This window comes from Bidens hawaiensis, unplaced genomic scaffold, assembly GCF_021521415.1.
Source record: "Bidens hawaiensis isolate Kalapana, Puna unplaced genomic scaffold, B.hawaiensis_p1.1 tig00044683_1, whole genome shotgun sequence".
NCBI classification, from domain to species: domain Eukaryota; kingdom Viridiplantae; phylum Streptophyta; class Magnoliopsida; order Asterales; family Asteraceae; genus Bidens; species Bidens hawaiensis.
In genome coordinates this window covers 1-72,089 of record NW_027497931.1, presented here as the reverse complement: position 1 = coordinate 72,089, position 72,089 = coordinate 1, and the positions used below count along the sequence as shown (strand labels likewise).

Here is a 72,089-nt window from a genome sequence, read left to right as displayed (position 1 = left end):
GTATTAACAATATATGATCAGTTTGTTGACTGTATTTCACTTAATAGTTAAAGTTTAAATTTTTTTTATCAATTACCTCTGTAATACACGGTTGTCTACAACTAAGGAATCAATTACTATTTTGCACGTGTCCAATGTTTGTTTTTCACGCTTGTAGTTGCAAGGTAATTTCAAATTTCCAAGCCAGGTGTAAAACTGAGAGCCACATATTGTGTGGTTGTTTTCCTTTACACGTGTTGTTTTACTAGTATCTCGTCTTCACTTCAACTTTCTAACTCTCATCTTCTTTCTCCGAGGTTTTGGCCACCAGAGCATCACCATACAAATTCTATCGTATTCAACTTTCCAGCATATCGTCTCTCTTTCTGTCTGATTACTGAAGGTAATTGCCTGACTTCGTCACTTCTGATTGAGTTATGTATTTGGTTAATTCTTTCAGTTTGTTGTTTTCATCTTCTGTAGTTGTTTCGAATCGGTGATGGTTTTAAGTCAGTGTTTCATCTTCTCAAACGGCGGCAGTTGTAGATGAAGAGTAAATCAACGACAGCGACCCCTATGTTGGCCCAATGAAATCTTCATTTCTTAATATGTACGTATTCTTCATCGAATCTTGATTTTTTTTTCTTTCAACAGTTCTTTGTTTGATTAGATGAATGTTGCTATTAGTTAGGACTACTTTTAGTTACTCTCCAAAACCTTACATTTTGTATTAGCAGTGGTCAAGGCTACACTTATTCATCATTTTGTGAGATATCTTACACATCTGACTCATAGATTTGAACAAGCTTTTCTTTTCCAAAATTGATAATCTGATCCAGGGTTTTCATAGGCGCTTACTCTAAAAATAATTAGGCATACATGGATGATTGATCAATCCAGTGAATACTTTGGTATATGGATTTCTAAATTTTTTTTTCTTTAATTAGATGAATCCCTTTACTACTTGGGTAGCCAAAAGCAGCAATACAACCTTTCCAAATAAGCAAACAAGGTTGTTTTGCTGATGGCTCTTCATCATCGAACCGAAGCCTATATAATGTATCCTATGAACCAAGTTGTGGGACATTTTTTTGAAGAATTCTTTTGTTATAATTGACAACTCAACCTGCATTTTATTTGTCACCGCATGAAGTAAAAAGAATGTAACCTAATTTTTAATCTATCTATTACGAGTTTCTTAAGGTGACTATAATTTTTATAATTTGTTTAATGTTTTGTGGCCACATCAACTCAAGATTTTCCATGACAGTACTGCAATTTATGTGACTATGAAGACTTGGCAGCATGCGCTAACATGATCAACTATTAACATCTACTTGAACATATTAAAAGATAGTAGCTATGTTGAATTCTCACTGCCCTAGCTTGGTATTCGTAAAGGCTGGACAATGGATGCAGCAACGAATGGAGGCCTCCCTTTACGCCTACACCTAAAAGCCATCATGTTACTTCCTGTCTTCGATTAGAAGTTACTGTCATAAATATAACTGTTGATCAGTTCTTCATGTAAGCAATAGAAAACATGAATAATAATAAATCTATGAACCTGTTACAGCATGGAGAGTAGCAATCGCAGCTGAGTATGATGAAGTCGACATGTTTATCATCTTGATCGAGTTTCTCTTTAGGATGTATAGTTAAGGATGGTGTTAGGGTTCTCTCTTTATATACACCCAAGGAATCTGGTTTAGGAGAGAGGAGACACACAAAATTGTTATGTGTGTGTGATTAGGTTATGATGTTAATATTATCTCTCTTTATATACACCCAAGGGGAAACCCTTTATTAGCTAGTAAGGGTAATATGGCCCATCAACAATTACCAAACTAATATATAATAAGGTATATTTATTATTTTGATTTATTATAATATAAATGATTATAATTGTCATATATATATATATATATATATATATATAATCTTACATTCTCCCACTTGGCCGAATAATCATTTATTATGAGTATTAGATAAGTCGGATCAGAAGTTAATACTCATTTAGCTTTAAACTCAAACTGGAGCAGAGAAATACAGTCACTGGATTGAACATCAGCTGAAGACCCTCATTAATCATACTGCATTCCTTATTTAAAACCTAAGTAGTTATGATCAAAATTTTCAAGTAAGCCCTTCAAATGTTTGATTTGTATAATAATTAGTCTATATGTCATTATGCATGCAGAACATAATAAGAGACATACAAAATCAAAAATGATGAGGAAAATTAATAATTAATCATTCATAGTACAATATGCAGTTGTACATGGTCATCAAATAAACCCCTCATATTTATAAGCGCTTTCATAATACTTATGGGTAATGGACCTTTAGTTATAGAATCCTTAAACATATCATGAATGTATTCGATATGAAAATTTAGATTCCTCAATTCGTTCATAAACGAATAATTAATTTCATATCAGAATTTAATGCAACACCTCTCAAACTAATACTGTTTGAGAAAACATGATAGCTGACTTTATCACAATAAGTCTTCAATATATAATTTATATGGAGTTTAATTAAACTTATGAGTCCACAAATAATTATTTAACAACATTTATTGATAAAATCATTGTAATTAATTAACATATTATGTCGTTATGACTTAGGTTGTTGTTATCAGTTCATTATGACTTATCCATGAGATAAATTTCTATCCTGAAATTACATTTTCTTATCTTTGAATATGACAAAGTTAGAGTAATCTACCGGTTTGAATTCTCACTTCTTCTTTTAAGTTATAGTCTTTCGTTTTATTTAAAGATATCTTAATATTCTTTTAGATGCTTCACATTAATCTAGATATACCTAGTGTGTTGCAATTTGAGTAATATCTAAACAAATATAGACTTGAACTTATATAGGGCTTCTACTTAGTGAAGCATAAGGAAATAATTTATGTGATCCTATTATCCTCTAAAAGAGAGCAATATTGTTTGTTACATGTGTAAGGAATATCTCTAAGATTTATCATATCAAAGTATGTGTGAACAATGCTTTAACTTATGAACATATACATGTCAGAAGAATGTCATCTATATAAGGACAAGTTTTTTTTAGTTGCTACCACTCAGTTTGAGGTAGGTACATTAATCCACTTGGTTTTTGTGAAGATCCGAGCCCTGGTGCGGAAGCGTGAATAATCGGTATTAAACAACGGTGTGGAGCTCGGGTCTAGGGTTAGGATCGAATCTCACTCGTATTCACTCTTGAAAGATGTTTGGACGGATGAGGTATATTGGAGAGAGCCTGATTTGATTAATAATCAATAATAGGATGAACAATTGTAATCAAAACACAAAAGATAAAAATGGTAGTATGATAATATTAGTCGAATGATTCTCATAAAGATGAACCACTCATACATACATTCATACATACATACAATCGATTAAGAAATATCAGCCGCCACCAGGAGAGCTCATCCTGGAGGCGGAGACTCTCTCAAAGGGATAAAACCCCAAATCTCACACATACACAATACAGTCACTCATACTAGACAAATGAATAAAAACATCTAATTTATACTAGTCTAGCATGACTTGGTCTTCAAGCCATCCACCCTTGGTTGAGACCAAATAATATATTTTTCACCCACAGATTAATTCGATGCGTCGGTCTAAAACATAAGTTCCAACAGTTTTTGACGAAAATAATTGTATAAAAATTTATCACATTTTGATGTTTGCATCTACCCATATATGAATTTTATTGACTTATAGACTAAATGTTCTTTGACCTCTAGTTTATAGCTTTTAGGTTGTTTTATTAACATATAAATATTTAAAACGATTGTTAGGGAAAGTTGTTTTAATGTTCATCTAATGTAGCTCTTAACTATTATAAGCTACTAGAACAATAATGATCCTTAGAGAAATCTTTTGTAATATAGGTAAGAAGATTCTTTGATAATTGGTTTTTCCTTGAATATAACCTTTAGCAATCAATCGTGATTCTTAGTGTTTTAACTTTTTTTATTGGGATTTAATTTAGTTATGAACACTCTTAGGTGATTCAACCAAGTCTTAAATGTTATTCCGACTTATGGAGTCAATTTTGGCAATAAAGCTTTATTCCATTCAGAAAATTGATTGATGTTAATGGTTTAATTAGAAGGGTAGGATCATTAAACATTCAAACATTCATTCTACTTTAGTTATGGAGGTTACATAATCATCAATGTTAGTAGGTTAAAACCTAGATGGCCTCCTAAGTTGATTATTGGGTAATTTTAAAAGTCTCGGTTTTATGGATTAGCTCTTGGTTAGGTTGCTTGCTATCAATTTTAAAGATTCTAAATATGTAACAGTTGGTGCAATATGGTGTACAAGAGGCGTAATCGGAGTTAAATTTTGAGTAAAATTTAATGCCTCCCCCCTCCCCCGTCCCTTCTACTTTTGTCAAGTTATTATAAGGACTTTTACTGTTCCCACTAACCTTAGAAACCTTTAGAAAATTAGCATACTTATGGTCAATATTTAAAAACTAATAGATTCTAACAAAGAAAAAAGTTAATAATATAAGTTGTTGCAGTTTCTCTTGGCGATGATTAGTTTAGTAAAAATCTGAATTTGCCCACGTTTAAGCAACAATGAAACTTTTGTAAGAGTAGTAGTAAATTGTAACACCCTGATATGCTCAAAACAGTCAATAAATATTAACTAAATTAAACAAGTAATAAAAACTAGACTTAAGACTCAACTAAGATAAACACCGGAAAGTGAACCGGTCAAATGTTCTAAAGCTAAGTAAGTCCGGAATATCGAACCCACAGGACTCTATAAATTACGTAAATTAACTAATTAGAATCGATTTACGACACGACTATTTATTATTAATGTTTTAAGGGGGATTTTAAACTACTATTAAACTAAGAAAGTAAATAAACAAGTAAACGAGAAACAAGAAACTAAACACAAGATCGAAACCAATCAGAGAAGGAATCTACCTAGGTAAGAATCACATGTATCAACAATCATCAAGCAGTGGACAAATAACATGATTATGGAAACTGATTTCTAAACGTATTCATCTAACAAACCCTAAAGGACCCTTGACTGAATCAAATGAAATCCCAAAGAAGAATTATTAGATTATTAAGCAATCAGTATTATTGATTTTCGCAAAGTTATCAAATAGGGTTAATTAATAGTATCTAAAGCAAGCAATCTTATGAAACACTAAACCCTAGATAACTTGATAAGCTAACATGACATCATGAACATGGATCAACACAATAAGCAAGAATATTGTCACTATCTATCCTATCATGCAATTGACTAAGACACATGAACAATTCCTCACCTTACAGCTATTGGAATTTAGCAAAGTATTCAAAATCTTAATCAACAATCAACATGCTTCTATGATCTAATGGGCCCATTTAATCACACTAATCAAAACACCAAGTAATGATTTAAACATAAACCCTAAATCTAAAGAACACAATCAAAAGATAAAAGATCTATGTGAAGCAATAATCAATCAAGATAACAAATACTCATATGCATCATGAAAACAAAATCAAGTCTTTTACTATTAATATAACGAAACCATAATCAAAACATTATCCAAAGCAAGAATCAAATCTTAAACATGTTCATCAAACCTAGGTAGACATGAAGTCTAGCCTAGCATAATCATAATCAAATAACTAAACTAAAGAACAAAAGGAAACATCATGAAAGATAATGAACAAGAACAAAGATAAAGAACGAGAGAACCCGTCTTATTCGATCCTTGAACACTTGGATGAAAGTTTAATGATCCTCCTTGATTCCTAGCTTCAAAACCTTCACAAACCCTTGGAAAATCGGCTGTAATAGTGTCTAACTCGGCTAGGTTTTCAAGAGATGTTTATATAAGCGAGTAACGGGCTTGGACTTGCAAAGATGGCTGACCAGGGAGCCCTAGGCGCTGCGTGAAGGCATATTGCCTTCTGGCTTCCCGTGTGGTGGCGCCCCTTTTGCTGACCAAAAGGCCTAGGCGCCCCGCGGCCCCTTCCTTCGCGTGCGGCGGCGCCTTAAAAAGGGAATTTTCGTTTTTTTCTTTTTATTTATTATTTAATCATGTTAGATCCCTTTCTTGAACTCCAAGTAATGTTTAGAACCTTCTAGACCTTCTTTTTCTTGACTTACAAATCACCATCTACATGAAAACAAATCGAAACGCTAAGTGGAACAATCATATAATCATTAACGAGAAAACGTACTTAAACTTCGCATGAAAAGATAGAAAGAATTAAGGCTTAACACTCAAGACACCAAAAGATATAAAACATAATAAATAGATAAAAATTGACTCAAAACCTTAATTAATAAATGACAAACGAAAACATGAACTAAACCGAACTCAAAACATTAAATAAACATAACTTTACACGGGATTCGAGATGTATAAATAGACGTATATCAAATATCCCCACACTTACTCTTTTTTCGTCCCTGAAAAAGTCTAATGCAGTTAGATCAGAATCGGAAAATAAGGTCTCAAAAACATGTAGGTTAACTTTTAAAGCTTAGAAAAACGCAAAAACCGCGATCATCGTATTGTTTTCCACTTAAACCCATGCCTTAATCTTTACCGGGACAAATAAGATCCGAAAATTTTTTACTCAGTGGTTTACACAATTAAGACCCGCTTATTTTCAGCTTTTACCGGACCAGACCACCCCAACTTGACTTAAACCTCAAAATTAGTAGATTTAAAACTTTTGTTGCTCTATTTTTTTCCTGAATAGTTAAGACGATCAAGGGTATTGTTTATCCACCTAAGCTTAAGCATCAAAGTCTACCAAGAAGCCATTAGATATGATTAAGGTTCAATTAATTAATAGCTAGTGTTCCCCACAACATGACATACCCCCGTTATCAAGCAATACACCGAACTATTACCATAGGTGAGTATGCAAAATTTCATCTGTAGGGCTTACATGTGGCGTGTCCCTTGTGGTCCGTTTCTTAATGGTAATAAGACGCGAGCAAGGGGACCCCACATGGCTAACAGCGTGGATGATCAAGTCTGTAATGCATTTGTACTTTTGTACTTTTTGTGATCATGTTTAAAGACTTAAGTGGCAGAAAACTGCGGGTTTGCTCTTTTTTAGCTTTATTTTAAATATTCACAACCCCATTTGGAATTGTGAATACCCAGATGAATAGTCGGCATACAGACCCATGGTCTCCGGACCCGGGGCATCCCATCAATACAAGAATTAAGGTTATAAAACCATACGCCAATGATGTGTAAAACACTAAAACTAGCAGTTTAAGATTTATATCACATGCTACACGGCATACTCTAACGTTAAACCTACCCAAGCATCATATGATAACGTATTCAAATTTTTTAAACTTTTCAAACTTTATAATATTTCCACTTTTCATACCAAGAATTGAGGCTTGAGTATGGCCGACCTTTCATCACTTATTTTCTACGGACAAAACGCTTTACCCACAAGAGATTTCCGACCCATTTTATCAAATTGCCCTTTCATTTTCAAGGCTGAGCCTACCGACACATCCCAAGTTAAGTGCACTTTCTTTTATTTATCTCATATTATTAGTAGTTTGAAAAACCAATTTCCGATAAATATCATCATCTCCCACTTTAACGCAAAAAAACTAGATTCAAGGGACATTTTTAAACATTTTTCAATTTTTTATTTTTTTTTTCAAACAAAAACTCAATTTAAACTACGACTCAAATATCCTATCCCCACACTTAAATTTTGCATTGTCCTCAATGCAAGGATAAGGACGACTTAAAATAAAAATAAATAAAAATAAAGTCGGACTACAAAAAACTAAAAACTAAAAAATTAAAAACAAAAGCAAAAGCAAAAAGTTAATAAGCTAGATAATGAAAAAGACATAGCTGGTAATATGCGAATGAAATACGATGCCAAAGTCTTCTTTCCAAGAATGCCCTCCAACTACGAACGTGCTCAGCAAATGGTAACTCCTTCTTTCCCGAACGTAAGCGGCAAAAATTCAACAAACATATCTAAAAATATATCTTATCAAACATGATAGATATTATGCAATTAAAGTGCTTCATCAACCAACATATAAAATATAATAATCAGGAGCAAATAAATAACAAAACATAAAGTATACGGCTCCACTGCAACTCCATCCCCACATTTGTCTTTTTCATTAAATTCTTCCAAGGGGATCGTCTCTCTAGCTCATTGTAATCTTCAAACTCGCAAAACTCAAAAACACAAAACAAAGTCGAACTACAAAAAACTACGTTAGTGACTCAAAGAAAAAGAAAATAGAAATAAAAATAAAATAAAATATACAAACTCTACACTTGAGTTTTCACTCAAGAACCCATATTATACGAATCACGTGGCGGACCGAGTGGAGCTTCCTCCACCTCGGTAGAACTCCAATGCCCTCAAAAATTCCGAATCACGATCCGGCCATTCGTCCACCTTACTTTTCTTTTTTCTAACTCCACTAACCCTTTCAAATTTATGCTTTCCACCACCTCTTTCTCTAACACGCTTTACCATTACCCGAGAACTCGAAACCTCTTGCCCTTTTTTCACACTAAAACTCACTGAATGGGAATCGTCAAGACGGGAATCCATGCCCGAGATAAATGATTCAATCGAGTAAACTGGATGACATGGATCAATGAGACCGTCTTGACTACTTAGATGTCTCATGGATTTAGCCAAATAAGTGGCATTATCATCACCGGCTCTAAGAGTGATCTTGCCTTCAAACACATCGATGATTTCCCTAGCATTACGTAAAAACGGACGACCCAAAATGATAGGAACTCTCTCGTCGGCCTCCATATCCAAAACAACAAAATCTGCGGGAAAAACCAAATTATCTACCTTAACGAGCAAATTTTCCACGACACCCCTCGGATACTTAAAGGAACGATCGGTTAAAGACAACGTCATACGAGTAGGGGTGATCTCTCCAAGGCCTAACTTTTCATAAAAATAATACGGCATGAGGTTTATGCTATCTCCATGATCGGCCAATGCTTGACAAGTCGTATCACTTCCGAAAAGACATGGAATGGTAAAAACGTCGGGGTCGTGTAATTTTTCCGGTACTTTATTAAGAACCACCGCAGAACACTCTCCATTCAGCGGTACAGTCGACAACTCCTCCAACTTGTCCTTTCTTTTAAGAAGATCTTTTAAAAACTTGGCGTACTTAGGCATATGCTGAAGGACTTCGACAAACGGGAGGTTGACATTTAATTGGCTAAATATATTAAGAAAATGCCCGTAATCCTTCGTATACTATTGATGTTTTAAACGAGCGGGATATGGGACATAGGCAGGGTTAATGATGTGTGGTGGTGGCTGGGCTCCAACCGGCTTCTTCTTAACTAGTGGCTCAATAATTGGTGTTGTAACTTGTGACTTACCCGGAGCCTCCACCTCTATTTCCTCATCTACCAATTCATCGTCCCCATTTTTCCCAATTTCTTTACTAACTACCTCCGGATCAAAAACCCTACAACGACGAGTGAAGATGGCTTTCAATTGAGCAGCCGGATGAGTTTGAGGAATACCCGAAAACTGACCTGGAGGCCTTTCTTCCATACGACGAGCAATATCAACAACAGTTCTTTGAATATCGAGAATAGAAGATTGTTGATTCTTGAAAAGCAAATCGTGCTCCACAAACTTCTTCTGTGTAACTTGATCTCTCTCCAGGATTTGCTTCATCATTTCTTCCAAACGCCCAATTCCACCGTTCGAATCCTGCACATTATTTTGAACATTAGTATTATTGGTATTATTATCATTAAAATACTGACCTTGTGCTGGAGCATAAGAATTTTGAAATCCGGGTGGTGCGCCTGACGGAAGCCAGTTGGAACTATTCTGATTCGTGTTTTTGTAGGTGTTTCAATTCTGATTATTGTTGCTGTAATTATTGGGAAACCTATTTTGACCAGCAATAAAATCGACCTGTTGATTCATCACCGGGAACTACAACGTACCATATCCACCTCTACAAAACTCACACCTATCCACCTTGGCCTTCAGCTCCTTAACCTCTCGAGTTAGTGATTCCAAAGCAGCTGCCACACTAGTATCCAGATTAACCTGGTGTACCCCTCGAGCGGATGAGGATGTACTGCTAACGGAAGTGGAATTCCCGTGATGTGGCACTTTGGCAAGGTCCGACTGAGTGAAGCTCTCAAACATCTCGTTACACTCGGTGACATTTTTCCTCGCCAGTAAACTTCCTCCCGCGGCTGTTTCGAACCGAACTTGGGTTTCGTAGTTCAGCCCGTTGTAAAATTTCTCCACGAGAGCCCATGGTGTGAGACCATTCTGTGAGCATCGAGACAACAAGCTCTGAAAACGCTCCCAAGCATGACAATATTGCTCCCCCGGCTCCATGTGAAACGAGTGAATCTGATCGCGAAGAATAGCCGCTTCAGCCGGTGGGAAGTATATCTTGATAAATGCAGAAGGTAATGCTTCCCAAGTGGTAAACGTGCCAGGTGGCTGCGTGTCAAGCCAAGTAGCTGCTTTACCTGCAAGTGAAAACGGAAACAGATGTAAGAAAATAGCATCTTCGGTAGCACCTTGTAAATTAAAAGTTTTGAGAACGCGGTAAAGTCGGTTGATGTGAGCAGGTGCATCCACATCATCACGCCCATTAAACTGATTGGTTTGAACGATGTTTTTCATAACGTATGATGGAATCTGCCACGAGTGGGATTTTCGATCGTGGAACGATAATGCATGATTGTTTTCCGGTTAAGCTATCGAAGGCTTGAGTAGCAATTGTCCTATTGTCGGCCATTTGAACTTGTGGTTGGACTCTAGGACTTTCTGGTGGTGAACTTTTCGGTGACGACTTTGGTGTCGATGCGGGTTCTGACGGTTGTTTTTCTACTGACGAAGTAGCCTCGGTCTTCAACGGAGAAAATCCAAGATTATCCAGCGGTGGTCCTTGCGAACGAAGATGTGGCATAAACCTGAAAAACGCAAAAGACCAAGTGAGTAGACTCGAATACTTAAAAATAAATTAAAATAAACTAAAACTTAAATTATACTCCTACGACTCAAACAAAAATAAAACAAATAGCACGGATGTAGCAGATAAGTCCAAGTAAAGCTAATAACGCAATCGCCAAGAGTCCCCGGCAACGGTGCCAAAAACTTGATGTGCTCAAGACAGTCAATAAATATTAACTAAATTAAACAAGTAATAAAAACTAGACTTAAGACTCAACTAAGCAAAACACCGGCAAGTGAACCGGTCAATTGTACTAAAGCTAAGTAAGTCCGGAATATCGAACCCACAGGACTCTATAAATTACGTAAATTAACTAATTAGACTTGATTTACGACACGACTATTTATTATTAATGTTTTAAGGGGGATTTTAAACTACTATGAAACTAAGAAAGTAAATAAACAAGTAAATGAGAAACAAACAACTAAACAAAAGATCGAAACCAATCAGAGAAGAAATCTACCTAGGTAAGAATCCCATGTATCAACAATCATCAAGCAGTGGACAAATAACATGATTATAGAAACTGATTTCTAAACGTATTCATCTAACAAACCCTAAAGGACCCTTGACTGAATCAAATGAAATCCCAAAGAAGAATTATTAGATTATTAAGCAATCAGTATTATTGATTTCCGCAAAGTTATCAAATAGGGTTAATTAATAGTATCTAAAGCAAGCAATCTTACGAAATACTAAACCCTAGATAACTTGATAAGCTAACATGACATCATGAACATGGATCAACATAATAAGCAAGAATATTGTCACTATCTATCCTAGCATGCAATTGACCAAGACACATGAACAATTCCTCACCTTACAGCTATTGGAATTTAGCAAAGTATTAAAAATCTTAATCAACAATCAACAAGCTTCTATGATCTAATGGGCCCATTTAATCACACTAATCAAAACACCAAGTAATGATTTAAACATAAACCCTAAATCTAAAGAACACAATCAAAAGATAAAAGATCATGTGAAGCAATAGTTAATAATCAATCAAGATAACAAATACTCATATGCATCATGAAAACAAAATCAAGTCTTTTACTATTAATATAACGAAACCATAATCAAAACATTATCCAAAGCAAGAATCAAATCTTAAACATGTTCATAAAACCTAGGTAGTCATGAAGTCTAGCCTAGCATAATCATAATCAAATAACTAAACTAAAGAACAAAAGGAAACATCATGAAAGATAATGAACAAGAACAAAGATAAAGAATGAGAGAACCCGTCTTAATCGATCCTTGAACACTTGGATGAAAGCTTAATGATCCTTCTTGATTCCTAGCTTCAAAACCTTCACAAACCCTTGGAAAATCGGCTGTAATAGTGTCTAACTCGGCTAGGTTTTCAAGAGATGTTTATATAAGCGAGTAACGGGCTTGGACTTGCAAAGATGGCTGACCAGGGAGCCCTAGGCGCCGCGCGAAGGCATATTTCCTTCTGGCATCGCGTGTGGCGGCGCCCCTTTTGCTGACCAGAAGGCCTAGGCGCCCCGCGGCCCCTTCCTTCCCGTGCGGCGGCGCCTTAAAAAGGGAATTTTCGTTTTTTGCTTTTTATTTATTATTTTCATGTTAGATCCCTTTCTTGAACTCCAAGTAACGTTTAAAAACTTCTAGGCCTTCTTTTTCTTGACTTACAAATCACCATCTACATGAAAACAAATCGAAACGCTAAGTGGAACAATCATGTAATCATTAACGAGCAAAACGTACTTAAACTTCGCATGAAAAGATAGAAAGAATTAAGGCTTAACACTCAAGACACCAAAAGATATAAAACATAATAAATAGATAAAACTTGACTCAAAACCTTAATTAATAAAAGACAAACGAAAATATGAACTAAACTTAACTCAAAACATTAAATAAACATAACTTTACACGGGATTCGAGATGTATAAATTGACGTATATCACACCCTGGCTAAAGCGCAAGCAACAATGAAACTTTTGCAAGAGTAGTAGTAAATTGCAACAATGAAACTTCGTCATTTCATCCTCTAATAATGGTACCTATAGCATATATATAAAATAAAGTCAACTAATTGAATCGTTGGTGAGTCCACACAAGTTTGATACAAATACATAAAAACCATACAATTTAATGAAACTTGGTGTAGTAATAGCGCAAGCAATGTCTTTTCCATTTGTTAACAACCAAATGTACTCAAATCGGGGGTCCCTATTCCACTCATATCATCGACGTCCTGAGTGCATAGGGGGGCGTATGATCATACTTAATGATGAAACCATGAGCACGTAATCTTTGAGCAAGTAAGAAAATAAACACACAAGTCCATGTAACGAATTGTAGTTTGTAATAATGAATAAACGAAATTGTACAGTTGATAGGATATATATGCCACCCACAAAATTGTTAAAAGGGTAAAAGGGGGTGTGAGAGACTCACCTTTGAGGTTGGATGATAACTTGAAAGTAATATGATAAGCGCGTTAAATGAAACCGAACGATCGAATCTCATGAGCGAAAATAATAAGAACACGAAAATTACTAACTAAGTTTAATGGAATAAAATGTCGGTTCTATAGTTCATACATTTTTATTTAAATATATATATATTTTTACATATTTTAAAGTATATTAAGATCTAAGTCAAATGGATTTTTAATGATTTATTATTATAATATTACTAACAAGATTAATATTAATGTTTGCGGGATTTTTCGTTACCGATATGTTTTATTTATTGATTTAGAATTTATAAAGTTACAACGTTATTACTTATGTTTATTTATATAATTATTTTACGAGTTTTAACGAGCGGTTCGGGTTTGTAAACGTTGATTCTTGAATGAAAATGCTAACAATATTTGAAACAAATTACATATATCTATAAAAGAATAATTTCCTTTATTTATAATGATTTTTAATATATCTTTGATTTATTATAATTAATAAAATGGTTAAAAATATAAAAAGATGGATCTGCAGTGACCCGGGTTCGAACCCGGGTCTTCATGACCACAACCAACATACAGAACCACTGGACCAAACAACCTTGTTGTTAGAAGTTTAAGAAAAATAATTTATACACACAAGTCCAATTTCATCTTCTTCCCTTAACCCTAGATGTTCAATTCTCTAAAACCATTTCATGTTTGATTGATTTAGGTTAGGGGGTTTTATTAGACTAATCAAAACAATAGGAATCCATCTATCAATTACCTCGAATGATGCCGAAAAGTGGATGAACGATGAGTTGGCTGGAATCATGATTATAAGAACAAGTTGGTGAAATTAGCGAGTTTGTTAGTGTGATTTTATGTCTGTGGCACGTTTAGGAAGGGGATTAGGATGCTCTTTACAGTTGTAATTGATCCGTTGGATGATAAATTCATGTTATTGCGATTTTAATTATAATCCTTCGGTTTGGGATTAAATCCGAACGTTGGAGGTGTTAATACGCGTAATGAGACTTGATTAAGCATTAAGGTGATGGTGCAACAAGTTTATATTATTAAAATGGGATTAAAAATGGCGTTTTGAAGTGTTTTAATAGGTCGCCAGAATTTCCTCGTCGCCGCCGGCCGGACACCGGAACACCGAAGAAGTAGAGGGGGGGGGGGCTGGGTTGGTTAATACATATTATATTTTAATTTAAATTCCAAAGTTTCACTTTAAGCCCCTCAATTTTGAGTAAGTTTATATATTTTTTTTAAACCTTATAAATCTTTAATCCTTGAACTTTATAATTAAGCAAACTTGATTTAAAAGTTGTTATATTTTTAATATATTTAGATTGTTTACATTTTATACCCAATAGATTTAAACTTTGATTATTTTATAGACTTTTATAGCTCGGAGATTCGTTATTTTAACTAAACAGATAGACAATCAACGAATAATAACTATAAATCATCGTAATTAATATTAAATGATAAACGAAAAATACGAATTTATTGAAACGACACCACGGGTCGGTTTAACGAATACAAATACAAATACAAATACGAATAAAAATTGACAAATGGCACATAAATTCGTCGATACGCACTTCGTCGAGTGGTACATGGAGGTTTCCCTCAGGAAGACATTTCTTCATATTTGAAACATGAAATGTCGGATGAACGTTAGAAAGCTCTTGAGGAAGTTCAAGTGTGTAAGCAGCACTACCAAAACGTGCAAGAATTTTGAAAGGTCTAACAAAACGAGGAGATAGTTTTCTTTTCTTGCCAAAACGAACCACACCTTTCCAAGGGGATACCTTGAGAAAGATACGGTCACCAACGTTAAACTCAAGGGGTCGTCGTCGGTTATCAGCGTAACTCTTTTTACGGCTACGAGCGGTCAAGAGGTTTTGTCGTATTTGAGCAATTAAATCCGTAGTCTCCTGAACAAGTTCCGAACCGGTGAATTGGGTTTCATCAATTTCACTCTAACAAATAGGTGATCGACATTTACGACCATAGAGAGCTTGGAACGGAGCCATACCGATATTCGAATAAAAACTATTAGTGAAGATGAGAATCCCAGTTTCCACCGAAATCCATGACACATGACCTAAGCATGTCTTCGAGCATTTGAATCGTGCACTCGGATTGTCCATCGGTTTGAGGATGATAGGCAGTGCTAAGATCCAATTGAGCTCCCAACGCATTTTGAAGCGATTACCAGAAGTGAGAAGTAAAATGGCTATCACGATCGGAAATGATACGCAAAGGTATACCATGACGGTAAACAATACGCTGAACTTAAATCTGAGCGAGTTGATCAACTTAAAAATTTTCGTTGATCGGAATGAAATGAGCAGATTTGGTCAAACGGTCAACTATAACCCATATACCGTCGTGACGGTTTCGAGTAGTCAAAATTTTGAACACGAAATCCATAGAGATATCCTCCCATTTCCAAACAGGGATGTGTGGTTGAACTAGCAAACCAGATCGTCGTTAGTTCTCGGCCTTAACTTTAGCTCAAGTAAGGCGTTTTCCCACATATAACGCGATGTCTTTCTTCATACCGGGCCACCAAAATGTGGACCATATATCAAAATACATCTTATCCGCACCAGGATGAATGGAATATCAAGACTTATGAGCTTCGTCCATGATGAATGTGCGAATATCGTCACGATTAGGAACCCTTAAATGATTGAGGTAATACAACAAACCATCGCGCTTAGTTTTAAGTTGATTCTCGACACCACAGGAGATTTCATCGTACATATTACCCTCGGTGACAGAGACATGTTGGGCTTCAAAGATACAAAGTTGAAGATCGGTTTGAACGGTCACGCTATGAAGCAGAATTGATTTCACATGGGTCTTACGACTAAGGGCATCGGCTACAACAGTTGCTTTACCAGGGTGGTAACGAATTTTGCAGTCGTAGTCGCTAACTAGTTTGGCCCATCGTCGTTGCCGCATGTTTATATCTTTTTGGTCGAAAATATGTTGAAGACTTTAATGGTTGGTGAATACCACGCACTTAGTGCCATAGAGATAATGTCTCCATGTTTTCAACGCGAATACAATGGCACCGAGTTCGAGATCATGCGTTGTATAATTCTTTTCATTAACCTTAAGTTGTCGTGAATCATACGCAATAACTTTACCTCGTTGCATAAGTACACAACCGAGGCCTTGGTTGGAAGCATCGCAATAGACAACGAAATCCCCATTGCCCTCGGGAGGTGCAAGGATCGGTGCATCGCAAAGCATGCGCTTAAGAGTTCGAAAAGCTTCATCATGCTTTGGCCCCCATACGTAAGGTTTATCCTTGTGAGTTAGTGAGGTTAGGGGCAAAGCGATCTTAGAAAAATTAAGAATGAAACGACGATAGTAACCTGCAAGACCAAGAAATGAACGAACTTCGGTATGAGTGGTTGGAGTTTTCCAATTCTTAACGGCTTCGATTTTGGTTGGGTCAAAGTGGATACCCTTTTCGTTTACTATATGTCCTAAGAACGGAATTTTTTTCAACCAGAACTCACACTTTGAGAATTTAGCATAGAGTTGTTCCTTCCTTAAGAGATCAAGGACGGAATGAAGGTGTTTCTCGTGCTCGACTTTGGACTTGGAATAAATAAGAATGTCGTCAATAAAAACAATTACGAATTTATCTAAGTAAGGTTTGCATACGTGGTTCATGAGATCTATAAACATCGGGAGTGCATTGGTTAACCCAAAAGGCATACTCCTAAATTCGTAATGCCCATAACGAGTCCAAAAAGAGGTTTTGGATATGTCATCTTCATGCACGCGTAGTTGATGATAACTCGAACGAAGATCAATCTTTGAGAAGCATGAAGCTCCTTGGAGTTAGTCAAAAAGATCGTCAATACGAGGCAAAGGATAACGATTCTTGATTTTGAGCTTGTTGAGCTTGCGGTAATCGATGCACATACGGAAAGATCCATCTTTCTTCTTGACGAACAGAATGGGTGCGTCCCAAGGAGATGAACTTGGGCGAATGAACCCTTTGTTCGAAAGTTCTTGGAGTTGATTAGACAACTCTTGCATCATAGAGGGAGCAAGACGATAGGGAGGCCTAGCAATCGGGGTTGCACCAGGTACGAGATCGATTCGAAATTCAACTTCACGAATAGGAGGAAGACCAGAAACATCCTCGGTAAACACTTTAGGATACTCGCGAACAACGGGAATGTCTTCAATTTTCCATTCCTTTTTTTCCACCACATGAGCTATGAATTCTCCATACTTCTTGCGTAGGTACGTTTGGGCGTGAAAACAAGTGATAAAATTTAGGCTCAATGGCGAAGGCTTTTCACCAGATACACGAAGAATTTGAACATCGACAAGCGGAATACGAATGAACTTCTCGAAGCTAACAATTTCAGCACGTTGCACAGATAACCAATCCATGCCTACTATGATGTCAAAACTTCCCAGTTGCATAGGAATAAGATCGATTGAGAACTTATGGCCATAAAGATTTAATTTGCAGTTTCGAATAACCGAGTCAATTGTTACAGATTTACCATTAGTTACCTCAACAGAATATGAGTTTCTAAGCTTAGATCGGGGTTTATAAAGTAAAGGTTCAAATTCAAAAGACACAAAGCTCATATCGGCACTGGTATCAAATAAAATGGTTGCAAAGTGGTCATTTACAAGGAACGTACCGTTCACCACATCATCGTTTTGCTGAGCTTAAATGGCGTTAATCATAAAGGCACTCCCACGATTTTCTTGAGGAGCTTGCGTAGCTTGAACAATTTGACCATCTTGTAGTGCATGAGCTAAAATGGCGGGATGCGGCTGAACTTGAGCTTGGTTAGTCAACAATGGTGGAACCTGTGGCTGATAAGCTTGCTGGGTTTGATACATCTAAACCTGGTACAGCAGAGCTGGAGCAAGCTGAAGTGCATTCACATGTTCAAGTCGTGGACACGCGTTGAGAAAGTGGTTAGGATCACCACGATTATATCAAGCTCGCATTTGATTAATGGGTTGAGCATACGGTGCAGGGCGAGGGTTGGGTTGAGCAAACCGCTATGGAGCATTTGGTACAATAGCTGTCTCACGACAAGTGATGTTAAGGTGCCCAAAACGGTTGCAACGAGTGTAAAGCCCAGCTACCACCGCACAATAATATTGTTCGCTTTGGCCGGAATGTACCACCATCGCCTCACGGATTTGCTTTTGGATGCCCAGGTGGTCAACCATCCTCATACTACTCCCACCTGAGCACGCTTAACTGTGGACTTCTCCTCTCATCCACTACCATTAAGTGCCCAAAACGCGTTATGATGGGGAGGGTATCCACCTGCTTATAAAGAAGGCTTAGTTCTCATTCCCAACCGATGTGAGATGTCACAATCCACTCCCCTTAGGGGTCCAGCGTCCTCGCGGGACTTGGCATTACCGGTCCGGCCCTGGTTCTGATACCATCTGTAACAGCCTAGCTACCACCGCACCATAATATTGTCCGCTTTGGCCGGGACGTACCACCATCGCCTCACGGATTTCTTTTGGTTGCCTAGGTGGTCAACCATCCTCATACTACTCCCACCTGAGCACGCTTAATTGTGGAGTTCTCCTTTCATCCACTACCATTAAGCTCCCAAAACGCGTTATGATGGGGAAGGTATCCACCTCCTTATAAAGAAGGCTTAGTTCTCTTTTCCAACCGATGTGGGATGTCACAATGAGTGCATCGGCGGTATGCGGAATTAACGGGGTGATGACGTTAGCAAAAGTTGCAATACGGATGGGGTCTGTTGTAGAGTTTCTTGGGTGGTGATGCTAGGTTAGGTTGTCATCTGGGCACTCGATGTGGAGAAATTTGCTCTCCATCTGTTCGTACCACTGAAGTAGGGCAGTGGCACCTTTCGTCCCGTCCAACTCTGGGGGTTTGGTGCTAGTGAAAGTCTTAAACGAACAGTGAGATGCTTTAGGCTCGCTTGAAGCAGAGCTGATACTAGCAGAATGGTTCTAGTGAATTTGGGTCATCATATCAGGAATGACCGCGGCTAGTTGTTTGGGAATCTGATCGGTTAACTTGCGGCTGAAGGTTTTAGAAGAACAACGCTTGTTGAAACAGAGAGACATTCTACAAACAATGGTAATGAACTCGTGAGACTCGGAGTAGGGTGTGGTATAAAATTCTTGTTAACGCTTGTTTTACAAGAAATAAATAAATAATTACATAGTTGAAAAATAAAAAAAATAAAAATATCATAGCAAAAATATTAAATCTTATGGAACTTTAGAGTTTTCATGAACCACCATGGACTTTTATTTTCCAAAACAAATCAAAGAAACTCAAAATCAAATCGAACCGAAAGATGGGTATTCGTGTATCACCACGACTTGACAGACTTTCAGTTAAAACACATTGTAAAACATTGAGGGTCAGAGTCACACGCCGGATGAACCACCATGACTTGCGTGACATCCTTAGGAGTGCAACCATATTCTTTTCACAAAGACAAAATGGTCACGTTTGAAAACTTAAAGTTGTGATTCATATGGCGTTGAAAGTGGTATGTTTTGGCTTACTATAGTTCATGCCCTTTCCTAACTCTCCAGGTAAGCAACCGAGTCCCGCGTCTGATTGGGATTTATGTTCATTACTTATCCTTAGGTTTCAATAACCTTATGTAAGAGTAGTAGTAAATTGTAACACCCCGGCTAAAGCAGAATATGCCCGGGTGGGATGTACAGATTTTTCAAAGCACATGTGACACTATTACGTGACAATAATATCATTAATTCATTAAAATCCCAAGTACACAAGTTGTCCAATAAAACAAATACAAAGGAAAGAAATAAAACACATGCCTTCTTTGTTTATTATTGAAATAACCTAAATTCTATTATCTTCTTCATTTCATCCTCTAATAATGGTACCTGTAGCATATATATAAAACAAGTCAACGAATTGAATAGTTTGTGAGTCTACACAAGTTTGATACAAATACATAAAAACCATACAATTCCATGAAACTTGGTGTAGTAATAGCGCAAGCAATGTCTTTTCCATTTAGTAACAACCAAATGTACTCGGATCGGGAGTCCCTATTCCACTCATAACATCGAGGTCCTGAGTGCATAGGGGGGCGTATGATCATACTTAATGAGGAAATCATGAGCACGTAATCTTTGAGCAAGTAAGTAATTAAACACACAAGTCCATGTAACGAATTGTAGTTTGTAATAATGAATAAACGAAATTGTAAAGTTGATAGGATATATATGCTACCCCCAAAATAGTTATAAAGGTAAAAAAAGGGTGTAAGAAACTCACCTTTGAGGTTTGATGATAACCTGAAAGTAACATGATAAGCACGTTATATGAAACCGAGCGATCGAATCTCACGAGCTAAAATAATAAGAACACGAGAATTACTATCTAATTTTAATGGAATAATATGTCGGTCCTATAGTTCATACGTTTTTATTTAAATATATATTTTTACATATTTTAAATTATATTAAGATCTAAGTCAAATGGATTTTTAACGATTTATTATTATAATATTACTAACATGATTAATATTAATGTTTACGGGATTTGTCATTACCGATATGTTTCGTTTGTAGATTTAGAATTTATAAAGTTACAACGTTATCATTTATATTTATTTATATAATAATTTTACGATTTTTAACGAGCGGTTTGGGTTTGTAAACGTTGATTCTTGAACGAAAATGCAAAAAAAATCTGAAACAACTTTCATTTATATATAAAAAAAATAATTTCCTTTATTTTATAATGATTTTTAATATATATTTGATTTATTATAATTAATAAAATGGTTAAAAATAAAAAAAATATGGATCTGCAGTGACCCGGGTTCGAACCCGAGTCTTCATGACCACAACCAACAAACAGAACCACTGGACCAAACAGCCTTGTTGTTAGAAGTTTAAGAAAAATAATTTATATACACAAGTCCAACTTCATCTTCTTCCCTTAACCCTAGATGTTCATTTCTCTAAAACCATTCCATGTTTGATTGATTTAGGTTAGGGGTTTTATTAGACTGATCAAAACAATAGGAATCCATCTATCAATTATCTCAAATGATGCCGGAAAATGGATGAACGGTGAGTTGGCTGGAACCGAGATTATAAGAACAAGTCGGTGATATTAGCGAGTTTGTTAGTGTGATTTTATGTCTGTAGCACGTTTAGAAGGGGATTAGGATGCTATTTATAGTTGTAATTGATCCGTTCGATGATAAATTCATGTTATTGCGATTTTAATTATAATCCGTCGGTTTGGGATTTAAATCTGAACGTTGGAGGTGTTAATACGCGTAATGAGACTTGATTAAGCATTAAGGTGATGGTGCAACGAGTTTATATAATTAAAATAGGATTAAAATTGGCGTTTTGAAGTGTTTTAATTGGTCGCCGGAATTTCCTCGTCGCCGCCGGTCGGTCACCGGAAAACCGAAGAAGGAGAGAAAGGGGGCGGCTAGGTTGGTTAATAAATATTATATTATAATTTAAATTCCAAAGTTTCACTTTAAGCCCCTCAATTTAATAAGTTTATATATTGTTTTTAAACCTTATAAATCTTTAATCCTTGAGCTTTATAATTTTGCAAAATTGATTTAAAACTTGTTATTTTTTAATATCTTTATATTGTTTTCATTTTATACCCGACAGATTTAAACTTTGAGTATTTTATAGACTTTTATAGCTCAGAGTTTCATTATTTGAACTAAACAGATAGACAATGAACGAATAATAACTATAAATAATCGTAATTAATATTAAATGATAAACGACAAATACGAATTTATTGAAACGACACAACGGGTCGGTTTAACGAATACAAACACAAATACGAATACGAATAAAAATTGACAACTGTCACATAAATTCTAAAGAGAAGTTTAATGGAATTGTGTTGTGATGGAGCAGTGTCTTGTACAAGAGGTGTAATTAAGATAATATCAAGTTTTCACTCCCCCACATCTTGCAAATCTTGTAAGTTATGATTGAGACACTTAAGGCTCCCACTGATTTTTAATATCTCTAGGACAAATACAAGAGAAGTTTCAATGATATACGTGATGTGGGAATCTGTCATATATATGTTAGACTTGATTTGATTTCATTAACGTTCAGATGTCATAATAAACTTAGGGACATATTTAGAAGAAATCATATTAAGTATATATGAATAGATCTCTTTAAGACCATGGACCATAGAAGACAAATTAGATACAAGTAAATAGCCTTTTATTTGATAAAAGAATTATGTCTGAATATTCTGTTTGAATAAGTTCCACTAATGTAAGTGATATATAACTGCTGGTGGACCCATACTTATTTCTTAAGCCAAGCAATGTTTAATGCATCTAACACATGATTTAAAATCACTAAGAATGAGATTATATGAAACGTTACCCTCATCAATCATGTCATGATTTCTCACGAAATTTGGTTTTAATGGATGAATTTTATAGGTCTCATTTGTCTTTTGTTAAATTTTTATTTGCATGATAACAAAAGTTGTGAAAGTATATAATATCATCTAGTTCAATTTTATGAATGTTTCAATCGATATATTGATAACAAATAATATGAGAGTTTAAGGTAAGAGTGACTTTATGTTGGCTAAGTAAACCTCGCAACTGTCGTAATGGAACTTAAGTATTGATACTAACTTCTGATTAATCTCCAGAATATTTAATGTACCATAAAGCGTAATTAGAAGACAATTTATCATGGTTCTAATAACCTTAACATTTAAATTTGTCACTAACACTCATGTTAGTAATTTGTTGATTTTGGGTAAACATATTGAACTAGACTCAACAAATCAAACATTATTGGGAATATTAGGATTAGCATACTTAAATATCATTAATATACAACTATCAATTTTAGCCAATTGTTCTTTCGAATTATGAATAGTCGTATTACTTATGCCTAATCTAATGGCATATTTATTCAATGAGACTTCCCCTTAAAGAACATAAGGCTGGAAGTAATACTTGTATTTTTTTATGGACCTTAAAATTATCCTCTTTTAGGTTTTAGTGGTAGTGAGTTGAACAAAATCTTATTTTCTAGTACTAGACATTTCTTTTCTTGTACATATGTTGCTGATCAAAACACTCATTTTCCTTTGGTACTTCTGAGTGTTATAGTTGATTCTTAATGCACCAAATTGTACTATTGAAAATGTTAGTGTGTAATGTACTAGAATATTGTACTTAATTTTATGTGTGAGCCCTTAATTTTATGAGTCATGATTGTACATTATGATGTATTCAGTAATACATTTAACCTTATAGTTAGAATTTTTAAGGTACACATGCATCTTTTGAGTTATTTTAATTGTTTTATAGGTATTAGATTAGTTTTAGGAAAAAACTATATCCACAATAACTCTATTTGATAGCGTGAGTTTATTGATTGTCATAAGAGATATTATGTTTGACTCATCCCATTTTTCATGCTCTTAGTTTCTTGTTTATAACTATTATTAGAAGGAGCAACGAGATGGTCATGTCTTGTGAATAATCAAAAAGCGAGAAGAGCTAAAAGTTAATGAAACTCTTTATGAAGCAAAACATATTTGGGTTTGAGATTAGAGTGGATGATTTGAATGAGATAATTATTTTTAGAATAAAGTTATAGTGAGTAATTTTATGAGATATTAAAATAATACATATTAAAATTTATGATCATTAGATTAATGAAGGATCATTAATGTGAGGATAATTACATTTTATTGAAGATGTGATATGCCTATTGTTAACATCAAACTAATAAACTATAATTAAAATTTTTACTTAAACAAAAAATAAATCACCTCTGGGCAGAATTAAATTTTATTTAAGTATGTGTGCAAAACAATTGTAACACATCATCTTTGGGCATAAGTGAGACAATTATTATAATTATGTGCATGCTAGTTTTGCTTGATAAAATTGTAACACATCACCTTTAGGCAGAAGTGAGACATTTATATCATGTTACGCAAAAACTAACAAAAGCTTTCAGTTAGACTTGAAAGATATGGTAAATGTAACTCATCACCTTTGAGCAGAAGTGATAAATCAAAAGTTCATTCAAGTTAAGCTTTTATGTTTTGTAAAATATTATAATATTTAAGTATTTACAAAATATTTTAATGAGTTAATAGCAAAAACTATCTGGGTAAAATTAAGGATTTCGAGAAATAACGTTTTCGGGTAAATTATAGTTTTCGGATGATATGGGTTCTTGGTTAATAGGTTTTCAAGTATTATGGGTTTTCGTGTAAAGTAATGAGTTTTCAAAAAATTAGCGTGTTTGCATGAAAAAGATTGGAAAACTATTCCAAAAGAAACCCATATAAGGCCATAAAGTTTAAAATCTGAGAACTCTAAAATCCAAATTTAATATTGTCCTAATTATACTGAAAACATAGAATATTAATAAAACTCATACAATTAAATCCGTAAACTAGTTGATCCCTTAACTGATTTCGAAAACTAAAAGGATAATAATAAGATTTGGTTCAAATCTTTTGAGGATTAACAATTATATCTACTACCAATTTTAATGGGATTTAAATTTTTTAAGAAGGTACCAAGACTTTTAATTTATTCAATATTTGAAAAATTATATCCCTAAATTAACTTTAGCAGATTTTAATCTAGATTTAAAACCAAAATTATATCCCTAAAATTACGGTTTAATATGAGACAATTAGCTATTAACATGAAAAACCTATCAAACTGAAACAAAACATTTTTGGAAGCTAAACATGAATATTAAACTGAATTATTAACTTTTTTGGTGAACAACACGGATTAGATGGGTTAAATCGTGTTTTTACAGATCAAAAACGCGATTTAGAACCCTAAGTGAAACCTTATGGTATAAGGCTTGATTATTGATGTTATAGATTTTGTGGTAGTTGACCTGTAGATACTCTATCTTTCTAACTAAGAACCCGGAAACGCGAGAAAAGGGCTTAACCGATCAAAAAACGCAAAATTAATACCTAAAACACTCGTTTAGAGACTGTGTGGGCTTCGATTGTAACCTGCATATTTTTATCTCATAAACATTTTCAGGGACATCTGTCCATGTTCAGATTTGGGAATTTTTCAATAAACGGTGATTTTTTTATGATTTGATTATTATTTATTGATGATTTATTATGAAAAATAGTAAAACAGATTGAAAAATTCTGAAATTTTGTGGAGAACTCAGGGAAACAATTATAAGACAACATACAAAATTTTGGATCCACTGGAGAAACCTAGATATGATTTTTGGATTCTCGTTTAATCAATTTTTAACGATCGATTAAAGCTCATATGGGTATTTTAGTTAAACAGTTGAGTTCTAGAAATTTTGTAGGGAGTTTTTGAAGATATTTTGACCGTTCACACAAAAATAATCGGTTTTTTTCGGGTATCGTTTGGTATAAACAAACGAATTATCGGTTAAAAATAACATATAAAATGAATTTTTACAAATAAATAAATTTAATAATTCTGAAAAATATTTTTATAAAAATCTACACTATAATTAATAAGCGTATAAATTTTCGTAATTTAAATATGTACGGATAAAAAGTTATACTTATATGAAGGTTAAAATATAAGTTTTGACAAAAACCAACACTCTGATTAACGAACCTGCCGATATATCAAAACAACAAGAGTGGTCAAATATCATAATTTTGGATAAATTTAACAAAGCCGAACTTTTTAAGAGAATTCGGGCGAATTGTGCGCGTTTTCTACAACCTAGTCCGTATAAAAACGGAAGCGAAACATGTAGCGAATCCGGACATCTAAACCCTAATTTTCATTTATAGTTTGATTCATTTTATCAAATAGTACGTTTACTCAATTTTTTGTGATTTTACCTATTTTCAAAATGCGTAAACGCCCAACTTGACCAGACACGTTAAACGGTGAAACCGAGCCAAAACCGATTATGAATATTAGACATTATACAACGTCACAATCTAAGACTACTTGCATGTTCTAGAATAAACAGCTATACCAGACTATATATACAGTTCAAAGGATATACTAGTTTTAACAGTACACTACCGATTATAGGAATCAGACTATAATCGAGATTGTGACAACCGAGCTTTTTAAGACTAATACCGTGCTAATGTAATCCGGGTTTATTGTGTAATCTGATATTATGGAAAATAAAATAGTAAAATTTTAGTCCAAAGACTCCAAAAATTTAAGTCTTATATTTTATTGTGTTCAAAAAGTTAAATTTTAGCGCGTATCGAATACTGCTCAGAACTGACACTGACAGCGACCCGGGTAAGGTTAAAAGTCCAAATAAATTCCTAAACTTCTGGAATAACCTAAAATAATATAAATTCAGTAAATATATTAATATTAGGTCATAAACACAATTTTAGAATGTTCGGTTCGCGAAATCTAGAAAATAAGCGAGTAGATGCCGGCACCGTACACCGTAAGGACCCGAAACCAACCAACTCCAAAAATTTACATCTTTATATGGTTCCGAAGCTAATTATACAAGGACTTCAAATATATAATTGTTTTTAAATAAAACTAATCCTAACTAGTTGTAATTTATAAAATAAGATGAAAGGGGGTAAAAAAAACTGCATGGTTAACAAAAATAAATTATTTACCATAAACCCCCCTTCCTTTAGCCACCCACAATCCTTCTCATCCACTCTAACCTCCTATAATTTTGCTTACTTGTACACTCTAGATACATGCATAACACATTAACCTATGCAATACACTTGTTCTAGCACAATCCATTTTAAAAACAAATCATCCTTCCCACTTCCCCAAACCACCACCCCACTCTACTCTCTCTCTCCCTCCTTCTCTCGGCCGAACACCCACCCCCACCCCCTTCTCTCTCTTCCATTTTATATTATACTCACATATTATAACCAAAACCCTAATATCCAATCTAAGAAAGATGAGTTAGAAGCAAGATAAGAAGATTCAAGCCTTGAGCATATACTTGGAGACCATCAAGGATACTCTCTTGCACCTCTCTCAAAAACCCTAAGGTAAAATCCGAAACCCTAGGCTTCATTCTTTAAGTTTTTATGCAAATATACTAGTTCTTGCATCTTAAAAGGGTTCACACAAGCAACCAAACCCCTAAACTCATGTGAAAATGGAATATTTCAGAGTGAGTGTGTGTACATGTATGACCCATGGGTTTTTGTGTGTGTGTGTATGTGGAACCCACCCACATATACATACATATATACACACATGCATATCACTTCCATTCTCATATTTGTTAAGATTGGTTTGGTGATTTCAAGATCTAAAAGATTAAAATGAGTTTAAAAAGTATGAATATGAAGAGAGAGAGAGAGTGAGTGAGAGAGAGCCATTAGAGAGAGAGAGAGAGAGTATGAATATGCATACTTTCAAATGTTTAATGTTACATGCATGTGTGTATTTTGATGATTTATGCTTGAATATTGATATGCTTGCTTAAAGTTTGATAATACATGTATGATTATTGTTAGAAATGAGATTAATATGATAACAATACAAGATTGGTAATAATATTAGCTTAGATATATGTTCTTGTTGATAGAAACGCATAAACTTTACATGCATGTAATCTACTTAAGATTGTTATGTTGAAACTTTGAATTGTGATTATTAAACTTGTTAATAATATTTGGGAAATGGTTGACACAAATTAGTAAAATAATATTGATAAGTTGAAAACAAGATAGTAAAAAGAATATAAAAAGTTGTCATAAAAAGCTAGGATAAATCTTGGAAAAGTAATATTTTGACTTATATAATAAAACCAATAAATATGCTACAAAAAGAATGGAATAAAATCTAATTTCATAAGAATAATAAGTGTTACAAATCATTAAAAAATAATATCATAAGTGTAGTTAATAATGATATGAAATAAATGTATGTCTTTAGTTAATAAAATATGATTTTTATGATGTAATATTAATTCTGGAAATTTATATTTTTTTCATATTTAGAATAATTGGATATTGTGTGTTATATACTATACATGCTTTATTTGATTTAAAATGAGTGTCGGTTGTAACAACTCGGATTTCCCCTATGATATTTTCTCCGTTTACCCGACCCGAATATGTTTGGAAAATTTTATCATTAAATTTATTGTGTTATCATGTAAATTAATTATTAATATCTTATGGTTTAATTAATTATATAAAAACATAATAAAAACTTTCATATTTGGCAAAAGTTATCCAAACTAATACTTTAAACCTATTATGTTTCCATCTTTATAATCTAGGGACTAAAATGCAACTTATGAATATTATGATCCTTTAACCCAATAAAACAAACCCGCGACCCGTATCCATTCAACCCGATGACCCGTTTTGATTTCTTGAAGCATAATTCTCGTCCTTTATACGAATTTGATTCTGGGAGATCAAGCACACGTGTTTTGCGGCCAACCGACACTTTTAATTATGTAAAATCGATATAATTGATACGAATTTCCTATTTTATGAACCGGGCCTAACTAGTTCTTAATATTCATACTAACGAACAATATAATACAATTAAACACACATGTACAACCCTTATACGATCGTGAACATAACCCCTATATTCAATTTCGTTATCTCTGCTGTTTCGTTGGTGTTCTTGACATTATTATCGCCGTCCACTGTCTCGTCTCTTTTGACCCGCGAATCATCAAGGTATGAGGTAATTGCTTACATGGTTTTACTCGTCGGATCATGCTGAACATTAACCCTAACTTTAATTAATCAAACAATATCGGATTAATCGATTTGCAAAATTAGGGTTCTTATCAATATAGGGATTCTTTTGTATCTGTATTTAAGGTTTCGATCTTATTCCTTAACAACTGAACACGCCAGCCCGGCTTGTCTGCCATGTCTGTGATAAAACTCTTCAGCCTGCCAATGGCGCGGGTTCGAGTCCTGGCCATGGCAGTTTTGGCTTTATATTTGTTTTTAATTGTTTTGTGAATTTAAAAGGTTTTATTTATGTAATATAGTTAGTATCAAATACTAAATAAATGTTATTTTATTAAAACCGACATATAAACCGACTATCTTTTCGAATTTTGTTTAAACGCCATATATATATATATATATATATGTAATAAATTTGTTAAAGGTTTTTAATTTATAAAAAGAGTTTTAATATATAATATAAACTTAAAATTTATCTTGCTATTTAACATGTTAAAACATAGTATAAATTCAAGTGTTTTTATAAAATATCATATTTTGTATAAATATAATTAGTTATTAGTTATTATCTATTATTTACGATATTTATTTAAAAGAAATCTTTATTAATAATATATATATATATATACATTTAAACGTATTTTTAATTTAGAATCAAACAAATATCTTATTATAATCTTTTCAAAATTTTATAAGTATTTATCTAAATATTTTATTGATTAAAGTATACTGTTTAATAAAATTAATAAATCTAAGTAATATTTAATTCTCGCGATACTGCACTCGATCATCATAATTCTCGAATCTCTATCTAGTCATTATATATTAATTTCTGCAATTATTCATTATTAGGATATCTCGTCGGTATTTCTTGAAGAGCTTGATCTACCTTTATCTTTTTTGTTGAATCATTTCTCTAGCTTATTTACTAAGGTGACTAATCACTCCCCTTTTTACTTATTTTAAACTTTTTTGGGGACATGTGCGTATCATATATATTTAACTATTATCAAGTATTCAAAACCGCAACTGTTAATCCTTGTGTGTATATCAGTTTATGCTTAACTTGCTATTTGCTTACTTGCTTTGTTTGAATGCTTCTTGCTTATTTCGGCAACCGATGTCCATTTTTATGGCAACGGTTTAGTCCTTGCTTGGTAATCAATGTCCATTTATAAGGATTGGTTGAGCCCTTTCTTTATGGTTGATTATTTGTGTATGTGATATGGCTTAACTGTTTATTCTCACAGAACAGTTTGCATCTTTCTTTAATTATTATATATTATTATTGTTGTGTCTTAAACTGGTGTTTTACTCACTCAACATGTGTTGTTGACAAATATTCTAATTTATACGCATATGCAGGTTATCGTAGAAATTTAATGCAGGTTGGTGAAGACTTAGTGAAGAATTTAGTTAGAAGAATATTTTAATCAAGAATGTATTGTTGTATGAATTATGTACTTGTTTGTATTTGATTTATTTGATAATTGAATATAATTAATAGATATTGTCATTTAAATATTGCATGATAGTAACCATGTGAGCTGTGACAATCAGCTCATGCCCCGGCATTTCCGCCGTAGGTTGGGGTGTGACAGATTGGTATCAGAGACGAAGGTTTAAGATAGGTCGTTAGTGGTTCCCTAGTAACATGCTTAGGAGCCCCATACGTGCTTATTTGTTTACCTGATGTGTTATATTTGATTGTTACAACTTACGTAATTGCTTGCTAGATTATTTAAGGCCCCGTTCCCGGTAGCCCTACTTTAACGTCTGATTTACTCATAAACACAGTTCTACAAATCAGAGTTAATTAAAACTTTCGTGGAATATAAAACTTTAACCGATTATTACAAACATTTAATCTTTTCTTTAAAACCATAACTTATATTTAACACATCGTTTCTTCCATCTTCAGATGCCAGCCGTTCAATCCATGTCATGTGCCATCCTCATGCCGGCTCTTTAGTTCGCTCACCTGCGTGCATACTAAAAGTCAGCTACGCTGAGTGAGTTCTAGTTAATCAAACAAATTACCATACAACCACTTCATACAATATGTATGTATCCGAAGACACATAATCTACTGTCTAACCTGACCACATTACCACTTAACCACTTAACTGCCCCTAACCACTTAGCCACTTGTTTACGGAAACACATAGAGGCTTGCCCTCTCACGTGTTCACGTTATGCCACTTAATAACAGGGGGCACGTATAGGCTTTCCCTATCACGCACTCACGTTATGCCACTTAATAACGAAGGCACGTATAGGCTTTCCCTATCACGCACTCACGTTGTGCCACTTAATAACGAAGGCACGTATAGGCTTTCCCTATCACGCACTCACGTTGTGCCACTTAATAACGAAGGCACGTATAGGCTTTCCCTATCACGCACTCACGTTGTGCCACTTAATAACGAAGGCACGTATAGGCTTTCCCTATCACGCACTCACGTTGTGCCACTCAATAACGAAGGCACGTATAGGCTTTCCCTATCACGCACTCACGTTATGCCACTAACACCCTTACTAGACTCTTGCCACTTCTAACACACTCTACCTCTACCTGCCTATATCACACTTCATATCAGTTCATTATTTACGTAATAAGCTAGTCACATCATAGCATTCATACACACTAACAACCACTGGGAATTTACTATCCTTGGCGATACGTGCAATATCCGAAGATCGTTTACTACCGACAAGCATTATAAAATAGCTACCTCGTATAACATCTATTGCATACACTTACCACTTATGGTAAGTATATTCACACTTCACATCGAGTATGCCAACAACCCCGAAAGCATAACAAGGAAATGGGGCTAGAAACTCACCTGAATGCGGTTCCTTTCTCCGTTTATCGTGGTTCCTCTCTTTAACTGTGCTCTGCTAACTATATATAGGTTACACGTATCAATACTCGTCCTAACGTATCAGATTATTTCAACTTAGTGCTAAGTTAAACTCAAGTGAAGTTTAGCTTAGGTGAAGTTAACCTCAGGTGAAGTTAAACTCAGGTGAAGTTAAGCTTAGGTGAAGTTAACCTAAGGTGAAGTTAACCTCAGGCGAAGTTAACCTTAGGAGAAGTAATCAACAGGTGGAGTTAACCTTAGCGAAGTTAACCTTAGGCGAAGTTAACCTCAGGCGAAGTTAACCTTAGGTGATGTTAACCTTAGGCGAAGTTAACCTCAGGCAAAGTTGCTCAGCGAACTTGCTCAGCGAACATGCTGGCAAACTTGGCTGCAGGCGAAGTTGCCCAGCAGCGGCCACTGTTCGCACTTCACACCCATAATCACCTCCGTTTTCACATGAAATCCCTTGGTATGATATTACCAACACTGTGAACATTTCCTATGATCGATATCGGGTAAAACTCGGCCCGGAAAAGCATAAAGTTTGGACCTTTAAGCTAAAACCTTCAAAACTAGACCTAGGGTTCATTCTAAATGAGCTGCACCTGTTTGCAGGTCCATTAAGTTCGTTTTAGCATCAAGTTCGCAAATTTACGTTTCATTTATTCCCGATCTAATCTCGTTCTAAGTTTGAAGACTAAACTTTTATAAAAACATAACCTTTAACGATAAAGAACGTACCTTTAACCGTTTTTAGGTCACGGTTTAGATTGGTTATGAACTACGATCTTGTATCTTGATTGTATATCAAAGATTTAGGCTAGAATCGGTCTCGGATCTCCTCCTTCTTCTCACAGCCGTAATAGTGGTGTTTATGTGTGTGTTTTGGGTGTGTAGAGATTATGGAAAGATGGAATGATAAGTTAGGGTTTTAGGATGGCTTAAGGGGGTATTTATATCCCTTAAAGCCCATGGACCTAAGGCCCATCCCACCATCTTAATCCAAATTAATTACCCAAGTCCATACTTATTTCTATATTTAATATTAATTAAATATTAACACTCGCTTTTAAATCATGGACTTCTTTTATTTATTAATATAAAATTCGGTATGTTACAAGTCTTCCCTCCTTAAAGAGGTTTCATCCACGAAACCTAGCTTATTCCTTGTAAAAGGAACACTTATATATTTACACGCTTTACTGCATCGCCTCCGCTTTGTGGGTCATCCTTCTTACTTCTGACTTGCAGTCATCGAGCGGTGATCATGTGTTTTAGCTATTAAGGTAACTTGTCCATGAGGCCCTCGACGTATCAAGTCTCGTCTCGTCTTTCCAAGGAATCTTGTTTTATACCATAACGCTAACTCCTAAGATGACGCTCTAATTCAACACATCGATTTATCATAACCCACATGTATTCAAAACAGTTCATATCATAATTAATAAACACCAGTCTAAACTTCAATATAAAATAACACGCATAGAGTCATTAATAAGTCAAACATAACATAAAATAAACTTATGGCTAGTAGGTAGCCTTCTTGAATGATCTTTTCCAAGCATGCAGAGGAAACTGTTAAACCTCAAGCATTCTTCTCCGCTTCACGCCCTTCATTCGGTTTTCTGCAGTCCCTTGCTAGGTGTCCACGCCCTCCACAGTTGTGACACCTATGGTGATCCTTACACTCCCAAGAGAGATGTCCTACTTTTCCACACCTGAAGCACACACCTAGTCCCACTCTGCACTCTCCCGAGTGTTTCTTCCCACATTTTCCACAGATCGAGTACTCACCTCTCCTTGTTCTTTCCACCGTTATTGCTCCCCCACAATCTTTAGCTAAGTGACCTGACTTACCACACCTGTAACATTTCTGGTCCTCGGTGCAATCACGAGTTATGTGCCCCTTCTTCCCGCATCGGTAACACTGGTTTGAACCAGCCTTGCATTTTCCCAGGTGCATCTTCCCACACACTTTTCATGTTTCCCTCCCCGCAACCTTTGGTATCTTTTCCCCCGCATACTCCACGACATCTGCAGATCTTTTGGTTCCTTTCGCTCCTCCCTTATCATCATCACCCTTCTTACCGTCTTCCCTTGCCTTCTCAGTGGCCCTTGCATGGTTTTCAGCAGACTTGTCAGTACGAAATTTCTTTTCTGCAGCAGCTACAACGTAAGAAATGGCAAATTGAACAGCAGGATCCAGCTGATACCCTTCATCGCTGCTCGGTCCTTGCAGAGTTTCACTTTTCTCCTTTCTCGTGGTAGTAACTAGTTCTTCAGAAGGTTCTCGGACAACGCGTAGTCCACGAGGATGTCCAGTGTGACCTCCCTTACCAACAAACCTTCTTGCTCCAGCCATTGTATTCTAAAGGATAACACAAACGTCATCACTCCGGGAATTATTTAGCACATGATTCGTAAGGTAAGTAGTTAATGACGTTGATCAAGTGTAATTAACTATTTGCATTACTCCTCAGGTCCTACATATTTCCCTTTATGATTTCCTTTGTGCTAATTTCTACTGTAAAGCAGTTAATCAATCAGACAATCAATTAATCCTATCCCTAAGCTTCACATATCCTTACTTTAACAATCAAGCGAACATCCTTATACATTATTTAACATACTTTACCGTTACTGAGCTTGCTTGAGTGACACATGGATATCTTGAACTGGCATCTTCTTTCTCTTTTTACTAAAATCCCTTTCCCTGTTCGAGTCTAAGCATGTAGGATGCTTAAATCTCTCGAACTTTTCTCTGATACCAACTTGTAAGGCCCCGTTCCCGGTAGCCCTACTTTTGCATCGGATTTACTCATAAACACAGTTTTACAAATCAAAGTTAATTAAAACTTTCGCGGAATATAAAACTTTAACCGTTTATTACAAACATTTAATCTTTTCTTTAAAACCATAACTTATATTTAACACATCGTTTCTTCCATCTTTAGATGCCAGCCGTTCAATCCATGTCATGTGCCACCCTCATGCCGGCTCTTTAGTTCGCTCACCTGCGTGCATACTAAAAGTCAGCTACGCTAATTGAGTTCTAGTTAATCAAACAACTTACCATACAACCACTTCATACAATATGTATGTATCCGAAGACACATAATCTACTGTCTAACCTGACCACATTACCACTTAACCACTTAATTGCCCCAAACCACTTAGCCACTTGCTAACGGAAACACATAGAGGCTTGCCCTCTCACGTGTTCACGTTATGCCACTTAATAACCGGGCACGTATAGGCTTTCCCTATCACGCACTCACATTATGACACTTAATAACGAAGGCACGTATAGGCTTTCCCTATCACGCACTCACGTTGTGCCACTTAATAACGAAGGCACGTATAGGCTTTCCCTATCACGCACTCACGTTGTGCCACTTAATAACGAAGGCACGTATAGGCTTTCCCTATCACGCACTCACGTTGTGCCACTTAATAACGAAGGCACGTATAGGCTTTCCCTATCACGCACTCACGTTGTGCCACTCAATAACGAAGGCACGTATAGGCTTTCCCTATCACGCACTCACGTTATGCCACTAACACCCTTACTAGACTCTTGCCACTTCTAACACACTCTACCTCTACCTGCCTATATCACACTTCATATCAGTTCATTATTTACGTAATAAGCTAGTCACATCATAGCATTCATACACACTAACAACCACTGGGAATTTACTATCCTTGGCGATACGTGCAATATCCGAAGATCGTTTACTACCGACAAGCATTATAAAATAGCTACCTCGTATAACATCAATAGCATACACTTACCACTTAAGGAAAGTATATTCACACTTCACATCGAGTATGCACACAACCCCGAAAGCATAACAAGGAAATGGGGCTAGAAACTCACCTGAATGCGGTTCCTTTCTCCGTTTATCGTGGTTCCTCTCTTTAACTGTGCTCTGCTAAATGTATATAGGTTACACGTATCAATACTCGTCCTATCGTATCAGATTATTTCAACTTAGTGCTAAGTTAAACTCAGGTGAAGTTAAGCTTAGGTGAAGTTAAGCTCAGGTGAAGTTAAACTCAGGTGAAGTTAAGCTTAGGTGAAGTTAACCTAAGGTGAAGTTAACCTCAGGCGAAGTTAACCTTAGGTGAAGTTATCAACAGGTGAAGTTAACCTTAGGCGAAGTTAACCTCAGGCGAAGTTAACCTTAGGTGAAGTTAACCTTAGGCGAAGTTAACCTCAAGCGAAGTAGCTCAGCGAACTTGCTCAGCGAACATGCTGGCAAACTTGGCTGCAGGCGAACTTAGCCGCAGGCGAAGTTGCCCAGCAGCGGCCACTGTTCGCACTTCACACCCATAATCACCTTCGTTTTCACATGAAATCCCTTGGTATGATATTACCAACCCCATGAACATTTCCTATGATCGATATCGGGTAAAACTCGCCCGGAAAAGCATAAAGTTTGGACCTTTAAGCTAAAACCTTCAAAACTAGACCTAGGGTTCATTCTAAACGAGCTGCACCTGTTTGCAGGTCCATTAAGTTTGTTTTAGCATCAAGTTCGCAACTTTACATTTCATTTATACCCGATCTAATCTCGTTCTAAGTTTGAAGACTAAACTTTTATAAAAACATAACCTTTAACGATAAAGAATGTACCTTTACCCGTTTTTAGGTCACGGTTTAGATTGGTTATGAATTACGATCTTGTATCTTGATTTTATATCAAAGATTTAGGCTATAATCGGTCTCGGATCTCCTCCTTCTTCTCACGGCCGTAATAGTGGTGTTTATGTGAGTGTTTTGGGTGTGTAGAGATTTTGGAAAGATGGAATGATAAGTTAGGGTTTTAGGATGGATTAAGGGGGTATTTATATCCGTTAAAGCCCATGGACCTAAGGCCCATCCCACCATCTTAATCCATATTAATTACCCAAGTCCATACTTCTTTCTATATTTAATATTAATTAAATATTAACACTCGCTTTTAAATTATGGACTTCTTTTATTTGTTAATATAAAATTCGGGATGTTACAGATTATGTGTGTATTAAACTGTTTAAATAATGATTGTTTATTAGTATATTGTTATGCACACACACAACTCCCAGGCTATGCCTCAACCTTCAAAGAAAATTTTTTATAAATATTATAATTTTTTTTTAGGGAATTGTAACTTTTATATTTCATAGAAACATCCAAACGATTTACAATGAAGTGGCAGGTAAGCGGGCAACAAGATGCGCCGCAACCCCCTTTTGGATAGCAAACCCAATCCGACTAAAAACAAAGTTTTGATTCTTAAGGGCTGATACGTTACTATACACAACTTTCTGAACCCTATTCAAAAGGTCCACGGCATCCGGAGCTAATAAACCAAAAGTGTCAAAGGCGAAGGGGATAAACACGTGTTGATTCTCCAAACAAGCTCTCTCGTGTTTAGCAAACTTGCCCGATGCCGCCTTCAATGCTGCCTGGCCCGCTACAAATCCAGTGTCCCTAATCCCAAGAAGAGGGGACACTCCTGTGAGGTCGACACAAGCGTGTTTTCCCCCTACCCACCCAAAAACAAGTATATCGGCCGGTCGTAATGTAGATCTTCCTTCTTGAGGATCCGTAAGAAAGTTTACGGGGCTTCCTTTTTAGCCGAAATTCTGGCTCGTTTAAGAACATCGCATAGAACATCCCTCACCAAATCATGCCTATACTTAAACCCATGCAACTCTTTGCAGTGAACCGCATGCTCGCCAAAAGAATCCAAACAAACCTTACGGCAAACCGGGCACGGCTCATCTACCGGAAACAAAGGGATCATTAACCGATACTTCAGGATGGCCCGGTACTCCAAAGCCGACATATTTTAAATTAAATTAGATTGCCTTTTGTTTTTGGGAAATTCCTTATGAATTCCCTACTTTTGTTTTTTTTACTCCTTTATCTTAAGGCTAAGTAGCATGACAAGTTCCTCTCGGCCAAAGAGGAACACAACTGTCATATGACCGACACCATAGGTTTTTTTTCAACCGAATTCACGGTTCATGGCTTAAATTCGGTAATCTTCCGATTATGGTTTTTACGTTATTTAAAATGGTTAGTCGGGAATCCCGACTATTCTTTCTCACTTTGTTTTATGTTTTTGTGGAGTCATCCTACGTGGTGATTCACGAGATACTCCAATTACCCAAATTTTATTTCGTTAGTTCGTTATTTAGTTTGGTCAGTTAAAACACCATGTAACGCTCATCGGGCCGACAAACTTCATTGCATTATTAATTCGTTAATTAGCTGGGACAATCAAATTGCCATGTAACACTCATGGGATGTCCAACTCAATTACTTTATTCGTTAGTTCGTTGGGCCATTCAAATTGCCATGGAAAGCTCATGGGAGGCCAACATCCACAATTTATATTTCGTTAGTTTATTGTAAACTTAATTAAATAAAAATCTAAAATTTTAAACTGACTTATCTTCTCGTGTAGTAATCACACTTTAATCATATTGACTACATCATCTAAAAACTATTTATGCTATATACCCCTTACCTTATAAACTTTTATCTTTATTCCTCATGATACGACGCAAATCCCTCATTTATGAAAAACAACGTTATTATAAAACAGTTAAACTTTTAATATTTAAATTATTTCCTCAACTTATCCTTCATATAGTAAATCTTTATTTTTGATCCTCAAAGAATGTCTTCTTTAAGAAATTCACTGTCGTCCTCGACATCAATAATCTAGTTCTCATAACCATTGCGTGTATATCCAAGGAGTTAACTGCCGTAACCTCTAAAATATAAACTCATATTCAAAACATTAATACAACCAATTCAAACTTGTTCTTTAACTTCCTTGATTGAAATTTTAATTCATTTACTTCTACTCATCCCCGCGACAACAATAAGCGCAAGTCTAATTATAAAAACTATGCTGTTAGTCAAATCAATTATCAACCTCGACAAAATCAAAGTATCCCAAGCAAGAAACTCTCCATCGGTATTCACTCGTTATGCCCCACTAGTAACTTTCATCATTCGACTCAATCCTCATGTCGTTTTCGCACCCAGTGTAATCGTTTCGATCATCCTTGCATATGCTTGCCCTACACTGCCTAATGCACAAGTCGTCCCGCCAAAGCCTACCCTCATGCTCAACTTGATGCCCTACTACCCGTGTTTTCTACCATACATGAGAGACCCAAACCCTCTCAGCGATATATGCCCTTAAATTTTCCATGCCAATCAAGTCCAAACCTATCAATCCCTCGTCCTTCAAGCTTCTCTCGTCAAACCGTTCATGCTCAAGTTATTAAAGCAATACCGAATCAATCTACCTCGACCACTCAAGCTCTCATGCCCTACTACCCGTCCTTCAAGCTTCTCTCGTCAAACTAGATGACTTTGCCGCTCGTCCTATTCTATCTTACTTGAATTTGACTTTTCTGCCTTGTAACGACTATTTAATACATTTTGAATTAACGTTATTATTAATTATTAAATTAAGATTTTTATTATTACGCCCCTCGAGTAAAGTTTAAAATTTGAGAATGGTTGTTTTATAAAATTTCTCATTTTAAATAACCAAACTATAAACTTTTTGTCTATTTAATGACGTCTCACTTAAACTCCATTCCCTAAAGGACTTATATTCTTAAAAATTATATTTTCAAACGTTTTGTAACCCACGCAATGGGACAAATCATGTGAACCATCCGACGATGAAAATAATTATGGTCCGGAACATAATTATCGAAGTCTTCGCATGGAAATCATGATGCGTAAGATTGTGTGTCATAATGTAGAATGGAAAGTGGTTGGGATAATGGTACAAATGTAAAAATGAAAGAACATGGTGGATAAGCCGCTGGTACATCCTATATATAAGTGCCCTTATCGGATTTGCATTTGGAGCGTTGTTTTAACTATTCAAAGTTCTGTGCTATGATAAATTTTTATAAATTTTATCTCAAAATTTTCTTTTCCTTAAACCTTAATGGTTCTGTTGTAATATTCTTTAATTTCGGGACAACATTCTCTAAAGTAGGAGAAACTGTAACAACTCAGATTTCCCCTATGAAATTTTCTCCGTTTACCCGACCCGAATATGTTTGGAAAATTTTATCATTAAATTTATTGTGTTATCAAGTAAATTAATTATTAATATCTTATGGTTTAATTAATTATATAAAAAGATAATTAAAACTTTCATATTTGGCAAAAGTTACCCAAACTAATACTTTAAACCTATTATGTTTCCATCTTTATAATCTAGGGACTAAAATGCAACTTATGAATATTATGATCCATTAACCCAATAAAACAAACCCGCGACCCGTATCCATTCAACCCGAAGACCCGTTTGATTTCTTGAAGCATAATTCTCGTCCTTTATACGAATTTGATTCTGGGAGATCAAGCACACGTGTTTTGCGGCCAACCGACACTTTTAATTATGTAAAATCGATATAATTGATACGAATTTCCTATTTTACGAACCGGGCCTAACTCGTTCTTAATATTCATACTAACGAACAATATAATACAATTAAACACGCATGTACAACCCTTATACGATCGTGAACATAACCCCTATATTCAATTTCGTTATCTCTGCTGTTTCGTTGGTGTTCTTGACATTAATATCGCCGTCCACTGTCTCGTCTCTTTTAACCCGCGAATCATCAGCGTACGAGGTAATTGCTTACATGGTTTTACTCGTCGGATCATGCTGAACATTAACCCTAACTTTAATTAATCAAACAATATCAGATTAATCGATTTGCAAAATTAGGGTTCTTATCAATCTAGGGATTCTTTTGTACCTGTATTTAAGGTTTTGATCTTAATCCTTAACAACTGAACATGCCAGCCCGGCTCGTCTGCCATGTCTGTGATAAAACTCTTCAGCCGGCCAATGGCGCGGGTTTGAGTCCCGGCCATGGCAGTTTTGGCTTTATTTTTGTTTTTAATTGTTTTGTGAATTTAAAAGGTTTTATTTATGTAATATAGTTAGTATCAAATACTAAATAAATGTTATTTTATTAAAACCGACATATAAACCGATTATCTTTTCGAATTTTGTTTAAATGCCATATATATATATATATATGTAATAAATTTGTTAAAGGTTTTTAATCTATAAAAAGAGTTTTCTTATATAATATATACTTAAAATTTATCTTGTTATTTAACATGTTAAAACATAGTATAAATTCAAACGTATTTTTATTAATATATATATATATATATATATATATATATATATAAGTACATTTAAACGTATTTTTAGTTTAGAATCAAACAAATATCTTATTATAATCTATTCAAAATTTTATAAGTGTTTATCTGAGTATTTTATTGATTAAAGTATATTGTTTAATAAAATTAATAAACCTAAGTAATATTTAATTCTCGCGATAATGTACTCGATCATCATAATTCTCGAATCTCTATCTAGTCATTATATATTAATTTCCGTAATTATTCATTATTAGGATATCTCGTCGGTATTTCTTGAAGAGCTTGATCTACCTTTATCTTCGTTATCGAATCATATCTCTAGCTTATTTACTAAGGTGACTAATCACTCCCCTTTTTACTTATTTTATACCTTTTTTGGGACATGTGCGTATCATATATATTTAACTATTATCTAGTATTCAAAACCGCAATTGTTAATCCTTGTGTGTATATCAGTTTATGCTTAACTTGCTATTTGCTTACTTGCTTTGTTTGAATGCTTCTTGTTTATTTCGGCAACCGATGTCCATTTTTATGGCAACGGTTTAGTCCTTGCTTGGTAACCAATGTCCATTTATATGGATTGGTTGAACCCTTTCTTTATGGTTGATTATTTGTGTATGTGATATGGCTTAACTGTTTATTCTCACAGGAACAGTTTGCATATTTCTTTATTATTATATATTATTATTGTTGTGTCTTAAACTGTTGTTTTACTCACTCAACATGTGTTGTTGACAAATATTCTATTTTATACGCATATGCAGGTTATCGTAGAAATTTAATGCAGGTTGGTGAATACTTAGTGAAGAATTTAGTTAGAAGAATATTTTAATCAAGAATGTATTGTTGTATGAATTATGTACTTGTTTGTATTTGATTTATTTGATAATTGAATTTAATAATATATATTGTCATTTAAATATTGCATGATAGTAACCTTGTGAGCTGTGACAATCAGCTCATGCCCCGGCATTTCCGCCGTAGGTTGGGGTGTGACATCGGTTACTTAACTAGTCCAGAAATCGGCTTTTTAACGCAAACGGACAAAGATTTTAGGAGTTGAAATGAAACAGCCCCTAAAACTTAAAAACTCACCTACATTACACCATATAATATGTCTAATGTGGTCAAAATGATAAAACTTGACAATAAACGAGTCGCGTCGCGAAAGATAGCGCGAAAACGTTAAAAATAACAATTTTTGCTAAAATTTAAACTAAACCGACAACAAATATATTTTTACAAACTAACTTATAAAATACACATACTTCAGCTATAAAAACTATATTTTTACTTAAAAAGATTTGATTTTTAATAAAAACATTAACCGATTCACCGTTAAACGCTAAACCAACAAAACCGGTAAAATATCACTAAATAACATAAGTATTGCAAAATTTTGAAAGACTAAAATAATTCAGCAAGTAAAAAAGATGTTTTTACTATATTTACATTTAAATATCTAAATATTAGTTAATAAAAAAATTTAAGAAATTACTTAAGTATCTTATTTTCATAATTGATGATAATGTGTGTATAAATATATATGTCAGTAATATAGACGTAGATATATAAATACATGTGTATGAGTATATATATATACTTATAATATTTGTGATGTGTACTTGAGTGAATATATATTATGGACTCAACCAAACCCAAGCCGCCATTGGGACGTTTGAACACTAAAACTGATAAACAAGTTAAAAACTTTTGAAAGACTACAAAAGTGTAAGGCCATGTTCCCGGTGCCCTACATTTTACGTCGGATTTACTCATAAACATAGTTCTACAAATCAAAGTTAATTAAAACCTTTCGCGGAAACGTTAACTTCAATCATTCGTTACAAAACATTCAAACTTGTCTTTAAAACATAACATAAAACATCATATTTAGAACACCATTTCTCCCATCTTCAGATGTCAGCCGTTCAATTCATGCCATGTGCCATCCTCATGCTAGCTCATCAAACATATTTACCTGCGTGCATACTAAAAGTCAGCTATGCTGACTGAGTTATAGTTAATCAGGCAGCATACATTCATACACTTACTTTGATATGCGCATCCGAAGACACATATTATATACTTTACGTGTTTACCTTACTTTCGTACATACATACATTCATACATTCCTTCATACATGCATACATTCTTTCATACATTCATACTACATGCATAACTATCTTTACCATTTTAGATATTAGTGCCTGGTCCCTTCTATCTCAGATATTATTAGGGTCTGGTCCCTTCTGTTGGACTCGGTCTGCCCAAGAGACATATTAAATTGATGTGGCTAGTACGTTATGATCCAAGTCGGGTCATACCCAATAACAAGCTAGACAAACACCGATAATATTCGTTCATATATGATGTGATTATAACAAATGAATATTAACACTTGAGTTATTTGGAAAGGGGTTTCTAAATAAAATGTACTTGTGTAATAAACAAATTATATGGATGATTTATGTTTTACGAAAGAACATTACATAGTGTTATTTAAGTTGGTTAAATAACAATATGTGAATAATAATAACCAAGCATGTCTCTTAACATATAATAGGTTTTATAAGTTATAAGTTATAAACTTATAAAAGTATATATGTATGGATATATATATATATGTTTAAAGTTTTATAAAAGAAAAAAATAATAACTCTTTCAAATGTAATATTATTATATGTTTGAGTGGAGACATGCAAGGTGAGTAGAGACATGCAATGGTTATTATTGGTGGAGAGAAAGATGCCTTTAAATAAAACCAAGTCTTTCTCTTTCATTCTTTCATAACACACATAATTTCCAAGTAAACTTTTCTCTCTTCCTCTTTTGAGTATTTTCATCCAACATAAGAAAAGAAGAAGAAAATTTCAAGTGCAAATCATAGCTAGAAGTGGTGTGTTGTTGAAGCTTGGGGTATGCTAGCTTGAGGAGCTTCCATATTCAAGTTCTTACCTTTCAATCATCATCTCTTTCACCCGGTTTTGTCATATTTAAAGGTAGTAGTAACATGCATGGACTTATAGTGACATGCATGTATTTGATAGTGTGTAATTCGTATTTGGATCCGGGTTTGGGTTTTGCATGTTTAAAATTGGTTTTATACATATCATATTAACAAGATTTAAAACTTTTATATCCACTGCGTTTTTGGTAAAATAGGGATTTTATCACTTTGATAATCTTCTTAAAACCCAACAATGGCATCAAGAGCCGCTTATACGAATGCATGCTTCATTAGACCCAAAATTTTTCGGGTTTATGGTGGGTTTCACCATTTGGCCGAAACTTTTTGGGGTTTTGGTTACCCCATTGTTTTTCAAGGTTATACTTTCCATGCATGTGGTAATCTTGAAAAACCAAGTCATTTGGATGATTGTTTAGTTTGTTTGGACAAAACCCGAAACTTTCGGTTTGCTTAAGCTTTGGCCGAAAGTTTTGAGGCAAAAAGGGGAACCATTTTGGTCTTGTATTATTGCATATTTGGATGTGTAATAGATGTTCATAACCTAGCCATGGCCTTGTGTTTGGTTGAATGATTGTGTTGGTTGTTTGTTCATTCGATTTGGTTGTAATATTTATTTGGGTTTGTAATCTATTTATTCATTCACATGGCTTGTAATAATAAGTAGATTAGATGTATTTCTTTTACTAGAAACATGTATTAGGATATATTTTGTAAAAGAAGCTGCATGGATGCAAGCCCAAATAAAATGATGAAGACCACAACACCGGGAGTAAACACTTGGAGCATATGGATGCGGAATCAAGTGGGAGTTCACCGACACAAGTGCATGTTCTTTTGGGTCCCTTAGGAGAGACTTTTTGACACACTTGTCTTCGGTCAACAAGTGTGGTCAATATTAGGAGGCTATGGTTATGAACTTGTGGTTGTGTATATTTTGTGCTTGCATGGTTGATTTACTTATTATTTGCAATATGGTTTGCTTAACAACTTAAAATCAACTAGCATAAAATTGGTTCCTTAGAAATCGTTAGGTAATAAAATTGGTTTTATTAATAACTAATGATTTCATAATAAAAATGGGTTTTATTAATTGGAACTTTGAAAATGGGTTTTTCAACTAAGTACCATACATTTGAATGCATGCAAATGAAAGGTACAATAAATAGTTTTCCAATCTAGAATTTAGAAAACTAAAATCCCTTTTTAAAAAACAAGTTAAACACCATCCTTTTATACGACACTTAAGTCACTTGTAGACTTGAAAGTGAGTTAGGATCACCTAAGCACTTTTAAGAAAACTTGTGATCTTAAGGTGATTTTACAAGTACTTTTGGCATTAGGATCACCTAACCACTTGTATGAGTAAACTCACACGTGTGTATAAGTAGGACGACTTGATTTGAAACCATGACTATAGGATCACCTTAACATGGCGTTCAAAGGTGTTGATGGGATTTAACATACCAACTAAACATATGATGTTTAACCGATCCCATAAAACTAGAAGTTGCAAAGGGTTGCAATTGTCAAACGTTGACTACCTTGTTAATTCGAATAGTAGGATAAAGGTCACCTAACTACTATTTGAATGAAACGTTGGGTTCTAGATTTTAATCAATAATTGTCTTGGAGACATTTAAAGGGTATTAAAGATTAAAATTTTATTAATATCGAAAATACTAATTTGAACTTTGTTAAAATTCTTTTAGATGGCCGCAAACAACGCACCGAACGCAATTATCCCACACATGCATAATCTATCACTAAGATCCATTCTGGATAAGGATCGTCTAAACTTTAACAACTTCATAGATTGGTATCGAAACTTGAGAATTGTTCTCAAGCAAGAAAAGAAGTCTTATATTTTAGACGATCCTATTCCCGATGAACCCGATGTCAATAACTTGGATGCCTATGCGGATTGGTTAAAATACACCGAGGATTCGGTGCAAGTTTCTTGCCTCATGTTGGGAACAATGATTCCCGAGATCCAAAAGGATTTCGAGAATCATGGGGCGTATGACATGATAACCCAACTTAAGGAAATGTTCCTTACTCAAGCTCGGGTTGAGCGATTCGAAACGGTTCGAGCGCTTCATGCATGTCATATGGAAGAAACCCAATCTGTTTCATCTTATGTACTTAAGATGAAGAGCCACATTGATCGGCTTGAACGGCTTAACTGTCCCGTCTCAAAAGAGTTAGCCACGGATTTAATCCTAAATGGCTTAACTAAAAGGTTTGAGACGTTCGTCATGAACTACAACATGAATGGATGGGACAAAAGCATTGGTGAGCTTCACGCAATGCTTAAGACAGCCGAGGCCGGCATGGGTAAAAAGGTTTTACCCGTTCTTGCGATCAATGAGGGTGGCTCAAAGAAAAGGCATCACCCGGAACCAAAAGCAAAGGTTGCCGTTGGTAAGGGGCAAGTCAAGAAGGGGTTCAAGGGAAAGGCAAAGGCGGAGCCAAAGCCAAAGAAGCTAAAGTTTAGCGCTGAGGATCCGTGCTTTGGTTGTGGTGAGATAGGTCATTGGATGAGAAACTGTCCGACCTATCTCAAGGAGTTGAAAGCTAAGAGGGATGTGGGGCAAACCTCAGGTACAACTTTCATGATTCACATTGATCTTAGTATTATTTCTTCTAACACATGGGTATTGGATACCGGATGTGGAACTCACATATGCAATTCATTGCAGGGGATCAAAAGAAGAAATGAGGTGAAGAAAGGAGAGATATAAGTCTCTTCATGGGCAATGGAGCAAAGGTTGACGTCCAAGCCCGAGGAGATTATGTTTTAAAGCTTCCAAATGGTTTGAAAATTGTTTTGAAAAACATTTTATATTCCCCTAGTTTGACTAGGAATATTATCTCTGTTTCTGTATTAAGACAATCTGGTTATGACTTTAAGTTTGTTGATAATGGTATTTATGTTTTCATGGATAATGTCTTTTACTTTAAAGCGATGCCGTTTTATGGCATTTATGAATTAATTCATGATGACTCATACATTGATAACTCGTTGTACCAAGCTAACACCAAAAGAATCAAAATGGATTTGAGTAATACTTTTCTTTGGCATTGTCGTCTTGGTCACATAAACAAGAATCGTATTCATACACTTCGAAAGAATGGTCTTTTGAAATCAAATGTTGATTCATTTGATGAATGTGAATCTTGTTTATTGGGAAAGATGACCAAAGAACCCTTTAATGGAACAAATGAAAGGGCGAAAGACTTATTAGGTATCATACATTCGGATGTATGTGGACCTTTTAGGACAATGACAAGAAATGGTGAAAGATACTTCATTACCTTTACCGACGATTATAGTCGCTATGGGTATGTGTTCTTGTTAAGACACAAAAATGAGGCCTTTGAAATGTTCAAAGACTTCCAAAATGAAGTACAAAATGAACTCAACAAAACAATCAAAGTACTACGTTCCGATAGAGGAGGTGAATACCTCAATGATGCGTTTCTAGAACATCTTAGGAGTTGTGGGATTGTCTCACAACTTACTCCACCTGGAACACCACAACATAATGGTGTGTCCGAAAGGAGGAATCGAACTTTATTGGACATGGTTCGATCCATGATGGCTAGATGCTCATTACCTCTATCATTTTGGGGTTTCGCTGTGATCTCTGCTGCCCGTATTTTAAATATGGCACCAACCAAGAAAGTGGATAGGACACCTTTTGAAATATGGCATGGAAAGGCTCCAAAATTTTCATATTTAAAGGTATGGGGTTGTGAGGCTTATGTTAAGATCTACACCCCTGACAAACTTGAATGTCGATCCACTAAGTGTATATTTGTAGGATATCCCACGGATTCGATGGGATATTATTTCTACAATCCAAGCGAGCATAAAGTGTTTATTGCTCGAAAGGATAAGTTCTTGGAAAGAAGGTTCCTTATGGAAGGAACTGATAGAACTGTAGAACTTGAAGAGGATCGAGAACTACAAGCCGATACACGTTTGGTTGACACTAGTAATTAACAAGAGGTTGTTGAGGATGATCAAATGGTTGATCAAAACACACAAAACATTCGCAAATCTGGTAGAGTTAGCACCCCACCTGAGAGATATGGATTTTTCATGGATGGATGCTACGTGGTTGATTCGGATGAACCCACCACATACCGAGATGCAATGTCGCAATATGATTGTGACAAATGGCTAGAAGCTATGAATGTTGAGATGCAATCCATGCATGACAATCAAGTATGGAACTTGGTTGCTCCACCTCTAAATTCCAAGCTGGTTGGAAGTAAGTGGGTTTTCAAGAAGAAAACTGATATGCATGGAAACTTGGATACTTATAAAGCTAGACTTGTAGCAAAGGGTTTCACTCAAACTCAAGGGGTTGATTATGATGAAACTTTCTCGCCCGTGGCGATGCTAAAGTCTATAAGGATATTGTTTGCCATAGCCGCATATTATGACTATGAGATATGGCAAATGGATGTCAAAACTGCTTTTCTAAATGGGCATCTTAATGAAGATGTTTATATGGTTCAGCCTGAAGGTTTTGTCGATCCACAACATCCTAACAAAGTATGCAAGTTGAAGAAATCAATCTATGGATTGAAACAAGCATCCAGAAGTTGGAATCACCGTTTTGATGATGAAGTTAAGAAATTTGGATTCATCAAAAACGCTGATGAAGCTTGTGTGTATAAGAAAGCTAGTGGGAGCATCATAACCTTTCTGGTATTATATGTCGATGACATATTACTGTTTGGAAATGACATTCCAACCTTGGAAGGTGTGAAAACCTGGCTTGGAAGCTGTTTTTCCATAAAGGATCTTGGTGAAGCCGCCTATATTCTGGGAATAAGAATCTATAGGGATAGATCAAGGTGGTTGATAGGTTTGAATCAAAGTGCATACATTAACAAGATCTTGAAAAGGTTCAAGATGGAAAACCCTAAGAAAGGTTTGGTACCTATTCAAAGAGGAACGATGTTGAGTGCTTCTCAATGTCCAAGCTCAAAGGATGAGCAAGACAAAATGAGTGGTATCCCATATGCATCTGCTATAGGATCCATCATGTATGCCATGATTTGCACTAGACCGGATGTGTCATGCGCCTTGAGCATGACAAGTCGATACCAACAAAATCCGGGAACTAGCCATTGGATGGCTGTTAAGAGCATATTGAAATACCTTAGAAGGACTAAGGATATGTTTCTAATATATGGCTCTGGTGAGGAGGAACTCGTTGTAAAGGGTTACACTGATGCGAGTTTCCAAACTGATCGAGATGATTCTCGATCACAATCGGGATACGTTTTCGTTCTCAATGATGGTGCTGTCTCATGGAAGAGTGCAAAACAAGACGTGGTAGCTTTATCCACCACTGAATCTGAATACATTGCCGCCTCCCTAGCAGCTCAAGAAGCTGCATGGATTAGAAAGTTCATTGCCGATCTAGGAGTGGTTCGTACCATTCAGGACCCTCTAGAGATCTTTTGTGACAACGAGGGTGCGATTGCTCAAATCAAGGAACCCCGCGCACATCAAAAGACTAGGCACATTGAGCGGAGATTCAACTACATAAGGGATGAAGTTGAAAAGGGAAAGATATATATTCGCAAAGTTCACACTGATCAAAACATCGCGGACCCACTCACGAAACTCCTTGAAAGGCCGAAGCATGAGAGTCATACTTGCGCCTTAGGACTTCGATATTCTAGTGATTGGATTTGATCAAAATTTGTATTTGGATATTGGAACAATTTTATTTTAACTCAATCATATGGATTTGGTTATGGTCATGTTCTTGAGTTATGTTCCATTTTAGTATGTTTAAATCCGTGAATAATTTGAATTATTTTAAACGTCCGTAGTCGTTCATATTTGTGGGAACAAATGTGAAAGTAAGACTATTATGAACTTGGATTGGTAGATATTCATGAGGTATGAATATAGCAAAGGGTTGCTGCCAAGGTTCATAGATATTTATGGGATAAATATTGGACTGACCCGCTCTCAATTTTACTGCATGGAATCCTTGGGATTTGTGATCATAAGTAAATTTGAGTAAAGGCGAACTTCATAGTATCCTCCGACCTGAGATACATATTGGGTCTTGATATTCATCGACTATTATGTTTTGACTTAGTTCTTCGCTGCTCTGAAATATGTCAGTACATAAGGCTAATCTCAAGTATAGTACAAGGTGATAGTGAGAGACGTATGTAGTCAATATGGGATTTGTCCCTCTTATTCGTTGAGAGTTAAATGTCTAAGGCCTGACAAGTTAAATCAACAGAGAATGATCACTCTGTGTCTCTGGATTTAACATGACATTTGTGGCAAAAGGATAAATGATAGTTTCACCTAAATCATTTTCAAGTATGGGACTTGAAAGGGATGATGTTATTGAATGGCACTTCGTCATACGTATTAGGGGTAGTAAACCGTAGTTAGGCGGTATTTGCTACTTGCATCAATCTTCTATGTATCTTGTGCAAGTGGGAGATTGTTGGACTCGGTCTGCCCAAGAGACATATTAAATTGATGTGGCTAGTACGTTATGATCCAAGTCGGGTCATACCCAATAACAAGCTAGACAAACACCGATAATATTCGTTCATATATGATGTGATCATAACAAATGAATATTAACACTTGAGTTATTTGGAAAAGGGTTTCTAAATAAAATGTACTTGTGTAATAAACAAATCATATGGATGATTTATGTTTTATGAAAGAACATTACATAGTGTTATTTAAGTTGGTTAAATAACAATATGTGAATAATAATAACCAAGCATGTCTCTTAACATATAATAGGTTTTATAAGTTATAAGTTATAAACTTATAAAAGTATATATGTATGGATATATATATATATATATATATATATGTTTAAAGTTTTATAAAAGAAAAAGATAATAACTCTTTCAAATATAATATTCTTATATGTTTGAGTGGAGACATGCAAGGTGAGTGGAGACATGCAATGGTTATTATTGGTGGAGAGAAAGATGCCTTTAAATAAAACTATGTCTTTCTCTTTCATTCTTTCATAACACACATAATTTCCAAGTAAACTTTTCTCTCTTCCTCTCTTGGGTATTTTCATCCAACATAAGAAAAGAAGAAGAAAATTTCAAGTGCAAATCCTAGATAGAAGTGGTGTGTTGTTGAAGCTTGGGGTATGCTATCTTGAGGAGCTTCCATATTCAAGTTCTTACCTTTCAATCATCATCTCTTTCACCCGGTTTTGTCATATTGAAAGGTAGTAGTAACATGCATGGACTTATAGTGACATGCATGTATTTGATAGTGTGTAATTCGTATTTGGATCCGGGTTTGGGTTTTGCATGTTTAAAATTGGTTTTATTCATATCATATTAACAAGATTTAAAACTTTTATATCCGCTGCGTTTTTGGTAAAATAGGGATTTTATCACTTTGATAATCTTCTTAAAACCCAACACCTTCTGTCTCAGATATTAGTAGGGGCTGGTCCCTTATATATCAGATATCATTAGGGTTTGGTCCCTTCTTTTTCTATCTCATATATTATTAGAGTCTGGTCCCTTCTATCTCAGATATTAGTAGAGTCTGGTCCCTTCTATCTCAGATATTATTAGGGTCTGGTCCCTTCTTCCCGTTCCATACAACTATTCATTCATTAGTTATATATATATACATATATTCATAAACATCTACATATATATTCCTTAAATTATTTCATCATTTCAATATCATTCATACACTATATATATTATCCATAAAAGGAACAATATTCACTATCCATACAAGGAACTCTATATATTATCCATTGAAGGAACAACGTTTAGTATCCATAAAAGGAACATACACCTAATCATATAATATCCATCTAATGAACACTGATTGGGTCCACAGTCCTTATATACGCTGTTACATTCCACGTCTATGTACAAAGAAAGTTAGAGGGATTTGTCATCCTAACTTACTATGTCAGATGTAGAATGTACCCACGTAAACAAGCATACCTCATCATAACATACAGACGCACTGGGCATCCTTCACATTAATCTTCTAACGATCACCTTCCCTGGAAATACGTGCAATATCCGAAGATCGTTCACGTACCGAGAAGCATTCATTTATATCTTCAATAACTTTCACATAAATCATATATGACATACACTTACCACTTAGGTAAGTGTATTAACTAATTACATTGAGTATGCACACAACCCCGAAAACATAACAAGGAAATGGGGCTAGAAACTCACTTGAACTCGGTTCCTTTCAGAGTTAATGGTAACTCATTTCTTTAACTGGGCGCGGTAATTGTATAGCAATTACATGTATTATTTAACTATCACTACCCATAACGAATTTCTAGGTTAAATGATTATTTTATTCGTTATCTTATTCTCTATGACGAATGGCCTCTGGTATTGCACCATTCTCTATCTCATTTGCTATGAAATCTTCATTCTGGCTAAGTATCATTCGCTATGACGAATGGTCCCATTTGTTATGACGAATGGCTTGATCTGAGTCTTAATGAGACGATGAGTGTATAACGAATGACTAAGGCCATTCATGCTTTCTTCGAGACGAATGAAGGGCTCATTTGTTACATGAACATCTTATAACGAATGGCTCCATTCGTTGTCTCCTCATGACGAATGAGCGGATCACGAATGAATAAGGTCAATTGTGATTCCTATAGGACGAATGAGGGCTCATTCGTTACACATGCACCCTCATTCTTTATGATTGCTTAATGAATGACCAGCGATTCATTCAATCTAGATGAATGAGCATCATCCTTATCCAGACCTTGACTCTGGTGTGAAAGTTAAAATTGATATGAACATAAAACGTCAACATACATCGGATTTGCAATAAACCATCAAATCTTATCGAAACAACACGATTTTGGTATCAATAGGCTCGAAATCACAACGCCTACTAACCCTAATCGTCCAATCATCTAAAAATCATCGTTTAATGGTGAATTTGGTCGTTATAAATACACGGCTAATTATTAGATTGATTAACCAGTTTAATGTTCACGAATTCTAACAGGAATTGTTGTGTTTGATTCGTTGTTTACCGTTTATGTACAGATCTAGGAATACTAAATGAGCCGAGCATAAACGAACAAGTTTTCGTTATAAAACGTACCTTTAAACAAGTCGGTTTACGAACACGATCTAGTCTTGATGCAGGTTTTGTTCGTTAAGATGCTCTAACGTCAACAAGTTCAGATTTTCACCTTCGGATCTTGGCTCAGAATATTGGAACGTGTTTGTGTGTGTTTTCGAAGGTGTAGGCTATGGTGTAGAGATTAATGAAAATGGAAATGATTAGGGTTTAAGGGGTATTTATAAGCCTTAAGCCCATAGAACTTATGCCCATCGTTCCTTTTTAGTCCAAATTTAAATATCTATTTATTAAAGCCTACCATCTTTATATCTTATTATTATTTTATAATATCTCTACTAACTCAAATTAATTCTTCAAACGCAATTAATATATATATAATTATTATTCTAGAAATTTCGGTATGTGACAAATAGTGGTGTGAACACTTTAAATTGAATGAACAACTCAAAGTTATTGTGGGAATAGAGTATTAAAAACGTGTATTAAATGAATGGGACACGAGACGTGAACAAAAACCGACAGTAACAGTCAAGGTGAGTATCTCAGAAATCCGCACCGTTTTAAATGTTTTTAATGATTTATAAATGTTTTGGGGAAAACACGTTTGGGCCTAAAATGTGTTTTATTTTTGATAATTGTGGTATTGGAATGACTTTAAATTTGACCGACTTTATCTAACGTGGTCGGCTGCCGAGGGAAAAAATCAAGAAAATTACCGCAGTCTTATAATCATTAACTGTTAACATGCAGAGAAATAGTGATAGATCTATCGGGGTGACACGCTATCATCACTGACCGCGCCGGTGGGGTAAATGATAAATATTTTGAATTAGTGTACGCTTTGATTATAGGTTTAATGGAGTCATACATTTGTTATATTCCTAGCTAGTTTATAACTATCACATTTGTTATAAAGTAAAATGAGGAATTTCCTACACTTTTGTTTGTATAACGAAAGGAGGGGTCAAATGGGTCTTTTATGGTAAGCAAATATCATGGAATAATTATAAAATGATTTGCGCATAAAATGGGAGAAAACCCTAGTCTCGAAAAGACAAGGTATTGGGATAATCTTTGTCTATGAGTGGACAATGACGTGTGAATTGAACAAAATGATAAATTTCTTTAAAATTACTAAGAATTCACCAACCATTGTGTTGACGTATATTTTAAACGTGTTTTTCAGGTAGAGGAAAACCTGGCGCTTCGTGAGAAGAATATGGGAAAATGGGGAATTCTAAATCCCGACAGTTGGACATAATGCTTTAAATTAATATGTACTCTGATGACTAGCAACATGTGTTTTCAATAATAAATGTCCAACTGATACATTAATTGTGTGTGTTTAAATATTTTGTGGCTAATCGGCGTCTGTCACCACTTGAACGTCTTAATTAAGACTTCCGCTACTATGTTAAGTTTTCGGGGTGTGACAGAAGTTGGTATCAGAGCCAACAGTTATAACGAATTCGAAATTTTTGGTGAAAATTTTCTAAACTATAACTTGAATATTTAAACACATCAATATTTTCCCACTTCATGAAGCTAAGATAAATGAAAAAAGTTTACATTTCATTTTGTTTAATTATAGATTACATGATATGATTACTTAGCACAAATTTTTGGTCTTTTGTCACAGATGTCTGAACCTAGGAACGTCGTTAACCTCTCCGACATTGACTCTGATAGCGATGCGGGGGATATACCCTCCCCGAAATCGGTATTATTGGAGACACCAGAGCAAAAGCTAGCAATGGCACAAGCCGCGCTCCATCAGCTTACTCACCCCCCCATCGGGCAACTTCTCCACTTTCTCCCACATGAGTACTACGGGGTTGGTACAAATAACGGCTTGGTAGAAGCTGACGGGGCACCTCCACTTGCTAGAACTAGTACACCCTCAGTTCCCCTACCCCCAGTCAGCCAATTCAGATGGATCACTATCGAGACTGGTGGCTCTTTCTGGAGAGCTGAGACCACCGTGGCTGAGTTCACTTTGTCTGAGGAGGCCATGGTAGCTATGGCTGCCCTGGAAGCCGATAAGATAGCGGCACTGGCCTCCGCATCTACTGGTAGTCCACCCCTGGTGACCTCACAGCCTATACTGGCCCTACCTATGTCTGCTCCACCTACTACTCCGGTCACTGCTACCCCTGCTCCACCACCATCGACTGCGAAACCTTCTCCTAAACCGGTGACACCAAAACCACTTAATGTGTACACCCGAAGGGGTAAGTGATTTGTGGAAGGTGGTGTTGGTCCTTCATCTGCTGGTGAACCCTAACCAAATATGAAGATGACTCAGTGGGTGGAACGATGCTCTCCTTGTGACCGTCATATGAGCTACATTAGGGACAGACTGGCCACTCAGGACTCCACTATCGATCACCTTCGTGGTCACATATCCCACTAGAAGATGATAGATTTTTTTGATGTCCAAACATTCTCCGACATTCTTCAAAGGCCTAGGAGGGTCGAGGCCCACATGCTCACATTAGGAGGGTATTGGTACTTCAGCCACCACCAGGTCCATGATGGGTGGTAATGGGTATTAGTAGCTAAGGGGAAGTGGTGCTGATGAAGATGGGATGTTAGTTTCTTATGATGTTTGTTTTTTAATTTTCTTGTATGTTTCATAGTAACTTTAGGCATATTTGTAATCGTGTTTTGGAAAATTCTAAGACAATTCGGGGTACCGGTATGTATCGGTACCAAATTTTGGATGTTTAATGATATATTACGTATTTTCCTTTATGAATGTGTATTATGTTATTTATAATGTTTGATTATAAATTGTCAAATTATTTGTGTTTAATTTAATATTTCTTTGTTTATTATTAAAAAGAAAATGCCACTAAGGACTAGGCAAGGCACCGCCCGAGGTTCTGGCTTACCCACAACACCCGAGAAATTAGCCCAGTTAATTGCACAACATGTTAACACGGCTATGGAACAGAAGAATGTTAACCGAAGTACTGACCATAACCAAGGTCAAAACACGGGAAACGAAACTGGGAACGGTACCTCGACTGGTACTGGTAGTGGAACTGCTATGGTTAACCCCTCAGGGAGTTAATTACTTGGATGTACCTATAAAACATTCCAAGGGTGCGGTCCTAAAACTTTTACGGTAGTCGAAGGTCCTTTAGTGATTGTAAGATGGATTGAAAAGATGGAGTCTGTGATGAAGATTAGTAACTGTTCTCCAACCGAAAGAATCAAATACGACATTTTTTATTTCCAAGATGAGGCCTTAGAATGATGGAATTCTTTAATCCAGATTATGGGAGAAGAGGCGGCGTATGGTTTAACTTAGGGACAGTTAAAGGACATGTTATTACAGGAATATTGTCCTAGAAATGAGCTTTAGATAATTGAGTACGATTTCTGGCATTTAACCATGGAGGGAGCTGATATTAATACCTACATGTCATGATTTAATGCGCTCGCTAGACTGGTACCTCGTTTGGTTACCCCGGAATATGTTCGAATTTAGAGATACATATGGGGTTTGGCGCCAGAGATTAGAGGGATGGTGACTTCCTCAAAACCCGATATGATTCAGTCTGCTAGTGCTTTAGCGAAAACTCTCACTGACGATGCGGTTGGCAGGGGTATTTTGGATTAAAATGATGCCGGAAAGAAAACTACTGTAGATGGAAGGGAATCGGAGAAAAAGGTCGCCGATGTCGAAAATAACAAAAGGAAATGGATGGGTAACTCAATAGGCCAATTTAAGAAGGGAAAGAATCAAGGATCAGGTCACATGTTTGTATCTAACTCTAGAAATCCAAACCAAACTCCTCGATGTAAAACTTGCGGTGGAAGTCATTATGGTACTTGTAAAACATGTGTCTGATGTAATCGATTTGGACACTTGATCCGGGATTGTCGTGACCAACCACCAAACCAGGGTATGAATAAATGTTTTGAATGTGGAGTTGAGGGACATTATAGGAATGAATGCCCAAGGTTTAGGGGTAAGGATTCTAAAGGGAAAGCATTTGAGATGAACGCAAAGAAGGCACATAACGACTCATCTGTGGCAACTGGTACGTTTCTGGTTAATAACCACTATGCATGTGTTCTTTTCGACACCGTTGCTGATTTGAGTTTCGTCTCTAAACAATTCGAACCATTACTTGACATTAAACCCCATAAATTAGAAAATAAATATTCCATAGAATTAGCCAACAGGAAACTCATAGAAACCGGAGAAATCATTCATGGTTGTACCATTCAACTGAAAAATCGAAAATTCGAAATCGTTCTTCTGCGAGTTGAATTAGGCAGCTTTGACATCGTTGTAGGAATGGACTGGTTATCTAGAAATCAGGCTGAAATTGTATGTTTCGAGAAGTTAGTTCATATACCATTCCGTAATGGAGAAGTCTTATCAATCCGTGGCGATCAAAGTATCGTAGATTTGAGATTTGTCAACGTGATGAAAGCCTGGAAGATGTTACAAAAACGATACCCCGCATTCTTAGCCAATGTAGTTACCACCAAAGCCAAGAAGCGTAAACTCGAATGCATTCCGGTGGTTCAAGATTTCCCAGAAGATTTGCCTGGTCTAGAAAGACAAGTTGAGTTCAGGATAGATCTTGTTCAAGATGCTGCACCAGTAGCGAAATCTCCGTACATATTAGCACCGTCAGAAATGCAAGAACTGTCCAATCAACTTCAAGAATTACTGGATAAAGGCTTTAATAGACCTAGTTTCTCACATGGGGAGCTCTAGTACTATTCGTCAAAAAGAAGGATGGATCATTCCGAATGTGTATCGATTTCCGGTTGCTACACAAACTAACTATTAAGAATCGGTACCCACTACCGAAGATTGATGATATGTTTGATTAGTTGCAGGGATCAAGCTATTATTCAAAAATCGACTTACGTTATGGATATCATCAACTCACAGTAGATATTCCCAAAACGGCTTTCAGACCATGCTATGGCCACTATGAATTTCTTGTTATGCCGTTTGGATTGACAAATGCTCTTGCTATATTCATGGACTTGATAAATAGAGTCTGCAAGCCGTACTTGAATAAATTCGTGATAGAGTCTGCTCCCCTTCGGTTTTATAATCATTACCCGACCCGTGTTCGGGTTCGGATATTCTATCAATAAATCGCGCAATGGTGTTAGTAATTTATTTGTTTGTTTTTTTGATTATAACTATGATTGATGTACAAATTTAACCCTTAACTAACTTCAATTCACTTTTGAACCATCAACCTTAGATTAAGGACCTAATTGCAAATATTATTCAAATTTCCTTTCTTCCTTCTTCTTCCTCTCCCTCTGTCGACGTATACCCCCTCCTTCTTGAACCATAATTCACGGATTAATTGACGGAATTGATACTACCATATTATTCCTTACCATAAACCATGTCCACCGACACCCTAAACTTGGTAAATTATCACCAAATGACAGCTATACTCGTCTATCAAAGCCGCGGCTCATTCAATCCCCTAAAACCTATAAATACACGTCTAGGATGCAATTAAAACTGCACACACTCACCTCGACCTCACGAATCAAAACCCTAACCTATTTTCTGTATTCAAGGCCGTTAAGATCTGCGTCGTGTTCAGTTTTGAGCCGCGAAACCCACCTTGTCGTTCACCCTCAATCCGTCACCATTATAGGTAATCAATATATGTTTTGATATCGATTTTAGCAGAAATGATAACCCTATATCATTTGTAACAAACATTAATCAACTAAACCAATTGAAAATCCTAGGGTTTATATTTGATTTTGGGAAGAACTAATATCAGAACCTGGGTATTTGAATTTCCAGTTCCATCTTACTATCAAATCTAAGCTCTGGCCTGATGGCCAGCGCATATTTTCTCAAACATGTATACCGGCCTGGGGCGAAGGTTCGAATCCACCAGGCCCGATTTTTGTATTTTATTTTTTAAAATGCCTTTTTTTAAATTCTTGTCATTTGTATGTATATAAAACAATAAACAAACATTATTTTAATAACCCGAACCTTGGGTTATCGTTTTCTTGTCTTGAACCTTACTTCTTAAGTGATTATATATATATACATATATATACACACGCGAACACACATATGTAGACATAAGTATACATATAACAATGATGATATTAATATTTTTACTGACCGAACAAATGAATTTATTAATGTTCGAAGAATAAACTTTCTTCTAACTTTCCCATTATTATATCTATTTATGATAATGGTTATTTATCAATGATTAATGTTCTATAGAACCTAAAATTTATAATAACCGTAATAATATAGATAATTAAACTAATAACAAGATTTCACTTAAAACCCAATCAAGTCCCAAAAATTCCTTATAAGTCGTTCATTAATTTATATCCTATGTAATCAACTAGGAACACTTAACGACGTATTCCGAGGAGCTCATTCACATTCTATTTAATTATATCGTTGTCACATCTCCGCTTAATCCACTCATTAAAGGTAAGTAAATTCACATCCCCTTTTTACCACTTTACAATTTTGGGGGCATGCGTCAAAATCAACTTATTGTTTTCACTACAGTTCCGTTATATGCATAATTATGATTGCTCGATTAGTTGTTATGTGCGAATATGACTATGTGTTTATTTTATGTTGGTCGGTACCTCATCCTCATCCTCATTAGTATGATCATACGCCGTCGAAGTAAACCGTTATCAATGCGTTTCGGTTGAAAAGATAACTTTTATTTATTGTTTACTAGTTGTAGTAATGAACGATTATTGCATGGAATTGTTCATTTATTATTATATATACTCAAAAACTGTTGTTTACTTGCTCAACTTTATGTTGACAAAAATATGTATTTTCACGCATGACGCAGGTAGTTTTATCGAGTGAATCAAGTATTGGAAGTTAGATGATACCTTAGGTTGCTTTGATGAATGAAGAACACATTGCTTTAAGTCATTTATGTTTTGATTATTTAAGTGTAACGGTATTTCTATTGAGACAATGTTTGTGCTTTTGAAATTTGATATATGAATGAATAATTTAGATATTGACACGGGTATTTTACTTAGTGTCTTCTGAGCTATGATACAATCAATGTCGCGCCACGGCATGTTCCGACGTAGGTTGGGGTGTGACAGATTGGTATTAGAGCCGTAGGCTATAAGTTAGGTGGTTAGACGTAACGACCTAGTAGCATGCTTAGGGTCCCCATACGTGTTCCTATCCGTGCACCCTACTTGTTTAAATTTTTGTACATAGCTTAGCATATTTATATTGTTCATCATATGCAATTGTACACAAAAGCACACACATAATCCTAGGCTATGCCTCACTCTCAAAAATTATTTTTAAAAACTCTAGGATGATTTTTAATCGGGAAATTCCTTATGAAATCCCACCTTTTTACTCCCCACTCCTTGAGGATGATTCGTGGGACAGATATGTAGTAACTGTAAGAGGGACTCACTTGTTTACCGAACCCTTGACACCAAGGCTTGCGAGCCTAAGGAAGTGCAATGCCAATAAATCTCAATCAACCGCGAGACCTGGTTGCCTTCTTGGAGTGTTCGGTAAGGGTGTGGAACTTATTAGGCAAAAGCATATCACACCAAACGTACCCGAATCTACTACCCTCATTGTATCTAACGTGGTCATGTGACGATCACATCCTTAAATTTATAACCAAATTCACGGTAATTCGTGGCTAAACTCAGTGTTTCCGTATTGTGTTTTATTGAACGGATGGATGAAGTATGTACAATGGGTGGTTCCCGAACTACTTCAACCATCTACCTCAACACCCCCCTCAAATTCAATTTTTCGATTTATTTTGTTTATTTGGTGTTTGATATTTTTCATTTGTTGGAAGGACCCATGGTGGTTCATGAAGCCCTAACCAACAAATGAACCCATGTATTTTGATTTAAGTTAAGTTGTTATTATATATTGATTTTTTTCTCAAAATGTTAAAGATGATAAAATGTTATATAATCAAGTCTCGTAAGTAATGAAATTCTGAACCTCACACACAATCCCAACCTCAATGCACGATTACTATATTTCATCAATTATTTATGCTTGCAACATTCACCCGAGTCTTACGAACTTTACACCTTTTACCCTTGCAGTTGGTCATCTCGCCTCCTTAACCGTAACTGTTGCACCGGCAACTCTGGTCGCAGCATGTCAACCCGCATTACTAAAGGCATCGTAGAAGCCCTCCCAACGATTATCTCTCAATTGAAAACTGTGAATACTCCTACATCATCTATGACTCTGAACTCAATTGCTTGCTCCATCAAGCATTATTCAAGGGTGCTAACCCGCCCGAATACTTCGGTATCGACGGTGCTACCATTCTCCTCCAATGGTTCGAAGAAATGGAGAGTGTGTTCCTCCATTGTGAATGTCCCGAGGACAAGAAAACCACCTAAACCTCGAGCGTACTCAAAAAGAATGCCCTCAATTGGTGGAACGGTGAGAAGCGCACGCGTGGCACCGAGGTTGCCATGGCCTTGCTTGGCGCCGAGGTTGCACCACAACCTTACTACACCTCCAAAATCTATCAAGTGCAAACTTATCAACCCCAAGTACTCCAAATATTCAAGCTCAACCCATGGTCATGCAAGCCTATCAAGCTCCAACACCCCAAGCTTCGACCTCTCAAACCCAAGCACTTTGAGGAACTTAAGGACAAGCTTTCACCATCAACGGTCATCAAGCCTGAAACTCGAATGACGTGGTGAACGGTATGTTCCTAGTTAATAAGCACCACGCCTCATTTCATGTTGTGCCCCGTAGTAAATTATCTAAGCCCTTCACGGTAGAAATAGCCAACGGAAGTTCAATCACTATTGACTCCGTCATTCGAAATTGCACGATTACTCTTAATGGACAAATTATCTCCATCGAACTTATCCTATGAAAATGGGAAGCTTCGGCATTATCATTGGTATGGATTGGCTCTCTCTCCACCATGCCGAAATTTTATGTTTTGAGAAACTCATTCGAATACCTATCGATGGGGGCGTGATTCTAAACATTCTTGGAGAAAGACCCTCCTCAAAGCTAAATCTCATGTCGTGCCTCGAAGCCCAACGTTACCTACGCAAGAAACTGTTATCCTCATCCTCATTAGTATGATCATACGCCGTCAATGTAAACCGTTTTCAATGTGATTCGGTTGAAAAGACAACTTTTATTTATTGTTTACTAGTTGTAGTAATGTACGATTATTGCATGGAATTGTTCTTTTATTATTATATATACTCAAAAACTGTGGTTTACTTGCTCAACTTTATGTTGACAAAATATGTATTTTTACGCATGACGTGGGTAGCTTTATCGGGTGAATCAAGTATTGGAAGTTAGATGATACCTTAGGTTGCTTTGATGAATGAAGAACGCATTTGCTTTAAGTCATTTATGCTTTGATTATTTAATTGTAACGGTATTTCTTTTGAGACAATGTTTGTGCTTTTGAAATTTGATATATGAATGAATAATTTAGATATTGACACGTGTATTTTACTTATTGTCTTCTAAGCTATGATACAATCAATGTCGCGCCCCGACATGTATTTGCCGTAGGTTGGGGTGTGACATTCATCGATGATATACTTATCTACTCACGAACCAAGGAAGAGCATGGAAAACACTAAGGATGATTTTGGAACTGCTTAAGAAAGAAAAAATATATGCGAAATTTTCTAATGTGATTTTTGGATTCGGGAAGTTCACTTTCTTGGACACGTTGTCATGAGAAAGGAATACACGTTGATCCCCCCAAAATTGAGACTATTAAGAATTTGGAAGCACAATGTCTCCAACTGAAGTGCGACAATTCTTGGGTCTAGTTGTGTATTATAGGAGAGTCATCGCGAATTTCTCAACAATTGCGTAACCCTTGACGCAATTAACCCAGAAAGATAAAAAGTATGATTGGACCGAGAAACAAGAAGATGCATTCCAGTTACTTATGCAAAAGTTGTGCACTGCACCTATTTTATCCCTTCCAAAAGGAACAGATGATTCATTGTTTATTGTGACGCTTCACGATTGGGTCTTGGATGCGTGCTTATGCAAAGAAATAAGTGATAGCATAAGCGTCACGACAACTTAAAGTGCACGAGAAAAATTACACAACACATGATTTAGAATTGGGAGTTGTTATCTTTGCACTTTAAATCTGGAGACACTACATATATGGTACCAAGTTGTAACATCTTGAAATTTCTAAAAATGATATTTAATATATTATTTAATTATGGTGGAAAAGTTTACTTGAGTTAGTAAATGAAATAATAAAATAATAAAGATGGAAGGTTAAGTACGCTTTAAAGATGGAATTAAATATGGACTAAAAATGAAAGATAGGCCTAAGGTCCATGGGCTTAAGGGAGTATAGATACCTCTTAAACCCTAATCTTTTCCATTTCCATCCATCTCTACACCATAGCCTACACCTTCAAAAACACACATTTCTCCATTCCCGTTTTTGAGAAAATAGCCCACAAAGACACGACGATTCCTGGAGATCTAACTGTCGATCGGTCTCAAATTTTTAACTGAGTATCATATCTTCGATCAGAGGTCGTGAAGTCTGATTTTGATCATCAAACCCTTAGCAGCTCAAAAATGAAGATTTCCGACGATTGTTCAACTCCTCCAGCCACTGTAGCAGCATTTTACGGCAACGGAGAGCTGATGGTTTTGTAGAACTGGGCGAGGCGGTTCCGTGGCCACTTGAATCACTCAATTCTGAGTTCGTTTGATATGGTTTTGGTCTATTCGAGTGATTTCAAACATAAACCTCAAAGGTATGTTTTTGTTAAAAAGGTTTACTTTTAGTGTACGGATTTGCATGAAAATTCGTAGGATGATAGAATGGGCCATGATTATTTATAAAGTAATGAACTTGCTAGTAAATGGGTTAGTTGGTTCGTTTTTGGGTAAAACAAGTAGTGTTCGGTTCGTGAAAAGAACAGGTAAACGAAGTCGGTTTTGAATGAAACATGGTAGGATAGTAAATCGGAACTTATTATCTGAGAAAAATGTAAACTTGAACGTAAATGAAATGTTTGGAATGAAACGGGACAAACGGGTAAGGTTTGGACGGGGTTAGTGCAAGAAAGCGATGTGGTTATAGACCAAGGCTCGTTTCTTATGCAAAACAGGCAAGATGAGTCTAAAGGAAAGGCTAAAAATTGATACGAATGGAAACCATATATGAATCGAGTCATTAAGAAACTTGATTCAAAAGAAAAGGTTATCGAATCGAATGAGCAAAGTAATCGAATCGAATGGGAAAAGTAATCGAAATATCGAATGGGTAAAGTAATTGAATCAAATGGGAAAGTAATCAAATCGAGTTGGTAAAAGTAATCCAATCGAATGGTCATTCGATTAGAATCTGCCATTCGATTAGAATTGTCATTCGATTAGAATCTGCCATTCGATTAGATCTGCCATTCGATTAGAACTGTCACGATTAGAACTGTCATTCGATTAGAATTGTGATTCGATTAGAATGGTGATCCGATTAGAATGATGATTCGATTAGATGATATAGTTAGAGGTAGTTAATTGATACTTATAATTATTATAAAGTTAGCCATGTACAGCTACAGAAGGGTATTATAGTTAATTCTAAGAAGCACAGGACACTTGTGAGTTTCTAGCCCCATTTCCATGTTATGTTTTCGGAGTTGTGTGCATACTCAATGTGATTAGTTAATACATTTACCTTAAGTGGTAAGTGTATGCCATATATGATTTATGTGAAAGTTATCGAAGATATAAATGAATGCTTGTCGGTACGTGAACGATCTTCAGATATTGCACGTATTGCCAAGGAAGGCGATCGTTAAAAGATTAATGTGAAGGATGCCTCATGCGTATGTATGTTATGATGTGGTATGCTTGTTTACGTGGGTACATTCTACGTCCGACATAGTAAGTTAGGATGGAAAATCCCTCTAGCTTCCTTTGGACATAGACGTGGAATTGTAACAGCGTAGATAAGGACTGTGGACCCCATTAGTGTTCCTTAGATGGATATTATATAATAAAGTATGTGCTCCTTAGATGGATAATACACATTGTTCAATCTCTGATAATATATAGTGTTCCTTCTATGGAAAATACATGTCGTTACTTCTATGGACAATATATAGCGTTCCTTCTATGGATATATATAGCGTTCCTTATATAGACAATACATGCCGTTCCTTATATGGATAATATATAGCGTTCCTTCTATGGATAATATATAGCGTTCCTTCTATGGATAATATATAGATTGCTCTCATGTGGATAGTATATAGTGTTCCTTCTATGGATAATTATATGTTTCCTTCTATGGATAATATACATGTTGTTCCTTTTATGGATAGTATATATTGTTCCTCGTATGGATAATAGTAAATGTTCTTTAATAGATATTATGTAACGTTCATCTTATGGATATTTATAAAAGTTGTTAAGTGAAAAGAATAAAGCTGGAACTCAGGTTAAGTATGAATCTATATCTTCAGATACGTATGTTCGTATGTAGGAGAATGTATTGTATATTGCCTAATTAACTAGAACTCACTCAGTGTAACTGACTTTTAGTATGCACGCAGGTGAATAAGACGATGGAGCTGGCTTGAGGGGAACACATGGCATGGACTGAGCTGATTGGCATCAAATGAAGAAAACTTACGATGTTTTATGTTATGTTTAAAGACAATATTTGGATATTTTGTATTGAATGATTGAAGTTAACATATCAGCGAAAGTTTTTAATTAACTATGATATTTAGAACTATTTTTATAGGTAAATCTGATGTTAAGTAGGGTTCCCAGGACCCGGGCCTTACACAAGTGTACAATTTTCACTAATCACAAAAGCCTCCAGCACAACTTCGATTAGAACGATCTTAATATGAGATAAAGACGTTGGATTGCGCTGCTTAAAGATTATGATTGTGACATTCGCTACCACCCTGGAAAATCAAATTTTGTAGCAGACGCGTTAAGTAAAAAAGAGAGAGAAAAGCCATTACATGTTCGAGCACTAGGTCTAATGATACAAACAAGTCTCACGACTCGAATACGTGATGTTCTACGCGAAGCTCTAAAACCCCGGCATATAAAAACTGAAAAGTTGAGAGATCTGGAATGCGAATTTGTCCCTAAATCTGATGGTACTTCATACCTCATCGATCGAGTTTGGGTGCCTAGATATGGGAACTTGAGAAATTGACTCTAGACGAAGCATACAATGTTAGATATTCGATTCACTCGGGTTCAACAAAGATGTACAAACACCTCCAAGAACACTATTGGTGGCCAAACATGAAAGGAGACATAGCCGTTTACGTCAGCAAATGCCTAACATGTTCTAAAGTTAAAGCCGAACACCAGAAGCCACCTGGATTGCTTCAACAACCTGAGATCCCTCAATGGAAATGGGATAATATCACAATGGACTTTGTAACCAAATTGCCACCAACACCCAATAATCACGATGCTATTTGGGTAACTGTGGATAGGTTAACTAAGTCAGCACATTTCGTTCCAATCCAAGAGAAATACAATATGGAAAAGCTAACTAGTCTACCTTAAGTAAATCGTAGCAAAACATGGTATTCCTGTTTCAATCATCTCTGATAGGGATGGTCGTTTTGTTTCTCGATTTGGCAATCATTGCACGAATCCCTAGGAACTCGTCTAGATATGCGTACTGCTTATCACCCGCAGACAAATGGTCAAAGTGAAAGAACAATCCATACTTTAGAAGATATTGTGTTCTCGATTTCGGACAAAGTTGGGATACTCGCCGACCTTTGACTGAGTTTTCTTACAATAATAGCTACCACTCTAGTATTAAAGCTACACCGTTCAAAGCTTTATACGGGACGAAATGCTGATCCCCATTTTGTTGGGCAGAAGTTGGAGAAAAACAGCTGACGGTACCTAAGATTGTTCAAGAAACCGTCGACCAAGTTTCTCATATCAAGGAAAGATTGAAGGCAGCTACTGATAGACAAAAGAGCTATGCCGACAATCGCAGAAGACCGTTAGAATTCCAAGTTGGAGATCGAGTTTTTTTAAAGTCTCACCATGGAAAGGAGTTGTTATATTGGGAAGAAAGGAAAGCTAAGTCCTCGATGTGTTGGTTCATTTAAAATCATTGGCTAAGTCGGTCCAGTTGCATATCAACTCGAGCTACCACAAGAACTCAGTGGAATACACGACGTGTTTCACGTGTCAAACCTAAGGAAATGTTTGTCTAACGAATTCCTAATCATCTATGTGGATGACGTTCGAGTAGAAGATAAGCTTCGGTTCGTCGGAGAACCCGTTGAGGTTATGGATAAGAAAATTCAAAAACTAAGGCGAAACCGAATTAAGCTGGTTAAATTCCGATGGAATTCCAGGCTAGGCACGGAATTCACCTGGAATCGTCAAGACCAAATCAAAAGAAAATACCCTCACTTGTTTTCTGTTGAGTCATACATTAGTGCTACCTCCTAAATTTCGGGATGAAATTTCTTAAGGAGGGGAGAATGTGAAAACCGATATTTTTAAGACTAATACCGTGCTAATGTAATCCGGGTTATTATGTAATCTGATATTATGGAAAATAAAATAATAAAATCTTAATCCAAAGACTTCAAAAACATAAGTCTTATATTTATTGTTTCAAAAAGTTAAATTTTGGCGCGTATCGAATACTGCTCAGAACTAACACTGACAGCAACCCGGGTAAGGTTAAAATTCCAAAATTCCTAAACATCGGGAATGACCTAAAATAATATAAATTCAGTAAATATATTAATATTAGGTTATAAACACAATTTTAGAATGTTCTGTTCGCCAATCTAGAAAATAGGTAGTAGATGCCGGTACCGTATTCGTAAGGACCCGAAACCAACCAACTCCAAAATTTTACATCTTTATATGGTTCCGAAGCTATTTTACAAGGAATTCAGATATGTAATTGGGTTTTACATAAAACTAATCCTAACTAGTTGTAATTTATAAAATAAGATGAAAAGGGGTAAAATAAATTACATGGTTAACAAAAATAAAATATTTACCCTAAACCACTCCCTTAGCCGCCCACAATCCTTCTCATCCACTCTACCTCTATAATTTTTGCTTACTTGTACTCTCTAGAAACATGCATGCATAACACATTAACCTATACAATACACTTGTTCCAACACAATCCGTTTTAAAAAACATATACCACTTCTTCCCAAACCACCACCCCCACTCACTCTCTCCCTCTCTCCTTCTCTCAGCCAAACACCCACCCCACCCCTTCTCTCTCTATCCATTTTATAATATACTCACATATTATAACCAAAACCCTAATATCCAATCTAAGAAAGATGAGTTAGAAGCAAGATATGAAGATTCAAGCCTTGAGCATATACTTAGAGACCATCAAGCATACTTTCTTGACTCTCTCTAAAACCCTAAGGTAAAATCCAAAACCCTAGGTTTCATTCTTTAAGTTTTGATGCAAAAATACTAGTTCTTGCATCTTAAAAGGTTCACACAAGAAACCAAACCCCTAAACTCATGTGAAAATGAAAGATTTCAAAGTGAGTGTGTGTGCATGTATGACCCGTGGGTTTGTGTGTGTGTGTGTGTATGTGGGACCCGGACCCACATATACATACATACACACATGCATATCACTTCCATTCTCATATTTTTTAAGCTTGCTTTGGTGATTTCAAGATCTAAAAGATTAAAATGAGTTTAAAAAGTATGAATATGAAGAGATAGATAGAGAGAGAGAGAGAGAGAGAGAGAGAGACGTGAGTTAGAGAGAGTATGAGTATGTATACTTTCGAATGTTTAATGTTACATGCATGTGTGTATTTTGATAATTTATGCTTGAATATTGATATGCATGCTTAAAGTTTGATAATACATGTATGATTTTTTATAGAAATGAGATTAATATGATAACATACAAGATTGGTAATAATATTAGCTTAGATATAATTTTTGTTTTTTGATAGAAACACATAAACTTTACATGCATTTAATCTACTTAAGATTGTTATGTTTAAACTTTGAATTGTGATTATTAATCTTGTTATTAATATTTGGAAATGGTTGACATAGATTAGTAAAATAATGGACCGAATTACAGAAATTGTCCTTATGTTTGTACCAAATTTCACTAATTATCCTTTATCTTTAAAATTGGCATGTTTTATCCTTTACGTTTTCAAGTCTACCAGTGTTTGTCCTTTAACCCTAACTCCGTTAAATTTCCTTGTTAAGTTAAGTCATGTGCAGGTCACATGGGGGCATAACAGTAATTTCACAATAATATCACCCATTTTCATATTCCCCAATTATAACCACCCTTTTCATAATTATTTAAAAAAAAAATCTCTCTCTCACTCTCTCTGTCACCGGTTTACCACACTTGCCACCACCATACGCCACCACCCACCACCTGCCATGACCCATTCCCACATTTTCGCCACATCACCCTCACGCTAACCACCATTCAACCTTAACCACTTGAGCTGTGTAGCAGAAAAGAAGACGACGACGAGTCATTGAAACTAAGCCGACGAAGAACAAGTTGAATATATTCTCCGCGACACGCAGGTTGATTCTAAACACCAAACCCTGATCCATCTTAACCCTAGTGCTGCCATCAAACCCTAGATCCGCCGCCGTCGCACCCCGACTACAAACCTTAGATTTGCCACCGTCGATTGACAATGAGAAACGCGTTTTAGGGTTTCTATTAAAGAGATCATTCCTTGTAAGTTAAGGTTGATTGTTTGAATTAGGGCTGATTTTTGAAAGGGTTTAAAATTGGTTAGTGGGTAACGTGTCAAGATGATGGTGTAGTTGGGGACTAAAAAAACAGCCATTGATGTAAAGGTTTAATGAAGAAGTTGTTGTTTAAAGTATCTTCTACATTTTCATTATTATAATGTGCAGAAATGGAGCTTACTAGAATGAAGATTTGATTGTTTTGAGTTTATGAAGATGAAGGTTGGAACAGTGGAAGTGTTTGTGGTGGGTCCGGTGGGGTGGTTGTGTGGTGGTTATGGACTGGTGGTGGTGGTATAGAAAGACAAAAAAAGATATGTATATGAGTTTTGGGATAAAACTAAAATGCTATGTTTTAATAGTGTAAAATTACAGTAATACCCACACGTGAGCAGCACATGACACAACTTAACAAGAATTTTTAACGGGATTAGGCCTAAAGGACAAAAGGTGTACATTTTTAAACGTAAAGACAATAATCATCAACTTGGAAAATAAAGGACCACCGGTGAAAATTGGGTAAACATAAAGGACAATTTCTGTAATGTAGTAAAATATATTGATAAGCTGAAAACAAGCTAGTAAAGGAATACAAAAAGTTGTTATAAAAAGCTAGGATAAATCTTGGAAAAGTAATATTTTGACTTGTATAATAAATTAAATAAATATGCTAAAAAGAATGAATAAATCTGATTTCTATAAGTATAATAATATGTTACAAATCAATCTTAGAAATTAATATAATAAGTGTAGTTAATAATGTGTAATGAACTTATGATATGAATTAAGTGCAGGTCTTTAGTTAATAAAATATGATTGTTTATGTAATATTAATTGAATATTTATATTGATTTGCATGTTTAGAATAATTAGATATTGTGTGTTATTTGCTATATCAATTGGAAAGGACCTTCACTAGTTCTTTACACTCAGTACCCGAGTCGAGTGTAATAGATCCGCTTATTTGCTTTTCAATAGTTTTCATGGATTGGTGACGGATTGTATGTAGTATTTAAACTGTGCGAACTCACCAACTATTAAGTTAGTTGACTATTCTATATATATATATTATTAAATATATTATATAATATATATATATATGTTGCAGGTACAATTATTAGAGGATGAAACAGATGAGACAATAGATTTAGGATATTTTAAATAAGCGTTTGAAATGTTTCATTTTCCTTGTAATTTCTTTATTTGCAACAACTTGTGTACTTTATGCATTTTAATGAATAATGATAATATTTTCACTTAATAGTGTCATATGTGTTTTGAGCAATTTGTACGTCACACTTGGACGTCTTCAATTAAGTCGGGGTGTTACAGTGAGTTTTATGACCCCCTCTTTTTTAAACTGTTTTACGAGCATTTGGGTGAAAAACATGTTTATTATATAATCTATCTATTTGGAAACGCATTATGATGTGAATTATCTAAATGCTAACACTTGAAAAGTCCCCACAAACACGAGTGATAACTATGGTCGGTGACATGTGAATATTACTATTGGTTTGACAAACCCAATTGACATCGGTGCGAATGCCGAGACACTTACATTATTCTACATGACCGTATAATTTATATATATACGCTATGTGGTGTTAGGCATAGCTACTTGGGGCATGTCATTGGCAATGGAGGCTAAGGGGATGACGTGGGCAATGGAGGCCACGTGATATGAAAGCACTGTCAAGGGTTATCTTGTGCTTAGTATAATTACATCACACACCACACACACACACACACACACACACACACACACACACACACTCACATATATATATATGTCATGACTAGTATGGATACGCATATCTGTGTCCATTTAAACTTATGAAACTCACAACTATTCGTAGTGACCCTTTTTAACATTCTTTTAGAGTATACCTTTAATGGGATTTTGGTGGTTCGC

General features: G+C 35.6%; 1 protein-coding gene across 1 annotated transcript; it reads left to right on the top strand.

The window, feature by feature from the left end:
* The first annotated feature begins 57,301 nt into the window (after nucleotides 1–57,301).
* LOC143595122 (uncharacterized) lies at nucleotides 57,302–58,126 on the top strand. The gene has a single exon (XM_077074240.1). The coding sequence runs from the start codon at nucleotides 57,302–57,304 to the stop codon at nucleotides 58,124–58,126; it is 825 nt and encodes a 274-aa protein (XP_076930355.1).
* The last annotated feature ends 13,963 nt before the right edge of the window (nucleotides 58,127–72,089 follow it).

Coding starts and splice junctions, on each gene's coding strand:
- LOC143595122 (XM_077074240.1), top strand. CDS start 57,302: ATGAATAAATGTTTTGAATGTGGAGTTGAGGGACATTATAGGAATGAA.